The 63,223-nt window shown below is 42.8% G+C and overlaps 1 protein-coding gene across 1 annotated transcript; it reads left to right on the top strand.

Annotated features, from left to right (window-relative positions):
• The first annotated feature begins 33,221 nt into the window (after nt 1-33,221).
• Nucleotides 33,222-62,709, top strand: LOC119742059 (von Willebrand factor A domain-containing protein 7-like). The gene is made up of 19 exons (XM_038218075.1): nt 33,222-33,729; nt 34,349-34,471; nt 37,233-37,439; nt 43,108-43,186; nt 44,511-44,602; nt 45,912-46,100; nt 47,939-48,151; nt 49,146-49,275; nt 50,921-51,069; nt 52,232-52,365; nt 52,704-52,842; nt 54,234-54,482; nt 54,850-55,022; nt 55,479-55,599; nt 59,195-59,429; nt 59,926-60,019; nt 60,285-60,532; nt 61,165-61,342; nt 61,589-62,709. Exons 1-19 carry the CDS (start codon nt 33,462-33,464, stop codon nt 61,688-61,690), a joined length of 3,123 nt encoding a protein of 1,040 aa, XP_038074003.1. The 5' UTR covers nt 33,222-33,461; the 3' UTR covers nt 61,691-62,709.
• The last annotated feature ends 514 nt before the right edge of the window (nt 62,710-63,223 follow it).

Below are 63,223 nucleotides of genomic sequence, written 5' to 3'. Positions count from 1 at the left end.
GCGATTGCAGGCATTGCTGTTAGACTGACTGCACATAGGGGTACTACTGGCATTGATGCGCTATATTTTGATTTTCTCCTCAACCATTGGTTTCAAGTCCTGTCCATTTGCCAGCTTGTTAACCTTATCATAAGCTTCCGAACAAGGTATAGTTTGTGCAGAACTTCCAGTTAAGGTACCTTTAGACCGCCATATACGAAGTTCGTGTTGCGGGCGTTTGCAGGCATTGCTGTTAGACGACTGCACATAGGGGTACTACTGGCATTGATGCACTATATCTTAAATTTTCACACACCACTGGGTTTCAAGACCTGTCCTTTGCCAGCTTGTTTGCCTTATAACAAGCTTCCGAACAAGGTATAGTTTGTGCAGAATTCCCAGGTTAAGGTACCTTTAGGCCGCGATATACGAAGTTCGTGTCGCGGGCGCTTGCAGGCATTGCAGTTAGACTGACTGCACATAGTGGTACTACTGGCAGTGATGCGCTATATCTTAAATTTTCTCCGCCACCACTGGATTTCAAGACCTGTCCTTTTGCCAGCTTGTAGGCCTCATCACAAGCTTCTGAACAAGGTATAGTTTGTGATGAAATTGCAAGGTTAAGGTACCTTTACACCGCGATATACGAAGTTCGTGTCGCGGGCGCATGCAGGCATTGCTGTTAGACTGACTGCACATAGGGGTACTACTGGCATTGATGCGCTATATCTTAAATTTTCTTCGCCACCACTTGGTTCAAGACCTGTCAATTGCCAGCTTGTTGGCCTCATCATAAGCTCCCGAACAAGGTATAGTTTGTGCAGAACTTCCCAGGTTAAGGTACCTTTAGACCGCGATATACGAAGTTCGTGTCGCGGGCGCTTGCAGGCATTGCTGTTAGACTGACTGCACATAGGGGTACTACTGGCATTGATGCGCTATATCTTGAATTTTCTCCTCAACCACTTGGTTTCAAGTCCTGTCCATGCCAGCTTGTTAACCTCATCATAAGCTTCCGAACAAGGTATAGTTTGTGCAGAATCCCAGGTTCAGGTACCTTTAGACCGCGATATACGAAGTTCGTGTCGCGGGCGCTTGCAGGCATTGCTGTTAGACTAACTGCACATAGGGGTACTACTGGCATTGATGCGCTATATCTTAAATTTTCTTCGCCACCACTGGGTTTCAAGACCTGTTATTGCCAGCTTGTTGGCCACATCACAACCTTCCGAACAAGGTATAGTTTGTGCAGAACTCTCTTTGGTTGAGGTACCTTAGACGGCGATATACGACGTTCGTGTCGCGGGCGCTTGCAGGCATTGATGTTAGACTGACTGCACATATGGGTACTACTGGCATTGATGCGCTATATCTTATATTGTATCTGCAACCACTTGGTTTCAAGACGTGTCCTTTCGCCAGCTTGTTGGCCATATCACAAGCTTCCGAACAAGGTATAGTTTGTGCAGAACTCCCAGGTTAAGGCTCCTTTAGGCCGCGATATACGAAGTTCGTGTCGCGGGCGCTTGCAGGCATTGCTGTTATACTGACTGCACATAGGGGTACTACTGGCATTGATGCGCTATATCTTAAATTTTCACAACAACCACTGGGTTCAAGACCTGTCCTTTTCCAGCTTGTTTGCCTCATCACAAGCTTCCGAACAAGGTATAGTTTGTGCAGAACTTCCCAGGTAAGGTACCTTTAGACCGCGATATACGAAGTTCGTGTCGCGGGCGCTTGCAGGCATTGCTGTTAGAATGACTGCACATAGGGGTACTACTGGCATTGATGCGCTATATCTTGAATTTCTCCTCAACCACTTGGTTTCAAGTCCTGTCCATTTGCCAGCTTGTTAACCTCATCATAAGCTTCCGAACAAAGTATAGTTTGTGCAGAACTTCCCAGGTTAAGGTACCTTTAGACCGCCATATACGAAGTTCGTGTTGCGGGCGCTTGCAGGCATTGCTGTTAGACTGACTGCACATATCGGTACTACTGGCATTGATGCGCTATATCTTAAATTTTCACAACAACCACTGGGTTTCAAGACCTGTCCTTTTGCCAGCTTGTTTGCCTCATCACAAGCTTTTGAACAAGGTATAGTTTGTGCAGAAATTCCCAGGTTAAGGTACCTTTAGGCCGCGATATACGAAGTTCGTGTCGCGGGCGCTTGCAGGCATTGCAGTTAGACTGACTGCACATAGGGGTACTACTGGCATTGATGCGCTATATCTTAAATTTTCTCCGCCACCACTGGATTTCAAGACCTTTCCTTTGCCAGCTTGTAGGCCTCATCACAAGCTTCTGAACAAGGTATAGTTTGTGATGAAATTGCAAGGTTAAGGTACCTTTACACCGCGATAAACGAAGTTCGTGTCGCGGGCGCATGCAGGCATTGCTGTTAGACTGACTGCACATAGGGGTACTACTGGCATTGATGCGCTATATCTTAAATTTCTTCGCCACCACTGGGTTTCAAGACTGTTTATTTGCCAGCTTGTTGGCCTCATCACAACTTCCGAACAAGGTATAGTTTGTGCAGAACTTCCCAGGTTAAGGTACCTTTAGACCGCGATATACGAAGTTCGTGTCGCGGGCGCTTGCAGGCATTGCTGTTAGACTGACTGCACATAGGGTACTACTGGCATTGATGCGCTATATCTGAATTGTCTCCGCAACCACTTTGTTTCAAGACGTGTCCGTTCGCCAGCGTGGTGGCCTTATCACAAGCTTCCGAACAAGGTATAGTTTGTGCAGAACTTCCCAGGCTAAGGTACCTTTAGACCGCGATATACGAAGTTCGTGTCGCGGGCGCTTGCAGGCATTGCTGTTAGACTGACTGCACATAGGGGTACTACTGGCATTGATGCGCTATATCTTGAATTTTCTCCTCAACCACTTGGTTTCAAGACCTGTCCATTTGCCAGCTTGTGGCCTCATCATAAGCTTCCGAACAAGGTATAGATTGTGCACTACTTCCAAGATTAAGGTACCTTTAGACCGCGATATACGAAGTTCGTGTCTCGGGCGCTTGCAGGCATTGCTGTTAGACTGACTGCACATAGGGGTACTACTGGCATTGATGGGCTATATCTTGAATTTTCTCCTCAACCACTTGGTTTCAAGTCCTGTCCATTTGCCAGCTTGTTAACCTCATAATAAGCTTCCGATCAAGGTATAGTTTGTGCAGAACTTCCCAGGTTAAGTACCTTTAGACCGCCATATACGAAGTTCGTGTCGCAGGCGCTTGCAGGCATTGCTGTTAGACTGACTGCACATAGGGTACTACTGGCATTGATGCGCTATATCTGAATTGTCTCCGCAAACACTTGGTTTCAAGACCTGTCCATTTGCCAGCTTGTTGGCCTTATCATAAGCTTCCGAACAAGGTATAGTTTGTGCAGAACTTCCCTGGTTAAGTTACCTTTAGACCGCGATATACGAAGTTCGTGTCGCGGGCGCTTGCAGGCATTGCTGTTAGACTGACTGCACATAGGGTTACTACTGGCATTGATGCGCTATATCTTGAATTTTCTCTTCAACCACTTGGTTTCAAGACCTGTCCATTTGCCAGCTTGTTGGCCTCATCATAAGCTTCCGAACAAGGTATAGATTGTGCAGAACTTCCCAGGTTAAGGTACCTTTAGACCGCGATATACGAAGTTCGTGTCGCGGGTGCTTGCAGGCATTGCTGTTAGACTGACTGCACATAGGGGTACTACTGGCATTGATGCGCTATATCTTAAATTTTCTCCTAACCACTTGGTTTCAAGATCTGTCTATTTGCCAGCTTGTTGGCCTCATCATAAGCTTCCGAACAAGGTATAGTTTGTGCAGAACTTCTCAGGTTAAGGTACCTTTAGACGGCAATATACGAAGCTCGTGTCGAGGGCGCTTGCAGGCATTGCAGTTAGACTGACTGCTCATAGAGGTACTACTGGCATTGATGCCCTATATCTTGAATTGTCTCCGAAACCACTTGGTTTCAAGACCTGTCCATTTGCCAGCTTGTTGGCCTATCATAAGCTTCCGAACAGGTATAGTTTGTGCAGAACTTTCCAGGTTAAGTTACCTTTAGACCCCGATATACGAAGTTCGTGTCGCGGGCGCTTGCAGGCATTGCTGTTAGACTGACTGCACATATGGGTACTACTGGAATTGATGCGCTATATCTTGAATTTTCTCCACAACCACTTTGTTTCAAGACGTGTCCGTTCGCCTGCGTGGTGGCCTTATCACAAGCTTCCGAACAAGGTATAGTTTGTGCAGAACTTCCAGGTTAAGGTACCTTTAGACCGCGATATACGAAGTTCGTGTCGCGGGTGCTTGCAGGCATTGTTGTTAGACTGACTGCACATAGGGGTACTACTGGCATTGATGCGCTATATCTTGAATTGTCTCCGCAACAACTTTGTTTCAAGACGTGTCCGTTCGCCAGCGTGGTGGCCTTATCACAAGCTTCCGAACAAGGTATAGTTTGTGCAGAACTTCCCAGGTTAAGGTACCTTTAGACCGCGATATACGAAGTTCGTGTCGCGGGCGCTTGCAGGCATTGCTGTTAGACTGACTGCACATAGGGGTACTACTGGCATTGATGCGCTATATCTAAATTTTCCTTAACCACTTGGTTTCAAGATCTGTCTATTTGCCAGCTTGTTGGCCTTATCATAAGCTTCCGAACAAGGTATAGTTTGTGCAGAACTTCACAGGTTAAGGTACCTTTAGACGGCGATATGCGAAGCTCGTGTCGAGTGCGCTTGCAGGCATTGCAGATAGACTTACTGCTCATAGGGGTACTACTGGCATTGATGCGCTATATCTTGAATTGTCTCCGCAACCACTTGGTTTCAAGACCTGTCCATTTGCCAGCTTGTTGGCCTTATCATAAGCTTCCGAACAAGGTATAGTTTGTGCAGAACTTCCCAGGCTAAGGTACCTTTAGACCGCGATATACGAAGTTCGTGTCGCGGGCGCTTGCAGGCATTGCTGTTAGACTGACTGCACATAGGGGTACTACTGGCATTGATGCGCTATATCTTGAATTTTCTCCTCAACCACTTGGTTTCAAGACCTGTCCATTTGCCAGCTTGTTGGCCTCATCATAAGCTTCCGAACAAGGTATAGATTGTGCACTACTTCCAAGATTAAGGTACCTTAGACCGCGATATACGAAGTTCGTGTCTCGGGCGCTTGCAGGCATTGCTGTTAGACTGACTGCACATAGGGTACTACTGGCATTGATGGGCTATATCTTGAATTTTCTCTCAACCACTTGGTTTCAAGTCCTGTCCATTTGCCAGCTTGTTAACCTCATAATAAGCTTCCGATCAAGGTATAGTTTGTGCAGAACTTCCCAGGTTAAGTTACCTTTAGACCGCCATATACGAAGTTCGTGTCGCAGGCGCTTGCAGGCATTGCTGTTAGACTGACTGCACATAGGGGTACTACTGGCATTGATGCGCTATATCTTGAATTGTCTCCGCAACCACTGGTTTCAAGACCTGTCCATTTGCCAGCTTGTTGGCCTTATCATAAGCTTCCGAACAAGGTATAGTTTGTGCAGAACTTCCCTGGTTAAGTTACCTTTAGACCGCGATATACGAAGTTCGTGTCGCGGGCGCTTGCAGGCATTGCTGTTAGACTGACTGCACATAGGGTACTACTGGCATTGATGCGCTATATCTTGAATTTTCTCTTCAACCACTTGGTTTCAAGACCTGTCCATTTGCCAGCTTGTTGGCCTCATCATAAGCTTCCGAACAAGGTATAGATTGTGCAGAACTTCCCAGGTTAAGGTACCTTTAGACCGCGATATACGAAGTTCGTGTCGCGGGTGCTTGCAGGCATTGCTGTTAGACTGACTGCACATAGGGGTACTACTGGCATTGATGCGCTATATCTTAAATTTCTCCTTAACCACTTGGTTTCAAGATCTGTCTATTTGCAAGCTTGTTGGCCTCATCATAAGCTTCCGAACAAGGTATAGTTTGTGCAGAACTTCTCAGGTTAAGGTACCTTTAGACGGCAATATACGAAGCTCGTGTCGAGGGCGCTTGCAGGCATTGCAGTTAGACTGACTGCTCATAGAGGTACTACTGGCATTGATGCCCTATATCTTGAATTGTCTCCGAAACCACTTGGTTTCAAGACCTGTCCATTTGCCAGCTTGTTGGCCTTATCATAAGCTTCCGAACAAGGTATAGTTTGTGCAGAACTTCCCAGGTTAAGTTACCTTTAGACCCCGATATACGAAGTTCGTGTCGCGGGCGCTTGCAGGCATTGCTGTTAGACTGACTGCACATATGGGTACTACTGGAATTGATGCGCTATATCTTGAATTGTCTCCACAACCACTTTGTTTCAAGACGTGTCCGTTCGCCTGCGTGGTGGCCTTATCACAAGCTTCCGAACAAGGTATAGTTTGTGCAGAACTTCCCAGGTTAAGGTACCTTTAGACCGCGATATACGAAGTTCGTGTCGCGGGCGCTTGCAGGCATTGTTGTTAGACTGACTGCACATAGGGGTACTACTGGCATTGATGCGCTATATCTTGAATTGTCTCCGCAACAACTTTGTTTCAAGACGTGTCCGTTCGCCAGCGTGGTGGCCTTATCACAAGCTTCCGAACAAGGTATAGTTTGTGCAGAACTTCCCAGGTTAAGGTACCTTTAGACCGCGATATACGAAGTTCGTGTCGCGGGCGCTTGCAGGCATTGCTGTTAGACTGACTGCACATAGGGGTACTACTGGCATTGATGCGCTATATCTTAAATTTTCTCCTTAACCACTTGGTTTCAAGATCTGTCTATTTGCCAGCTTGTTGGCCTTATCATAAGCTTCCGAACAAGGTATAGTTTGTGCAGAACTTCACAGGTAAAGGTACCTTTAGACGGCGATATGCGAAGCTCGTGTCGAGTGCGCTTGCAGGCATTGCAGATAGACTGACTGCTCATAGGGGTACTACTGGCATTGATGCGCTATATCTTGAATTGTCTCCGCAACCACTTGGTTTCAAGACCTGTCCATTTGCCAGCTTGTTGGCCTTATCATAAGCTTCCGAACAAGGTATAGTTTGTGCAGAACTTCCTGGTTAAGTTATCTTTAGACCGCGATATACGAAGTTCGTGTCGCGGGCGCTTGCAGGCATTGCTGTTAGACTGACTGCACATAGGGTTACTACTGGCATTGATGCGCTATATCTTGAATTTTCTCTTCAACCACTTGGTTTCAAGACCTGTCCATTTGCCAGCTTGTTGGCCTCATCATAAGCTTCCGAACAAGGTATAGATTGTGCAGAACTTTCCAGGTTAAGGTACCTTTAGACCGCGATATACGAAGTTCGTGTCGCGGGTGCTTGCAGGCATTGCTGTTAGACTGACTGCACATAGGGGTACAACTGGCATTGATGCGCTATATCTTAAATTTTCTCCTTAACCACTTGGTTTCAAGATCTGTCTATTTGCCAGCTTGTTGGCCTTATCATAAGCTTCCGAACAAGGTATAGTTTGTGCAGAACTTCACAGGTTAAGGTACCTTTAGACGGCGATATGCGAAGCTCGTGTCGAGTGCGCTTGCAGGCATTGCAGATAGACTGACTGCTCATAGGGGTACTACTGGCATTGATGCGCTATATCTTGAATTGTCTCCGCAACCACTTGGTTTCAAGACCTGTCCATTTGCCAGCTTGTTGGCCTTATCATAAGCTTCCGAACAAGGTATAGTTTGTGCAGAACTTCCCAGGCTAAGGTACCTTTAGACCGCGATATACGAAGTTCGTGTCGCGGGCGCTTGCAGGCATTGCTGTTAGACTGACTGCACATAGGGGTACTACTGGCATTGATGCGCTATATCTTGAATTTTCTCCTCAACCACTTGGTTTCAAGACCTGTCCATTTGCCAGCTTGTTGGCCTCATCATAAGCTTCCGAACAAGGTATAGATTGTGCACTACTTCCAAGATTAAGGTACCTTTAGACCGCGATATACGAAGTTCGTGTCTCGGGCGCTTGCAGGCATTGCTGTTAGACTGACTGCACATAGGGGTACTACTGGCATTGATGGGCTATATCTTGAATTTTCTCCTCAACCACTTGGTTTCAAGTCCTGTCCATTTGCCAGCTTGTTAACCTCATAATAAGCTTCCGATCAAGGTATAGTTTGTGCAGAACTTCCCAGGTTAAGTTACCTTTAGACCGCCATATACGAAGTTCGTGTCGCAGGCGCTTGCAGGCATTGCTGTTAGACTGACTGCACATATGGGTACTACTGGCATTGATGCGCTATATCTTGAATTGTCTCCGCAACCACTTGGTTTCAAGACCTGTCCATTTGCCAGCTTGTTGGCCTTATCATAAGCTTCCGAACAAGGTATAGTTTGTGCAGAACTTCCCTGGTTAAGTTACCTTTAGACCGCGATATACGAAGTTCGTGTCGCGGGCGCTTGCAGGCATTGCTGTTAGACTGACTGCACATAGGGTTACTACTGGCATTGATGCGCTATATCTTGAATTTTCTCTTCAACCACTTGGTTTCAAGACCTGTCCATTTGCCAGCTTGTTGGCCTCATCATAAGCTTCCGAACAAGGTATAGATTGTGCAGAACTTCCCAGGTTAAGGTACCTTTAGACCGCGATATACGAAGTTCGTGTCGCGGGTGCTTGCAGGCATTGCTGTTAGACTGACTGCACATAGGGGTACTACTGGCATTGATGCGCTATATCTTAAATTTTCTCCTTAACCACTTGGTTTCAAGATCTGTCTATTTGCCAGCTTGTTGGCCTCATCATAAGCTTCCGAACAAGGTATAGTTTGTGCAGAACTTCTCAGGTTAAGGTACCTTTAGACGGCAATATACGAAGCTCGTGTCGAGGGCGCTTGCAGGCATTGCAGTTAGACTGACTGCTCATAGAGGTACTACTGGCATTGATGCCCTATATCTTGAATTGTCTCCGAAACCACTTGGTTTCAAGACCTGTCCATTTGCCAGCTTGTTGGCCTTATCATAAGCTTCCGAACAAGGTATAGTTTGTGCAGAACTTCCCAGGTTAAGTTACCTTTAGACCCCGATATACGAAGTTCGTGTCGCGGGCGCTTGCAGGCATTGCTGTTAGACTGACTGCACATATGGGTACTACTGGAATTGATGCGCTATATCTTGAATTGTCTCCACAACCACTTTGTTTCAAGACGTGTCCGTTCGCCTGCGTGGTGGCCTTATCACAAGCTTCCGAACAAGGTATAGTTTGTGCAGAACTTCCCAGGTTAAGGTACCTTTAGACCGCGATATACGAAGTTCGTGTCGCGGGCGCTTGCAGGCATTGTTGTTAGACTGACTGCACATAGGGGTACTACTGGCATTGATGCGCTATATCTTGAATTGTCTCCGCAACAACTTTGTTTCAAGACGTGTCCGTTCGCCAGCGTGGTGGCCTTATCACAAGCTTCCGAACAAGGTATAGTTTGTGCAGAACTTCGCAGGTTAAGGTACTTTTAGACCGCGATAAACGAATTTCGTGTCGCGGGCGCTTGCAGGCATTGCTGTTAGACTGACTGCACATAGGGGTACTACTGTCATTGATGCGCTATATCTTGAATTTTTTCCTCAACCACTTGGTTTCAAGACCTTTCCATTTGCCAGCTTGTTGGCCTCATCATAAGCTTCCGAACAAGGTATAATTTGCGAGAACTTCCCAGGTTAAGGTACCTTTACACCGCAATATACGAAGCTCGTGTCGCGGGCGCTTGCAGGCATTGCAGTTAGACTGACTGCACATAGGGGTACTACTGGCATTGATGCGCTATATCTTAAATTTCTCCGCCACCACTAGATTTCAAGACCTGTCCTTTTGCCAGCTTGTAGGCCTCATCACAAGCTTCTGAACAAGGTATAGTTTGTGATGAAATTGCAAGGTTAAGGTACCTTTACACCGCAATATACGAAGTTCGTGTCGCGGGCGCTTGCAGGCATTGCTGTTAGACTGACTGCACATAGGGGTACTACGGGCATTGATGCGCTATATCTTGAATTTTCTCCCCAACCACTTGGTTTCAAGACCTGTCCATTTGCCAGCTTGTTGACTTCATCATAAGCTTCCGAACAAGGTATAGTTTGTGCAGAACTTCTCAGGTTAAGGTACCTTTAGACGGCGATATACGAAGCTCGTGTCGCGGGCGCTTGCAGGCATTGCAGTTAGACTGACTGCACATAGGGGTACTATTGGTATTGATAAGCTATATCTTAAATTGACTCCGCAACCACTTGGTTTCAAGACGTGTCTTTCGCCAGCTTGTTTGCCTCATCACAAGCTTCCGAACAAGGTATAGTTTGGGCAGAACTTCTTAGGTTAAGGTACCTTTAGACCGCGATATACGAAGTTCGTGTCGCGGGCGCTTGCAGGCATTGCTGTTAGACTGACTGCACATAGGGGTACTACTGGCATTCATGCACTATATCTGGAATTTTCTCCTTAACCACTTGGTTTCAAGACCTGTCCATTTGCCAGCTTGTTGGCCTTATCATAAGCTTCCGAACAAGGTATAGTTTGTGCAGAACTTCCCAGGTTAAGGTACCTTTAGACCGCGATATACGAAGTTCGTGTTGCGGGCGCTTGCAGGCATTGCTGTTAGACTGACTGCACATAGGGCTACTACTGGCATTGATGCGCTATCTCTTAAATTTTCTTCGCCACCACTGGGTTTCCAGACCTGTTCTTTTGCCAGCTTGTTGGCCTCATCACAACCTTCCGAACAAGGTATAGTTTGTTCAGAACTTCTCTGGTTGAGGTACCTTTAGACCGCGATATACGAAGTTCGTGTCGCGGGCACTTGCAGGCATTGCTGTTAGACTGACTGCACATAAGGGTACTACTGGCATTGATGCGCTATATCTTGAATTGTCTCCGCAACCACTTGGTTGCAAGACGTGTCCTTTCGCCAGCTTGTTGGCCTGATCACAAGCTTCCGAACAAGGTATAGTTTGTGCAGAACTTCCCAGGTTAAGGTACCTTTAGGCTGCGATATACGAAGTTCGTGTCGCGGGCGCTTGCAGGCATTGCTGTAAGACTGACAGCACATAGGGGTACTACTGGCATTGATGCGCTATATCTTAAATTTTCACCGCAACCACTGAGTTTCAAGACGTGTCCTTTTGCCAGCTTGTTGGCCTCATCACAAGCTTCCTAACAAGGTATAGTTTGTGCAGAACTTCCCAGGTAAAGGTACCTTTAGACCGCGATATACGAAGTTCGTGTCGCGGGCGCTTGCAGGCATTGCTGGTAGACTGACTGCACATAGGGGTACTACTGGCATTGATGCGCTATATCTTAAATTTTCTCCGCCACCACTGGGTTTCAAAAATCTGTCCTTTTGCCAGCTTGTAGGCCTCATCACAAGCTTCTGAACAAGGTATAGTTTGTGATGAAATTGCAAGGTTAAGGTACCTTTACACCGCAATATACGAAGTTCCTGTCGGGGGCGCTTGCAGGCGTTGCTGTTAGACTGACTGCACATAGGGGTACTACTGGCATTGATGCGCTCTGTCTTGAATTTTCTCCTCAACCACTTGGTTTCAAGACCTGTCCATTTGCCAGCTTGTTGGCCTCATCATAAGCTTCCGAACAAGGTATAGTTTGTGCAGAACTTTCCAGGTGAAGGTACCATTAGACGGCGATATACGAAGCTCGTGTCGCGGGCGCTTGCAGGCATTGCTGTTAGACTGACTGCACATAGGGGTACTACTGGCATTGATGCACTATATCTTAAATTTTCTCCGCCACCACTGGGTTTCAAGACCTTTCCATTTGTCAGCTTGTTGGCCTCATCATAAGCTTCCGAACAAGGTATAGTTTGCGAGAACTTCCCAGGTTAAGGTACCTTTACACCGCAATATACGAAGCTCGTGTCGCGGGCGCTTGCAGGCATTGCAGTTAGACTGACTGCACATATGGGTACTACTGGCATTGATGCGCTATATCTTGAATTGTCTCCGCAACCACCTTGTTTCAAGACGAGTCCTTTCTTCAGATTGTTGGCCTTATCACAAGCTTTCGAACAAGGTATAGTTTGTGCAGAACTTCCCAGGTTAAGGTACCTTTAGACCGCGATATACGAAGTTCGTGTCGCGGGCGCTTGCAGGCATTGCTGTTAGACTGACTGCACAAAGGGGTACTACTGGCATTGATGCGCTATATCTTGAATTACTCCTCAACCACTTGGTTTCAAGACCTGTCCATTTGCCAGCTTGTTGGCCTCATCATAAGCTTCCGAACAAGGTATAGTTTGTGCAGAACTTCCCAGGTTAAGGTACCTTTAAACTGCGATATACGAAGTTCGTGTCTCGGGCGCTTGCAGGCATTGCTGTTAGACTGACTGCACATAGGGGTACTACTGGCATTGATGCACTATATCTTAAATTTTCTCCGCCACCACTGGGTTTCAAGACCTTTCCATTTGTCAGCTTGTTGGCCTCATCATAAGCTTCCGAACAAGGTATAGTTTGCGAGAACTTCCCAGGTTAAGGTACCTTTACACCGCAATATACGAAGCTCGTGTCGCGGGCGCTTGCAGGCATTGCAGTTAGACTGACTGCACATATGGGTACTACTGGCATTGATGCGCTATATCTTGAATTGTCTCCGCAACCACCTTGTTTCAAGACGAGTCCTTTCTTCAGATTGTTGGCCTTATCACAAGCTTTCGAACAAGGTATAGTTTGTGCAGAACTTCCCAGGTTAAGGTACCTTTAGACCGCGATATACGAAGTTCGTGTCGCGGGCGCTTGCAGGCATTGCTGTTAGACTGACTGCACAAAGGGGTACTACTGGCATTGATGCGCTATATCTTGAATTACTCCTCAACCACTTGGTTTCAAGACCTGTCCATTTGCCAGCTTGTTGGCCTCATCATAAGCTTCCGAACAAGGTATAGTTTGTGCAGAACTTCCCAGGTTAAGGTACCTTTAAACTGCGATATACGAAGTTCGTGTCTCGGGCGCTTGCAGGCATTGCTGTTAGACTGACTGCACATAGGGGTACTACTGGCATTGATGCACTATATCTTAAATTTTCTCCGCCACCACTGGGTTTCAAGACCTGTCCTTTTGCCAGCTTGTAGGCCTCATCACAAGCTTCTGAACAAGGTATAGTTTGTGATGAAATTGCAAGGTTAAGGTACCTTTACACCGCAATATACGAAGTTCGTGTCGCGGGCGCTTGCGGGCATTGCTGTTAGACTGACTGCACATGGGGGTACTACTGGCATTGATGCGCTCTATTTTAAATTATCTCCGCCACCACTGGGTTTCAAGACCTGTCTTTTGCCAGCTTGTTGGCCTTATCACAAGCTTCCGAACAAGGTATAGTTTGTGCAGAACTTCCTAGGTTAAGGTACCTTTAGACCGCGATATACGAAGTTCGTGTCGCGGGCGCTTGCAGGCATTGCTGTTAGACTGACTGCACATAGGGGTACTACTGGCATTGATGCGCTATATCTTGAATTTTCTCCTCAACCACTTGGTTTCAAGACCTGTCCATTTGCCAGCTTGTTGGCCTCATCATCAGCTTTTGAACAAGGTATATTTTGTGCAGAACTTCCCAGGTTAAGGTACCTTTAGACGGCGATATACGAAGCTCGTGTCGCGGGCGCTTGCAGTCATTGCAGTTAGACTGACTGCACATAGGGGTACTACTGGCATTGATGCGCTATATAAATTGTCTCCGTAACCACTTGGTTTCAAAGCGTGTCCTTTCGCCAGCTTGTTGGCCTTATCACAAGCTTCCGAACAAGGTATAGTTTGTGCAGAACTTCCCAGGTTAAGGTACCTTTAGACCGCGATATACGAAGTTCGTGTCGCGGGCGCTTGCAGGCATTGCTGTTAGACTGACTGCACATAGGGGTACTACTGGCATTGATGCGCTATATCTTGAAATTTCTCCTCAACCGCTTGGTTTCAAGACCTGTCCATTTGCCAGCTTGTTGGCCTTATCATAAGCTTACTAACAAGGTATAGTTTGTGCAGAACTTCCCAGGTTAAGGTACCTTTAGACTGCCATATACGAAGTTCGTGTCGCGGGCGCTTGCAGGCATTGCTGTTAGACTGACTGCACATGTGGGTACTACTGGCATTGATGCGCTTTATCTTAAATTTTCACCGCAACCACTTGGTTTCAAGACCTGTCCTTTTGCCACCTTGTTTGACTTATCACAAGCTTCCGAACAAGGTATACTTTGTGCAGAACTTCCCAGGTTAAGGTACCTTTAGACCGCGATATACGAAGCTCGTGTCGCGGGCGCTTGCAGGCATTGCTGTTAGACTGACTGCACATAGGGGTACTACTGGCATTGATGCGCTATATCTTAAATTTTCTCCGCCACCACTGGGTTTCAAGACCTGTCCTTTTGCCAGCTTATAGGCCTCATCACAAGCTTCTGAACAAGGTATAGTTTGTGATGAAATTGCAAGGTTAAGGTACCTTTACACCGCAATATACGAAGTTTGTGTCGCGGGCGCTTGCGGGCATTGCTGTTAGACTGACTGCACATATGGTTACTACTGGCATTGATGGGTGGGCTATATCTTAAATTTTCTCCGCAACCACTGGGTTTCAAGACCTGTCCTTTTGCCAGCTTGTTGGCCTTATCACAATCTTCCGAACAAGGTATAGTTTGTGCAGAACTTCTCTGGTTGAGGTACCTTTAGACGGCGATATACGAAGTTCGTGTCGCGGGCGCTTGCAGGCATTGCTGTTAGACTGACTGCACATAAGGGTACTACTCGCATTGCTGCGCTATATCTTAATTGTTCTCCGGAACCACTGGGTTTCAAGACCTGTCCGTTTGCCAGCTTGTTGGCCTCATCACAAGCTTCCGAAAAAGGTATATTTTGTGCAGAGATTCCCGGATTAAGGTACCTTTAGACCGCGATATACGAAGTTCGTGTCGCGGGCGCTTGCAGGCATTGCTGTTAGACTGACTGCACATAGGGGTACTACTGGCATTGATGCGCTATATCTTTAATTTTCTCCTCAACCGCTAGGTTTCAAGACCTGTCCATTTGCCAGCTTGTTGGCCTTATCATAAGCTTACTAACAAGGTATAGTTTGTGCAGAACTTCCCAGGTTAAGGTACCTTTAGACTGCCATATACGAAGTTCGTGTCGCGGGCGCTTGCAGGCATTGCTGTTAGACTGACTGCACATGTGGGTACTACTGGCATTGATGCGCCTTATCTTAAATTTTCACCGCAACCACTGGGTTTCAAGACCTGTCCTTTTGCCACATTGTTTGACTTATCACAAGCTTCCGAACAAGGTATACTTTGTGCAGAACTTCCCAGGTTAAGGTACCTTTAGACCGCGATATACGAAGCTCGTGTCGCGGGCGCTTGCAGGCATTGCTGTTAGACTGACTGCACATAGGGGTACTACTGGCATTGATGCGCTATATCTTAAATTTTCTCCGCCACCACTGGGTTTCAAGACCTGTCCTTTTGCCAGCTTATAGGCCTCATCACAAACTTCTGAACAAGGTATAGTTTGTGATGAAATTGCAAGGTTAAGGTACCTTTACACCGCAATATACGAAGTTTGTGTCGCGGGCGCTTGCGGGCATTGCTGTTAGACTGACTGCACATATGGGTACTACTGGCATTGATGGGTGGGCTATATCTTAAATTTTCTCCGCAACCACTGGGTTTCAAGACCTGTCCTTTTGCCAGCTTGTTGGCCTGATCACAATCTTCCGAACAAGGTATAGTTTGTGCAGAACTTCTCTGGTTGAGGTACCTTTAGACGGCGATATACGAAGTTCGTGTCGCGGGCGCTTACAGGCATTGCTGTTAGACTGACTGCACATAAGGGTACTACTCGCATTGCTGCGCTATATCTTAATTGTTCTCCGGAACCACTGGGTTTCAAGACCTGTCCGTTTGCCAGCTTGTTGGCCATATCACAAGCTTCCGAAAAAGGTATATTTTGTGCAGAGATTCCCGGATTAAGGTACCTTTAGACCGCGATATACGAAGTTCGTGTCGCGGGCGCTTGCAGGCATTGCTGTTAGACTGACTGCACATAGGGGTACTACTGGCATTGATGCGCTACATCTTAAATTTTCACCGCAACCACTGGGTTTTAAGACCTGTCCTTTTGCCATCTTGTTGGCCTCATCACAAGCTTCCGAACAAGGTATAGTTTGTGCAGAACTTCCCAGGTTAAGGTACCTTTAGACCGCGATATACGAAGTTCGTGTCGCGGGCGCTTGCAGGCATTGCTGTTAGACTGACTGCACATAGGGGTACTACTGGCATTGATGCGCTATATCTTTAATTTTCTCCTCAACCGCTAGGTTTCAAGACCTGTCCATTTGCCAGCTTGTTGGCCTTATCATAAGCTTACTAACAAGGTATAGTTTGTGCAGAACTTCCCAGGTTAAGGTACCTTTAGACTGCCATATACGAAGTTCGTGTCGCGGGCGCTTGCAGGCATTGCTGTTAGACTGACTGCACATGTGGGTACTACTGGCATTGATGCGCCTTATCTTAAATTTTCACCGCAACCACTGGGTTTCAAGACCTGTCCTTTTGCCACATTGTTTGACTTATCACAAGCTTCCGAACAAGGTATACTTTGTGCAGAACTTCCCAGGTTAAGGTACCTTTAGACCGCGATATACGAAGCTCGTGTCGCGGGCGCTTGCAGGCATTGCTGTTAGACTGACTGCACATAGGGGTACTACTGGCATTGATGCGCTATATCTTAAATTTTCTCCGCCACCACTGGGTTTCAAGACCTGTCCTTTTGCCAGCTTATAGGCCTCATCACAAACTTCTGAACAAGGTATAGTTTGTGATGAAATTGCAAGGTTAAGGTACCTTTACACCGCAATATACGAAGTTTGTGTCGCGGGCGCTTGCGGGCATTGCTGTTAGACTGACTGCACATATGGGTACTACTGGCATTGATGGGTGGGCTATATCTTAAATTTTCTCCGCAACCACTGGGTTTCAAGACCTGTCCTTTTGCCAGCTTGTTGGCCTGATCACAATCTTCCGAACAAGGTATAGTTTGTGCAGAACTTCTCTGGTTGAGGTACCTTTAGACGGCGATATACGAAGTTCGTGTCGCGGGCGCTTACAGGCATTGCTGTTAGACTGACTGCACATAAGGGTACTACTCGCATTGCTGCGCTATATCTTAATTGTTCTCCGGAACCACTGGGTTTCAAGACCTGTCCGTTTGCCAGCTTGTTGGCCATATCACAAGCTTCCGAAAAAGGTATATTTTGTGCAGAGATTCCCGGATTAAGGTACCTTTAGACCGCGATATACGAAGTTCGTGTCGCGGGCGCTTGCAGGCATTGCTGTTAGACTGACTGCACATAGGGGTACTACTGGCATTGATGCGCTACATCTTAAATTTTCACCGCAACCACTGGGTTTTAAGACCTGTCCTTTTGCCATCTTGTTGGCCTCATCACAAGCTTCCGAACAAGGTATAGTTTGTGCAGAACTTCCCAGGTTAAGGTACCTTTAGACCGCGATATACGAAGTTCGTGTCGCGGGCGCTTGCAGGCATTGCTGTTAGACTACATGCTGATGAAAGAAGAGAGAAAAGTGGCTCAATATCATCGTTTGTCAGACCACTTCTATGTAGGTGCAATTCTTCAATGGAAGGAACACTAGCGATCGCGACTGGCTGCAAACCGTGCAAATTGTTTCCTTCCAGAACAACAGTGTTTATGCTATCTGCTGATGAAAGAAGAGAGAAAAGTGGCTCAATATCACTGTTTGTTAGACAAGTTTCAACTAGTTCCAATACTTCAAGGGAAGGAACACTTGCGATCTTGACAGGCTGCAAACTTTGCAAATTGTTCCCTTCCAAAATCACTTTCTTTATGCTTCCTGCTGATGAAAGAAGAGAGAAAAGTGGCTCAATATCACCTTTTGTTAAACCACTTTCATATAGGTGCAATTCTTTAAGGGAAGGAACACTAGCGATCTTGACAGGCTGCCAATCATGCAAATTGTTTCCTTGCAGAACAACAGTTTTTATTCTGCCTGCTGAGCAAATAAGAGAGAAGAGGGGCTCAATATCGCTCTTTGTCAGACCACTTTCATATAAGCCTAATCCTTCAAGAGAGGGGACACTACCGATCGCGACATGTTGCAATCAATGCAAATTGTTTCCTAGTAGAACCAAACCATTTATGCTGCCTGCTGACGAAAGAAGAGAGAAAAGAGGCTCAATATCACTGTTTGTAAGACCACAAGCGATAAGTAAACACTCTTTCAGGGATGGAAATGATTTCATGTTTTGTTCAGACAGATTATCATGCAAATTGATGCCAATTTATACAAGTCCCTGCGTGCTGCTGTTTGATAAAACTTGGAAAAGTTTAACAATGTTCCAATCGCAGTAACATACCGCTAATACCTTTAGATATTTCAATATCCCTGTTGAGTTATCAGCAAACCTATCCCAGCTGATGCCATGAAGTACCAGGTTCAGCCATGGCTTGCATTGTATGCGTGTCATTATATCTTCTAAAAGTCTCATATCACCTAAACCTCCACACTCTGCACTAATTTTTTTATGTCTTCTTTGTGCAGAATGTTATGTTGGGACCCGACTTGAACGAAATAATGCGCAGCCACGAGAACTTCACCTTGGAGTTCAAATGGAAACGCAATCTTCCCAATCTCATAAAATGCTTTAATGAGAGATTCTGAGTGAGCTTCAAATAGGAGTAACATCGAAATTCTATGGAAAAAATTTCTCAATTCATTTTGCTTTAAGAGATCTCCAATGCGCCTCAACATTACCTCCGCGACATTTGTGTCCAGCCCACAGCAAAATCGCAGAACGTATTCCAAGCTTTCCACATCACTATGAAATAGACGAGACAAATATTGGTCAAAGGCTTCTTTGTCAGTCTTTGACAAATATACAAGATATACTGCCGCACAGTATTCCTGGAAAGTCTTGTGCTGAAACGAAAAGTGAAAAAACTGTTTTGAGACTTTGAACGATTTTTCTTTTGGATAGCAATCCAACATCAGAGCCTCTCTCGAAACTCTTTAGGTCCTTTGGATCGATTTCATCTTCCACAAAACAAAGCTTTTCCCCATTCGGGTCTAACAAACCTTCAAGAGCTACCCGGCCAAGTTGGTAAACATGTGTCACGGTTTCAGAAACTTGCTCGCCTGTTTGCTTACCTGCCTTATGCTGGAAAAGCAGCTGAATATTATCCCGCAAAAGGATTGTTATTTGAACCGGAAGTTTCCCTTCAGCTGCCCATGTGTGGCACATCAGCCACAGAAATAATGGTATCTCGGCTAAACTACGAAGCGTTTCAGATCCGTTCACCTTTTCAAGGAAGCTCTTTTGATTATCTGCTTCAAAATTTGTCAAGTATTTCCTCACGTATTTCCTCCTGTCTTTCTTGTCAAAGCCCACCACGTTAATTTTTGTGTAGTGTGCATGCATGTTCAGCAGTTCATTTGCCGTCTTCCGTCGGCTCGTAACTATAACCTTGCACGACTTGAGTGATTTGAACGATAGTACATTGTTCAAGTCAATACCGTTCTTGCACTGTGTATCCTTTACTCTTTGCAAAGAAATCTCATCAGCGCCATCTAACAGAATCAATACGCGCTCTTGGTTCTTATTGAGGTATTTTTCCAAGTCGTTCTTTTCTAGTTTGCTGTCTGTGAGAATCTGAGAAAAATATGGCGTCGATAATGTCAAATGTCTTACCCATTCGATTGACCTCTACCACAAAGACAAGGTCGTACTTTCCCAGAACCGATGTGGGCTCAGATTGTTGTTGGTTTTCAGTTTGATCTCCCTTGGTTTTCAGATCAGCCCAATCGTATGCAATCCTTTTAAGGAGGGTAGTTTTCCCGTAACCCGCCTCAGCTCTGATTAATATTCGTTTGGATTTGTGTTCAAGCATGTCTTTATACGAGTCAAGTGGAATTTTCTGAACATGAAATCCTTTATCCTTTTTAGGTTGTGATTTTGGGAGATCAGGAGTACCTCTTTTTGAATTTTTCGCATGCACCGATTGGCTGCCTGTTTTTGCCTGCATCTTTGCCTCCGACGAGGAAAAAAAAGGTTGGTATGTTAGTCTCTTCTTCTAGCTTTTGGTTGACGTAGATGTCATCCATCTCTCTAGACATGTGTCTCTCCATAGGATGTGTCGTCACTCTCATCGTCTCTCGGTAATGCGCTGCCAGTTCTTTTGCACACTATTCAACGTCAAACGAATTTCCTGCGATACCTGTGCAGGAAGAGTAAAAAAAAAAACACGGTGGGAACAAGAAAGTAAACTGTCAGCATATCCCTCAATACGCTGGTCTGTAAGTTTAAATTCGGGTCCCATTTCATGTCGATGATAAGCACATGGTAATGACTTTCTAAAGTGGCATAACAGGAACAGCGCCTTCAGTTGTTAGGAAAAGAATGGACTATTATAAATATTTGAAGAAGTGCACTTTAATGTAATTGACCCCAAAAGGGATCTCAAATAAAATGTCACACATTTCAGCGTAGAAAAATATACAAAATCAGTAGCGTAGCCAGGATTTTTTACGGGAGGGGGGACCACCATGGTATGGGGGGGGGGGAGTTTACCCAAAGCGCGGATCCATAACACAAAGGGCACCGACTGGCCAGTCAAGTGCTGCGAATTCTCAAAGCCTTATACTGTTATGGGATCAAACCTGTAATAGCCGATTACTGTCATACAAATGCACGTATTGTGAGAGAAAATAAGCCCCACTCTGCGATTTCTAGGGACGCTGTTTCTACAGATTAAAATATTGCAAACGGATGATGCAGAAGTTGAGGAGAAATTTCCCCCCTGAAAGTTAAACACCCAATCTGACTGATTTTTGAGACAACCTTTTGTGCCAATAGTTACCTAATCCACCGCCCAACAAGCCACCAATGCGAAGCTCGATGTTCTGGTCTTGTTGTATCCCATGGTCGCGAATGGAGAGTAGGTCACAAAGCTGCGAACCAATGTTAATACATTTCATGAGATTTCTGGAGATAAAATAAGGCACACTGCTCACCCATAGGACTGACATGATATTGCCAAATCGTAACTTTATAGGAGTACCTGACGGTCTTGCACAATTTCTCGCAAGAAATTTACCAATCACCTTCCCTCTATATTTTTTACAAAATCTGTTACAATTACATATAAAACTGTCACGTCTGGGGAAAAAGAAACTATATATACAAATCCCGTACATTGTCAACACGCCTTCCACCAACTGTTTTAAAACAAAATAAATGCAATTTGTTGTTAATACTGCGATTGACTCATGTAAGATGGTGTGGGTTCGAACCCTGTCAGGAACATGGTGTTTGTGCCCTTAGTATAAGTGGGTACGGTACCTGTGAGGTTAGAGGGCTAAATGTGTGCTGACATCGTCTACCGCGTGGTCGGGCGAGGGATAATAGCAAAGACCGGGAGAATAATTGTACAGTGCTTTGAGATTATTGATACTATGAAAGGCGCTATATAAGCATTGTGATTTTTAAAAGCAGTTTGAAGACATTATAATTGAATTAGCGTTATACACTTAGATTAACAGAATTTTAAAAAGTGACAAAGATTGATTTTTCTTTTCATGGGAATAATAGGACCAGCACCTGAAAGTTTCTCCCGATGTAAAGTTGTTGATCTTCTGAAAAATCTCCTTTATACTATTTTTAGACCCTATAATACAGCATGTTTTTACAACTAGCAAAACTGCATTTTTTACCCCATTTTTAACCCTCCAATATGGCACTTTCCAGGGCACTCAGAATAATTTCCCTTCGGTTATGGTTAGTTCAGACATTGGTCTTTTCATATTTGGTGAGAACATTTTGGGTTATTGTATAGCCTTTGTGCAGTAGCGCTCCAAAAATGGTAAATTTCACAAAAACCTTAAAAAGTGTATTTTCAGTGTTTTCCTTTGCTTTGAGTAATAACTTGTATAATTGGTATTGTTCATGAATCTACCACATTTTTACAAACAGAATTAGACTGTGTATCATTTTTAGACCATTGGATGAATAGTAGGTAGTGTACTTCCCCCCACACCTGGCTAGGCCCCGCCCACTCCCCCTGTGCCACCGAATTTTGAACGTGTATGTTGCATAACGAAACAAATGTAAATATGCAAGTGAACACTTTAGAAATAACATAGAATTCCTTTTCACAGCCTCCCCTTCCCCCACCCCGGGGGCATTGCTTGGGGTTGAGGGTGGGGTGTGACCACCCACCAATAACTTGGCATTGTCGGTACAATCATTGTCACATGGGCAAAACTCATGTGTTTGCAAGCCGCAATGAATAATGGCCATATCCACTGTCCTCTGATTGAAGTGCACCATCATTCCAACGATGTCCAGTCCTCCCCTCCCAGCTAGGCCCCGCCCCTTCCCTTGCCACCAAATTCAGATTTTGATTTTTGCATGTATTTGCCTAAATTAATATTGTAAATAGATGTCAATTTGCCAGTGAAGCTTTCATAATCTACACCAACAGGCGTACCCGTCACACAGCCCACCCCCTGCCATCCCTCTTCCTACTCCAGTGCTCATTATGAGCAACTACCCCTCCCCTCCCAAAGAATTGTACAGAATATGTATTATTGTTAGGGTTACATATTGCCTTGCGGAAAGTCCACATATTTACATACACTATGTAGGTTTCGCTATTTTTTTGTCAACGTGGGAGTGGTTTGGAACATCTGGAAAGCGCGGGGGGTGTAATATGGATACATGTACATGGAACATGTACATAATGCTGAAATTTGTTTTAACAAAATTGCATTTATTTTATTATTTTCAATACAAAGAAGTGATATTGCGATTAGGAGAGCAAATAACTCATATTTTTATATTAAAATACATGTACTTTAAAACAACTATCACTGTAGTAAAAACTCAAAATGGCCTCTATATTGATTGATTGAATCGAACGTGTAAATATGGTCAGATCAAGCACATATTAAGTCGGATATAGTACCGTTATGGGTGCTGCTATGCCCTCCAAAATCGTAATTTCGTAATCAGCATGACAATTTGAGTCTCTTCCAAACTGTCATCAGCAGTGAACATGGCCACACTTCTGTGGTGCATCCATTGTTACATGGCAAACAATCTAAATGTATTGGTGCTTATAAATTACAGGGTTTTTTGTATACAAGCAGGGAATGTCTTGTTAATGTGTTAATTTAACAAAAAATCAACTTCCCCACCGACCCACAAGTGCTTACAGATTTTACCCCTTCCTGGCGGGTATTTGGGTTTTTTCTGAAAGGGAGGGGTACAGCACACTGTGATCCCATGTTGATTTCCATATACCTTGACCGATTTTCCTACAACCAATTTGGCAGGAAAATATTGGTTGACAATTACTCTATAATATGACATTCTTGGTTCTTTTGCTGTTACCACTAGAGGTGTTTTTTATATATTTTCCAAACTCTTGTCTAGATAACCTTTTGGGCATAATTTCTGTATTTTTGTGTAAACATTCATCCCTGTCAAGCAATTGTATGCATCCATTGTTGCTGCCATAGGGACTTATAATTACTGATTTTATTCCAAAAATGTGTGGGTTTTCAACCCGAATTGGCAAAACTAATGTAAATATACACAATTGTGGTGATGTTATTTAATGCTCTGCAATTCATTCATGTAATAACTATCAAAAACGTACATCAAAACAAAGAAAATGGTACAGATTGAAAGGTGAAAATTACATGCGCTTCTCGCACCAATGGCGGCCACGTTACATACTGAGCAGGTATTGTTGTTAATTATATAGCCATGAATTGCAGTCATAGGATAATACTTCCGTGGTAGGCTTTGAAAAGGGAAGTATTTTTGACTTTAGTTTATGAGCACCGATATCTTTACAACTGTTGCCATGGTAATAATAAGCACACTACAGAAGTGTATTTGGTGCCACAAAACTTCATGTTGATCAGGCAAATACAAATTTGGAGGACAATTCCACTAAAAAAATACTTCAGACCCTAACTACATGTATATAGCCAAGTCAAGTCAGAGTGAAATTCATGCAATCAAATTGATGCTGTGTTCTCTCGGAGCTTTCACTGGAGTGATCGTTGTTTTAAAGTACATGTATTTCAATATAAACAAATAAGAGTTAGTTGCTCTCTAAATCGACAGATCTTTTCGTTTTGAAAATTATAAAATAAACGTCCTTTCGTTCACCACACCTTTTACTGTATTAAATACCAGAGTAGCTTGCAATATAAACAAATGTGTACAGCGTACATGCATGTGTCCAGATCACCCTCCCCCCCCCCCCCCCACCCACCCCTGCGACATACACACCCCTTCTTCTCCTCACTTTTCGGATATTTCAAGCTGCCCCGTGTTGTAAAAAAAACCACCTTACATAATTCAGACTTTCCCCAAGGCCATATGCATGTATGTAATCTCAACAAAATTGTATTTGTTGACTTGTTGGGGAGGGCGTGGTTCTCTTTGAGCTTTGGGAGTGGGGGTGGCAGGGGAAGGGGCTATATATCTGTGAGACGGCTGTTGGTGTAGATCGTAAAAGTTCACTTTCAAACTGATATCTAGTATTTACAATTTACTTTAGGCAAGTGCAGAAATCAAAATCTGAATTTGGTGGCAAAGTAAGGGGCGGGGCCTAGCTGGGAGGGGAAGGACTGAACATCATTTGAATAATGGTGCACTTCAATCAGAGGACAATGGATATGGCCATTATTATTCATTGCGGCTTGCAATCACATGAGTTTTGCCCATGTGACAATGATTGTACCGACAATGCTAAGTTATTGTTGGGTGGTCACACCCCACCCTCAACCCCAAGCAATGCCCCCGGGGGTGGGGGAAGGGGAGGCTGTGAAAAGGAACTCTATGTTATTTCTAAAGTGTTCACTTGCATATTATTTATTAACATTTGTTTCGTTATGCAACATACACGTTCAAAATTCGGTGGCACAGGGGAGTGGGCGGTGCCTAGCAAGGTGTGGGGGGAAGTACACTACCTACTATTCATCCAATGGTCTAAAAATGATACACAGTCAAATTCTGTTTGTGAAAATGTGGTAGTTTCATGAACAATACCAATTATACAAGTTTATTACCCAAAGCAAAGGAAAACACTGAAAATACACTTTTTTTAAGGTTTTTGTGAAATTTACCATTTTTGGAGCGCTACTGCACAAAGGCTATACAACAACCCAAAATGTTCTCACCAGATATGAAAAGACCAATGTCTGAACTAACCATAGCCGAAGGGAAATTATTCTGAGTGCCCTGGCAAGTGCCATTTTGGAGGGATAAAAATGGGTTAAAAAATGCAACTTTGCTAGTTGTAAAAACATGCTGTATTATAGGGCCTAAAAATAATATAAAGGAGATTTTTCAGAAGTGTTTTTAGTTTTTTTCTTGTAAGGGTAAGGATGATACTTTGTCGTGATATAGTTACTTTTGTGACATTACTTTGCAGTTTGGCTTGATGACCTTTGAAAATAATGCAAAAAATGAATTTTTTTTTTGCAGCCTCAAAATTGCCCAAAAATGGCCAAAACACATAATGGCCCGTAACCATGGCAACGTGCAAAATATCGGATTAAAAAGTCTATTTTGGTTACTTGCTCCCAAAGTCCTTTTATCCCACAAAGTATACAAAAATTCGATTTTTTGAGCGTGGACACTTATATGAAGTATTTACACGAAATGACTCTTAACTTCTTCCACCTGTTGTGTACTAGGAGACGATGCCAGATATTCACTCCAATTACAAAAGGTTGCTTCGACTGTTTTATTTGATTTGAAGGGGAAAATAACTATCAATTCACAAGAAGTCTGAAAAATAATAACATAATTGTATTTGTTTATTGAAAATTGCAATTAGTTTTAGATCGAAAGCTGTTTGGAAGTGGTAAAACCACCTGTAAAATGAGGTTATACATTTACTAAAAATGAATTCTTGAACATAGGAGCAAGAACGTTTGGTTGGTTTATGCTCTATCAAGCTGACAACCACATTCCTGGTGCGTCAAGGAATGAGAAAACTACCACCCTAATTGCATAATACATCATGTGATCTACTAAAAATTTGGTCGATTGAGATTTGGACAACAATTTCGTTGTACCTTTTCACTTCTGTTGTAGAACTTTTGCTGTTACGATGAGTTACTGAAGCCTCTTTCAGTGACAGGTCAAATGATCCCTCTTCATAATACGACCAAAGGTTTATAAACCAGACGGCCTGTGGGTAACAATAATTATTGTAAAACACTGTGACCCCCTTAAAATCTTAAATAATAGTAGAATAATATTTATAATACACATAGTTTGGGTCGAAAATGAAATGAAAAGGATGAAAAATTAGACCTTCAAAAAACGGCAAACGGTACAAAACCGCACGCCGGCAAAAACGATGGCACCATGCACAGAGGCCACGTTGGGGCCGTCCACTGTAGGCACCGGCCCGGCTGGCGCCATGCAGTAAGACACGCTGCGCTTTCACGTTCAGCGGCAAAAAAAGTGCTCACACTATTGAGTATATCTACCACTTTTTTTGGGGGGGGGGGATTTCTTCTAAGCTGTCAAGGGGATATGGGAAAAAAATATCTCTCCTTCAGCAAACTTATTCTGTAAGACTGATTTTAACTTGTATGAACAACTTATGAACGACTAATATATCGACAGGATACGACATATTTCGACAGGGTACGACTAATATCGACAGGCTACGACATATGTCGACAGAGTATGACATATCAAACATATGACATAATGTCGACAGGTGCCGGTACGACATATATGTTGTGCATAAGTCGAGTCGACAGGGTACGATATATGTCGCATACGACAAAGTCGTATATAAGTACGACTTAATATCTCGTGTGTACAAAATATGAATTGTAACTCGTATGTTTGACTTGTTTGTCGATTATGTCGTACATACAACATATCTTGTGATAACGACTTGTATCTCGTGCGATTTACATCTACGACTTGCATGTCGTACGTATGTCGTAGGTACGACATATACGATTCATACGTACGCGTTTAAATACATGTGTCGTACGTATGAGATGTAATTTGCACATGGTACGAATTCAGGGAGAGTTTTTTTTTCACCATGTACCTGACAGTTTCGTATATTTCCATCCTATGAAGCCCGGGAAGGGACAGGGTGGATTTTTTTTTTGGAATTTCCTAATTCGTTCGCAAAAAAATTCCACCCTGTCCCTTCCCGGGCTTCATACCATCCAAAAGTCAATAGCTCGTAATTTGCAGTTAATTCATACGGGTGCCTATAGATACGAGTTAACCTGCATTCGATTAAATGGGTATGATTTGACCTGGTTCCGAGTTGACCTGTTCCCTACATTCGCTGTCAGAATAGCACGGGCAGGTAGCGGCGTGATAATGTACGCTGTTGCACCGACAAAACGTCGGCGGACTGTCTTGAACTGTCCAATTCGCAATACATTGGAAATAGTATCATTTTGAACAATTGCTCACTCATATAGCGGCATGTTTCATTTGTATGTAATAAAACTGGAGAAATGGTTTAAAATGGGATTGAAATACCTGGACATACCATGGTTTGAGTGAACATACATGTACGTGGTGTATACAGTAATTTGCAGGTCATGAATATGTATGTCGCGGGTCAAAGTTTACGGGCTTTGATTGGATATCGTGTAATAAATGCGCATCAGAGATTTTCAGCCGATTTCGGTCGAAACTATAAAGAAACACATAAGGTATTCGCGTCAAGGCTATCTTGCGCTTCGACTTATTGTACGGCTGTTTGCGGAAGTGTGTGTGGGGCGTACGTACATGCACACAAAGCACACGCAAGGGTCGTTGAGGCTAACGGTATAGTACAACTAGTGATTGTGTCGCGGCGCGCGCGGTGTGCGGTAGCGGGAACAAGCTCGTATGGGAACAAGCTGATAGCCTTGGTCAAGGCTATTACATGTAGCACAGGTTGACCGCACATGGTGATTTTTTTGCCTCTCGAGGCGAAAGAAATCTAACAGGGGAGATATTTTTCTCACGGCCTCGCGAGGCACAGAATTCAGCAAAAAATCACCGCACACGGGGATATTTTGTATAAAGTAAAGCGCTGAGTAGTAGGTAGCATGAATGAATGCTACTTCAGGGAGTGGCGTGCCTGCCCCTCGGTTGCCAGCCTCAGGTTGCGAGACTAGTCACGTTGCTTGATACTACAAAAATGAATGGTAGGAAAACCTCTAGGAAAATCGTGTTCTTGTCTAAAAACGTACCTTTAATTTGTGCGTTGTCAGCCCTCCCCAACGAGTCCCGAACCCTTCAGAGACTGGTCTCAACCAGCGGTGACTTTATCCTGCTATCAAATCTAAACGTCTGTGTCTCTCCTTTCCTAATTAATTTAAAACCACCGGTGGGTTTGGCGCATCCCATCCATTCATGGCAAGCTTTCGTCGGCGGCGTGAATCTCCAACGTGACTCACTAGTGGCATATGGCTTCGTGAGCTCGATATATTTTCTTCGCAAAGACCCAGAAGTCTGAACTTGCATCACAAGCCCCTCCCCACGCGCTCGATAGAGCGATTTCATTCGTTGTCTGACGAAACGTTTGCATAATTTGACTATAAATAGCATTTTTGCCTAATAAGGACATGACATCGGGCCACAATTTGCAAAGGCACAGGTTTTGGAGACTTGCCAAATATGAATATCAAGCGGCGGGGCACGTCGCTTGTGTGCTAGAGGTCAAAGATTATTTTTTTGGGGGGGGGGGGTCTTACGTGGGCAGTGGGTACAAGGCAAGTATGTACACGGTGAACTTTTACTGAGTGCGCATGCGCGTGAAAGGTACCTAGTTACACATAGCAACACGTGATCATAGGTTTCGAGCGCTTTGTGTGAAACATTTTCGACAAAATATAATGTTTGCTGGATAAATTACTTGAAGAGTGAAGAGAGTATCTTTGCGTATAGGCATACAGAGCACAGTTCATATTTATGAGCAAACGGAGGCATTATCTAAGCATTTCTGCTTGAAAATGTTGCATTTGCGACCTATGTCGATGACTTGTTCGAGTTTCGTGAAAATAAAGTAGATGTAAATTTACTCAAGTTTCTACATGAGAATGGAGTATTAGAGGTGTGTTGCAACATATGGACACACTTCATGCTAGGTTCACACATTCCCGAATTATTGCCACGAATACCCCGATCTATTCCGAATAAAAAATCTTGATTGCATCCAGAGAAATCAGCTCTGATTTGCTGTTTGTAATTTTAGAATTTTAGAAAAAACTTTAGAATGAAACAAAAATAATCAAGAACTAGGTACGAAGTGGAAGCCGAATCAGACCGATTGCCATGGAGACTTTTTAAATAATCATTATTGTGTTTGGCTGTACTGTGGAATAATTACTGAATTTCAAGCAACTTGTGTTATATATAAGAACAATATTCTCCAATTTATCTTCCCATAAATTAAAACAAAATGCTAGCTTCCAGTATTTAGTAATTTTAATCAAGTGTTATTTCATAATTTACTATACTTATTACTATTTATCATTTTTAATTCTCCAAACCACCAGTTTTTCGTGAACAAAGTTACAATAGTGCAAAAGAAGCATATTGCAACTATTATTCTACACTCATGATATAAATTCAGACCCAAAAGACAATGGGGTCACCTCTGACCTCCATTTCTTTTTTCTATTGGCAGCCACAACAATGATACGACTGCATAGAAGGCTGTGGACCTGATTTTTTTAAGTAAAATATATATATTTTTTTAATTTGTAGCAGTAATGCACTCTTGTGCACCAGCTGTTGTGATGTTTGTCCGACGTGCCTCTTATTATTATATTCTGTTTCGCCTGCGTCGGCTTCAAAACAGAAGGAAATTGAGATCAGATAAAATCGTCTTTGGAGTCTGATTTATGACATCCTGTAGAACAATAGTAACAAATAAACTTGTGTTTATTATTTAGACTTGGGACATGAACAGTTGGCATTGGTTATGTAATAGTGGTAAATGGGTATACAAGGTTCACTGACCTCTCAAAGTTCACCATGGGTCAGATAATTATGAACTTTCCATACATTTGAGAATTCATATCATGGCAAGAATTCATATCAATACTTTAGATATGGGTCGTGGAAAAGTTGGGTTTGAATAACATATCTTATAAATATCAATCAATAAGGCATACAAAGTTAAAGTTGGTGTATACGAGCTTTTTAGGTGTTGCACCCTGAAAAATTAGATTTTCAAATCTAATTTATAATTTCCTAGCATTGTTTGTACAAGTTATGAGCCTTCCAATGAGATATCGCACGAAAAAAATTGCCTACGGCAACCAATCAATTGATTTATTTCAACTTTTGAATTAGGAGCGTCCTGCTTTTTTTCATTGACTTGAATTCAAACCGGTAATATTGTGCCGCCGCATACAGTACTGGTTACGTATGTAGCGTGCGGTGTAATAACATGCGCAATCTCGGCCCCTATATGCGTGTACGTCGCTTCCAATTGGCCAATTTTCATAAACTTGGTGTCAAAATAACCGCAAGACATAAAAAAAGAACTTGTCAGAGAAACTTGGCATGATTATAAAAGTACATTGCGACGATAGAAGTGGAAATGTACATGGAAGGGGTTGCGGCCACGCCCCCTCCGCGCTCTTTGCACCGCTATTAAGTAAAATAGTTTGACCAAATACAAGTTAGATTAAGTTCCAAGGCATCAACGAAAATACTTTCATTTTCTCATTCCAAATTCTGTAGTAGATCTGTGCAGATTCAATTCCTTCTATTAGTCGGCACTCTCATGCAAGCTGCCATATACATATCAATGTACATTTTCAATGGGAAAAGTAAACATTTAGGCCTACCTGTTTTGGAAAATTGACATTTTGTGACAAACGTAGCCCTTGTTTTTATAAAGTTGGTGGCAAATAAATGCAAGACGTCAGAACAACTATCGGAGAAACTTGGCAGGATTTAAAAATTGCTTTGCGACGATAGTAGCCAAAATGAACACGGAAGGGAGTTGTGGCCCCGCCCCCTCCACGCTTTTTTGCGCCGCTTTTAAGTTAATTAGTCTGATTTAAAATTACTCTTAAGCATTTTCCTAATCTACAAGTTCCAAGTTATCAAAATGATACTGGTTTTGATATTGTTCTCAAAATTATGTTAAAAAACTCGGCATCATTTGGCATGGCGCCAATGAGCTCTGATACAGCGAAACTTAACGCTCGCCATTCTGTGATCAGGGTCGATAATACTATGATTTAAGACAATCAGGGGATTTGTTCCCAAAATTTGGATTAAACCTTATCCAGCTCTTAGTACATTCTGATCACGTGCTCTCCGCATGTGACTAGGCCTTATCAGATTTAATTCGTAATAAGAAATTAATAATTCGTAATGAGGAATTAGTAATCTGTAATAACGAATTAAATAATCCGTAATAATGAATGAAATAATCCGTTATAACTAATTAAATAATCCGTAATAACGAATTACTAACATAATTTATACTTGCAGCGACACTAATTGGCTTTCGTAGAATGGCATGGAGAGGGCAAATTAATATGTATTGTCAGACACAAAGGAATTCAGTGACCGCAAACTACGCGACCTGGAACCGGTTCTACCATGGGGGCTAAGAGGGGTTTTCCCTCAGCCCACAGATGGTCCTAGAAGAAAGTCGCCATCGTCGCGTCATGAGGTGTCAGGTTACGTAACATTAAAGATGCATTGTTTCGAATCCCTATTGGTTTTGTACACGTTTTTCTTCAAACCACACACTTTTCCACTTCTTTATGTCCGATTGACTTTGCACTTGTCAGACACTAGTAAAACCAGCAGCCTAAGATGGTCCCCAGTGAGTTCGTAACGATGACGTCGTCATGTGTCACGTGACATGACATTAAATGAGCATTTCTTCGAATCGCTATAACTTCGGAAGTACAAGTCTGATTGGATTAAAACTTGGTATGCACATTCACAGGGACGTGTTATAGATGAAAATTGAAGTGACGTCATCATCAAATGTCATGTGACGTCCCTTAATGTTCGATTTGGTTGTAACTTGACATGTACGTATTATAATGTGCTGTTTTAGATGACATTTATAGTGACGTCACTAATTATTCGTCACGTGCACAGAGTATTTCAAATATCCAAAACAGCTTGTGTTTGTCCACAAACACATTTCTAGTTTGTGCATTGCTATCGTTTATGTATTGCAGCATTGGTTGTGCATTGCTGTAGTGTTGGTTGTGCCTTGCTGTAGTGTTCTTGTATTGCAGCATTGCTCTGTGCATTGCTGTAGCGTTCATGTATTGTAGCAACTGGTTGTGCATTGCTATAGCGTTCATGTATTGCAGCATTGGTTGTGCATTGCTATCGGCGTTCATGTATTGCAGCATTGGTTGTGCCTTGCTGTAGTGTTCCTGGATTGCAGCATTGGTTGTGCATTGCGATAGCGTTTCTGAATTGCAGCATTGCTCTGTGCATTGCTTTAGCGTTCCTGTATTTTTAGCATTGGTTGTGCATTGCTGTAGTGTTCCTGTATTGCAGCATTGGTCTGTGCATTGCTATAGCGTTCCTATATTGCAGCATTGATTGTGCATTGCGATAGCGTTCCTGTATTGCAGCACTGGTTGTGCATTGCGATAGCGTTCCTGTATTGCAGCATTGCTCTGTGCATTGCTTTTGCGTTCCTGTATTGCAGCATTGGTTGTGCATTGCTGTAGTGTTCCTGTATTGCAGCATTGGTCTGTGCATTGCTATAGCGTTCATGTATTGCATCATTGGTTGTGCATTGCTTGTGCATTGCTATAGCGTTCCTGTTCCTGTTCCTGTAATGCAGCATTAATGAAGAATAATTTCACGGGGAGTTTATTAACTTCCCCATTTGCTCCCCCATTTACAATCCCTATTTCCAGCGTCAGTTACGTGTTTGGATAAACCTGCCAATGATCTTATGTAGCCTCAATCCTGCAAATTACCATTAGTTCTTGAATATGGTCCCGGAGTGTGACCGCTCCCTGAGTCATGCAAAATCCTGCGGCAGTGCACGACTGTCAATATGTTGAGGCTCCAGTGAAATCCTGGAGCAGTATGGATGATTTCAAGCATAATCCAGGTCTATATTAATGCTTGGCAGAGCAAAAACAACACAAGGTTCAGCCCAAGACCTTCATGAAGTGCATCCTACGAAAGCAGTAACGCACATCTGCCACGTAACCTCAATCCTCCAAAGGCAGCTATAGTGCCAATGGATGAGGAAGGAAAACGTGAAAAAACATTCCCTAGCTGTGTTTGTTTATGGTGGTTGACATGTGATGGCAAGAACAATGGGTCGGCTGTTTCGTTTCTCGGGTCCATTTTCAACATTGAGCGTTTTCGGGAAGTGTGGCTCTTTATAACCAACCTACGACGCTGAAATGAGGCAGCTCACCGCGACGACGATGCATGTCTTGTGGGTCCTTGTGGCCACTTGCCTGGTGCGCCAGAGCGGGGCGTTCCTGCCAAGCAACGCCGGCGTTTCGCTACCCGTGACCGACTACACCCTCACGGACATCACGGCGCAGGGCATCGTGCGTGCCGTGGCGAGGTACTTCGAAGATACCAATCCGGATCGGTACCGTAAGGGCGATCTTACGGGACTCAATCCCTTGACTCCTTCGCGGTTGTTTCAGAGGCACTACGGAGGTAAGACCCATGCACACACAGTCATATAGCCATGTAAATGATATTTTGGGGCTTTGCACGGCGGATATAGTTCAACTCAAGAGAAGTTCGTGGATATCCGATAATTTTGAGATGACTAATAACTATGAAAGAAACGCGTGATTCTAAGAAAACTAACACTGTGATATTAGCTCGACGTACGAATACCTACTGTCCACAGTCACTTCACTTTTCGAATCTGTCAATTTCTCAGGATGTTTAGCTGACTTAACAACAAGAACGGTTGTTGGGAATGCCTAACTGACAAACAATGAATATGTTTGACTCTTTATCACAATAGTTCCTTAACTTGTAAACCATACAAACAATGTTTTTTTTAGAGCAATGCACAGAGTTAGGGTTCAGAGTTCAGAGCCATTGAAATTTAATAAAATGAAAATACTTTTTTTGCAAATACTCTTTACTGTAAAGCTGAAAGCATCTAAAACGACTTTGCATTTATAGTAATCCCAATTGGCACCGAAACGTCGATTAAATTGTTTTCATTTTTACAGTGACACGAACAGTCTTCTGAAACGCATGTTCATACGTGGCTTTATTCTAACGTCTTGTTATGTATCCTTGGCTGTTTTTGTGCTAGATTGTGTATACTCCACCAAATTTGAACGAGTCATCAAAGCCATACTGGACGCGAACATTCAGATATCTAACAAATACTCGCACAGGGCAGTCTGGCACTTTAACGGAAACCAAATTGACAATGGTACGTATAAACCTTTATATACGTTGCTATCGATATTAACCAGCTTTCAGTATCTTTGTATGATTCAAACGAGCCCCAGCCCCCATCAAGCCTGCACCTTCACCTTTCGACCTAAATTCATAGCTGGTAATTGATAACATGAAAACAACCTAGGTTCTTTTGTTATCACCTCAGACTGTTGGTTCTCCTATATACACCATAGGTCCTCCCTCTACTGAGACTGCAGCCCTACTGTTCCACTTAAGTGGGCACACCAAGCTTGCTCTAGGCTCCGAGCTACTTGGCATCCACACAGGATGCAACTTCACACTTAATCGATTTCGCATTTGGTACCTATGTGTTTACTTTCTTAGACTTTAGGCGCTCTCCTGAAGACGGTCAGAACATACTGACTGGAACGTCGAGTTCATACCTCTGGTTCTTTTCAGAACCATTCTCTTAGTTTGAGAAATTATTCCCACATGGTGTTTCCGAAAACCTTTCATTCATGAAAACCACCTCTTTTGATTTTCACCAAAATAGCCAATGCTGACCATTTATCATGCAGTATTTTTGATTGATCATATTCACAAATGTCATGTTTTAAAAATCAACTAAGAATTCTTAAAGTTTACGTTGTTCTGTATGATAGGCCTAATAATTGTGACCCCTTAATGTCCCTATAAAAAGTCCAGCAAAGCGCAGAAACAGTGTTCAGAATTCCTGTTAATGTAAGGAGACATTTTTTTGTTAGAGGTTAAAAGGTTATACCATAGGGAGACACCGAACATAAGGGAGACATTTCAATGTGTCCCGAAATGTCACAACTCCTAGGTAGAGGCAACATTTTAATGTCGCAAATAGGCTAGATCTATTGCTCGTGGTCCATAACCTAAATGATATAAACCAACATTTGTTGGGTAGGATAAGGGAAAATTGGGGTTAGGGGTCATTAAAGTTGGAAACATTTTGAGCACTACCCTATGGGAATGTCCCCAAAGGTACCATTCCCCGTAATAATAATTATCTTAATCATCACGCCATCAAATCTTTTCGGTATTCCAACTGGGCGTGCGCCCATCCCAAATTTGACATTGCGTACACAGTTCTCCATAATATAGGTTTTCCCGTCCAATTTCGCACCCTGAGCATTCAATCAAACAAAATGTTCATTCAAATCCGCATAAACACGGGCAAGCGTTTTCACACTTGGTTCATCTTCTTAGCGAAAGCTCAAAATATTTCAGGGTATTTTATATTTACCTGTAAAAAGTAGACAGCAAATTAATTAGTTTGTGCATTTAATTTGGTGAGCTTTAGATTTCAGTCCCGCTCAGGAATTCAATCTTGTGCATTTACAAAAGTAACACATGCACCGTGAAATTAGGCAGTTGCATTATATGTATGTTCTACATACATATAATGTATATTGTATATACTTTTAAAACAGAGACTAAAATTACAGAAGTTATGAGGAAGATGTTAGAAGTCCAGGGACTTATGAAACACTCCATTGTACCACCCCCGAAAGAAAAACCTATTGTTCCCGTTACGCCCAACTACCCCACCCCACCCCAACCTAAGAAAAATAAAGGCAGGATTTTTTTAAGCTGTCACGCTTTTTTGTTTTCACTGAAATCACGGATCGTGTGTAGGATCCGTGATTTCAGTGAAAACCAAAAAGCGTGACAGCTTAAAAAAATATAAACGACTGTTTTTTAATAGCTCTAGTAAAATGCACTGAGCGTACTTGCCTTAATTGGTTTAGATGCGTGATAGCGGGCATACGTTGGCGCGTAATCGCGAATTTTCCAGGTATACCATTGTGTCGGGGTTTTGCATGACATCTAAAACGGATATATTCACAAACTGTAAGCAAAACTACTCTTTATGTAAGATATAATTGTTCCAAAATAAAAAGAAAATACTTCGGGATATAGCAGATGGTATTGTACAGTTTTTGTCGTCATAGATGAAGTATTTACCTGGGAAATAAACGTCAAATTTCGAGGAAAACATCGAAATTAATAATATAGGCTTTCTTTAAAAAGTTTAAGAGAGATGTGATCTTGAACCGCGCCGATGAAACAAAAGCGACATTTCATTGTTCATTTAAAAGCTAAAGATATTGTGCTCGGCATTACCATGGTTATGTAGTTATCATTTATCGCAATTCAATAATAAAGACCAAAAAACGTAGACTCATAAATATTCCAAAAAAATAATTAGCTGGCTTGACAGACTTCGACACCATACCGGGCGCACAGCCCTGCAAATCTGAAAGCCGCCGCGCGCAGCTTGCCACCATTACGAGCCGTTATCACGCGTTTAACCAGGAGTTTGGCCGAGTCGTTGTAGGATCCGTGCTGAAGTCAACCCAAATATATCGTAAGGATGTTACCCGCACTTTCGAACGTTTAGTCATCCCTTGGAGGTCAAATAAGAAAGCGTTAATAGCTTATTTGTTTGTTCTTGGTTTTAATGGTAGCACCATGTTACAAATCTCTTTTGTGAGTTTGTGAGGTTCTGAAAAGAACCGGGGAAACTTGTTTCGGACAGTACGCTCTGCCAGTCGTCAGGAGGCTCAGGGATTCTGAAGGGTGGTTATGCTGTAGAAGTGAAGCGTAGAGGCCTGATTTAGCAGGTTGTTGGCAAAACTGTTGCCAACCTATATAGCTTGCATGTAGTTTATGCAGCTTCATGGCCGCCAATATAAAACGTCGTGACTGAATGCTTGTGAACAAAAGAAAGTGTCCCGTCTTCGAACATCCCCCACCCCAAGGTAACCGCAAGATGATGGGCATCCAGGACACCATGCTGACCCTCCTTCTGGCGGGAGACGAGAGCACGCCTGACTACGATGTGGCGCGCCAGTACTGTGGCCAGTTACTGCACATGGCTCAGAGCTTCTACTCCAACACCAACTGGATCGAGCTGCACCGATGGCTTAACGAGGATCCCGATGAAATCTTCACCTCCAGTGAACTAGGTAAGAGTTTCATCTTTCTTTACTCCGATACGAAGGCAAGGAATGGCGTGTTAAACCACTCATAACACACGGGTTGAAACCCACAACGCGTTTTGTTTGCAAGGAAAACATTGTCATTGCGTATCTGCAAGTTTTGGCAGCAGGTTAAAATCTACGAATCGACCAGCTTCGAGGAAGATTTTTTAAAGAAAAGGACTGGTGGCAAAACGATTTTTTGCTTAGCTCTCCCATACCTTTACTTAGCCGAGCGATCGTTGAAAAAAACTTTCCAAACACTATGCATCCGTCGACCAATTTGTTTTTGAAGGGGGGGGGCTGGGTCAGGGGATATACCCGGAAGCGTTTCCACCCACGGCACGCTGTGGTTCCGAAGCAAATGCCAAAACGCACTTTTCCTCTTATTATATAACTTTTTTTTTTTTGCTTTAAAGGAGCAACTTTAAGAGCATGCGCCCATTTGTGCTCGTAAACGCGTTTTCCATGCCCAAATTGTTAAGAACCGGATGTAATCACGGATCATACACGCATGATGGTCATTGATGTTATCAAACGGGGTTTTCCCCCTTTTCCCCCATACATGTAGTCCATTGCGTGCACTTCCTGTCATCCTGACCTTTGATTATGCCTATATTTAGCCATTAAAACTCTATTCATAGATAATTAAGACAGTTTATCCATTCCAATAGGTCGATAGCACGCCATGTGGCCGGTTTTAAACGGTTTAAAGAGACCACGGCTAGTCTTAAACACTTTTCCAGTGTCGCATGAAATTTGGACTCCTATGCAATCCGGTGTTTTATTGGTTAAACGTTCACCATCCTTACGTAGGTATGCGCAATACTACCAGTAAGTCAGTATTTCATAGCCCTAAATTCACAATACACCGGCACAGCTGCGTTCTGCGCACCACATCGCGCAGTACGCGCAACACACGCGCCAATCTCCATATGGGCTTTATTCACGAACGGCCATATTGGATTGAAAGCGAGATACAATCTTCATTTTTGGAACTTGTACAGAGAAACGATAGCTACGACAAAAAGTTAATTACATTAATACCAGTCTGCTCTGATAAATTAAAAATTTAATACGTAACAATTAATAATAAAAATTGTGATTAAACATACCCTCGTGTTTTAAGCCACATTTTTTTTCAAAGTGATACTAGAATGCATAAAAAAAGTCTGGCACTATCCCATTCAACAGTTCACAATTTATAAAATACATTCATGGAACACGACAAAAATGGCTTCTCGAGAATAAAGTCCTAAAGGGTGCACACCGGTAAATAGGCCTAAATCCATCCGCCGAGCTCATGAATAAAAGTTATTCTATATTAGAGAGTTCTGAGAGCCATAACATTAGACAATTGAAGAGATATGGCAATGAACCTCTGGCCCGGACTGGGGGCTTCCAATTTTGAGCATTTTGGATACAATTGGGCTCGAAAGTGGCGCTATTTTGCCTTGTTGTGGAGGGATCGATTTTCAAGATGGCTACCGTTCCGCTTTGGGGAAAATAGGGGTCATCTTCGTAGAGTGAGAATTCCTCGAAAAGTCAATGGTCAACCCACCAAAAAATGAAAAGAAAATGATAGATGACATGTTGATCATCATTTTTCTGTGCAGCTTAAAAACATGTAAAAATTATGAGTATTTTTAAAAGAATTTTGAAGTATGGGCATTTAGCCCCGGTGTCTATGGGAATTTTAATGCAAGGGTGCACCCATAAGGAATTGTTTACGACTTCTCGTAAAATTGTTGAACAAAATCGTTGAAAATTTATTTTTTACTTGTTTTGACTTTTGGACCGAAAAGTTTTTATTTTTAATTGGAGTCTGGATGCTAATAATTACCCTCGCTTTCAACACGGGTAATTATCAGCATCCACACTCCAACCGGTCTTAAACATAATGCTTAAACCCGCCAAGCACACATTTATTGCCTTAATCAGGACAAGCGATTTGCAAATTTTGCATAGCAATACTTGAGCACACTGAATGTTGTATGTATGTATAGTCCAGTTTCGTGAATAGCAAAAGTAACAGCAAAACACAAACAATTAAAGTATCCTTAAAGGGAATGTACAACATTTGCTTTTGCTGTAATTTTCAGAAATAAATGGATCTGGAGGATAAGTGTGTTACAGAAAATATTGTTAAACTGACTTGCTTCACGTTTTGGGTTTGGAGATGCTGGAAAATCCAAGAAAACTAACCAGGTTCTTGTAGTCTGGTTCCCTGACCCCACTTAAGATGAAATGGAGCAACTTGTAGACTTTGGGAAATCGTAGGGTCAACGAATCTGTCTAGCAGGCTCATACCCATTCACAAGTGTGTAATCAATTGCAAAGAAAGTGCAGAATAACTAAATATGAATAATTTGGAGCAGTTTTTGAAGAAAAGCCAGAAAAATAGAAGTTTTCTTGAAAATTTCAGCACGCCGGGAGCCACGATTTTACAGGATGCTTTAAACAGTCATTCCCTAACAATCCAGTTTAATTTTGTGTGATAATTTGATCATTTCGTGTTTCGATGTTTGCAAATGTTGTATCTTCCCTTTAAAGCAGATCACATGCCAGATTGCCCGGATGTGACACGGGACCAAGATTCTTTCGATATCGACTGATTGTAATCTAGATCCGTGTTATGATGCCAGATGACCCGGATTTGCTTTGACCTTATGTTGAATTTCGATTGGCAATCAATTTATGTACTTAGGACGTCAATGATCTTGCGAAGAGAAACGAAAGCAATGACATAAATTTAATTACATTAATACCAGTCTGATCTGATAAATTATATAAAATTTGTGATTAAAGATATAGTCCATCATTTGTAATTTGTGCATTTTGTTCGTTTGAAGCAACAAAATTGTTCAAAATCTAATGAAGGATACTGAACAACTAACCCGATGAAGTTTCATCTCAGCTTCAGCTGTATATTCTGGGGAAAAAACAGCATTCTAGGATCTCAATTTCAGATCAAAAGTTGCTGATTCATGTTTTGAAGACATCACTGAGCCGATTGCAGCTCATACGCGATGTCGCGCTCTGATCCGACGAATTATAGCAACCGCGCGCGCGTGTGCGTCGTGCCAATGCTTACGCGCGCTTCGCCGAATAACAAAACGAACTACTAATTTAAATTTTCCTACAGTGCGTCTTTAGACGCACCGTTGGAAAGGCCTTCTTTTGTTGATTTCTTCGAAATGACAGCTTGCTAGAAAGAATGATTTCACAGGGAGTTTAGTCCCCTTACTATCTTTCAACCAAGGATGTTTTTCAACAATACTTACGCCAGTTACTTTTCGGATGGCTGCAAATGATGGACTATAGCTTTAAACATACCCCTCGTAAGTGTTTTAAACCACATTTAATTCTTTTTTAAAGTGAGGCTAGAATGCATAAATAGTCTGACACTGTCCCATTTCAACAGTTCAAAATGCATTCAGGGAACACGACCAAAATGGCTTCCTTGTGAATAAGGTCTTAAAGGGTGCACACCGGTAAATAGGCCAAAAATCCATCCGCTGAGCTCATGATTTAAAGTTATACTCTCAAAATAGTCTACATTAGAAAGTTCTGAGAGCCATAACATTGGGCAATTGAAGAGATATGGCAATGAACCTCTGGCCCGGACTTGGAGCTTCCAATTCTGAGCATTTTGGATACAATTGGGCACGAAAGTGGCGCTATTTTGCCATGTTGTGGAGGGATCGTTTTCAAGATGGCTACCGTTCCGCTTTGGGGAAAATAGGGGTCATCTTCGTTGAGTGAGAATTCCTCGAATAGTCAATGGTCAACCCACCAAAAAATGAAAAGAAAATGAAAGATGACATGTTGATCATCATTTTTCCGTGTAGCTTAAATACATGCAAGAGTTCTGACTGAGTATTTTTTAGAAGAATTTTGAAGTATGGGCATTTAGCACTAGTTTTCTATGGGAATTGCAAGGGTGCACCCTATAGAAAATATCAAACATTGCCGCTCTGCGCATGCAGCGGCAGGGGCTTTTGAGTGGGCGGAATCTATGGGGAAGGGGTGCAAAAGTATTTTAAAGGTGTCAACAAGGGCTGATCCGCAGCAGATGGTCCCAAATCGTTTGGGAGCCGTCGGTCATCAGTCGATTACAGCAATTGCAAATAAAAGTGGGGGGGGGGGCATTCTGAGCTTCAAAGTAGCTGTGGAGGGATCGATTTTTCAAGATGGCTTCCGTTCCGCTGAGGCGAAAAAAGGGGTCGTTTTCTTTGGGCGAGAATTTCTCGAAAAGTCAATGGTCAACATAACAAAAAATAAAAAGAAAATGAAAGATGACATGTTGATCATCATTTTTCTGTGCAGCTTAAATACATGTAAGTAATAATAATTACCCTCGCTTTCGACTCGGGTAATTATCAGCACCCAGACTCCAACCGGTCTTAAACATAGTGTTTATAACCGGCTAAGCACACATTTATTGCCATAATCAAGACAAATGATTAGCAAATTTTGCATAGCAACACTTGAGCACACTGAATGATGTATGTATAGTCCAGTTTCGTGAATAGCAAAAGTAACAGCAATACACAAACAATTAAAGTATCCTTAAAGCAGATCACACGCCAGATGACCCGGATGTGACACGGGACCAAAATTCTTTCAATATCGACTGATTGTAATCTAGATCCGTGTTATGATGCCAGATGATTCGGATCTGCTTTGACCTAATGTTGAATTTCGATTGGCAAACAGTTTATGTACTTAGGACGTCTATGACCGAAGTGATTGCGAGGGGGAAAAGCAAGCGGTATGCGTATCTTCGCCACATGGTGCTTCTCCAAAACTAGCAAACCTTACTTTCAATAGCTTTTTTTAAATAAAATCATGCACGGCCTCTTGGCGAGAGGGATTAAAGGAAATGGCATGGAACGCGGAAAATGAGATACATGTAAATCGCGTTTCCCACTGAAATAAGGTTGAATAAAGAAATTGACTAGTATATAGAGAGTGCGTTCGATTACTTCCCCCGCGCTTTACTCGTGCAAGCGCGACAGCGTTCGATTTACCTCTCACGTGAGTTCTCGTGCTTACTCGAGCCTGGCCCAAGTAACCGACTCGCCGAGCCGGTTATTTGGGTAAGTATCCCATAAGGCCATGCAATAAACATGGCTGCCAACGTGACGTCCGGCGGGCGCCTCAGGCCGTGTCCGAAACGTGCTTCTGGAGCTACGGCTACGTATTATTGTCAGCGCGTCCCCGCGTATTTTCAATGGGCGCGGACCTAGACCTAGCTGTTGATTCGGATGCAGCCCACAGTGTCATGTCAAAGTACAACTTCTCAGCTCTTGCACGAAACTTTACCCAAAACCGTTCGTTTATTTAGCTTCGCTGCGCATGTCTGTCATCACGCGAGGAGCCAGGCGCGAGTAAGCCGGGGGAAGTAATCGAACGCACTCAGAGCGGGGTTTGACCCTGCGACCTCCGGATTACCGTTCCGGCTTCATTAACTAAGCTATCGCGCAGTCTTGTGTTGGCGGCTCCCCATTTAGTCAATGTCTTTGTTTAAGAAATATCTTTGTTGAATGATATCAATAGTTTGATCTTTTAAAGCATTCTCTTGGGGAAGAACCGCTTTTAAAAGATGTATTTCAATAATCCTTTTAACATTTTTTTCAATTTTCTTTTCTAGGTATACTTGATCCGCTGTCTTTGCGCCAAAGCCCGGAGAGCGAAGGCATGTGTCAAAACTGTGCCGGAAACATTGCACGGTAAGTCGTCCGTGAAACGCCAACGAAAAATGAGCCGAAAAAGATGAGTGCTTCAAATTCGCTAAAAGAACGGTGCTTTGGATTATGTCAAACGTATCAGTGATTCATGAAAACCAGAACGAGGTTTGCGAGTATTAGATTACAATGTGAAAGCTTTATATACTGCAAACACTTTTTGTTTTTTTAAAAGCCAACATTCTTATATCAGGGGTGGATCTATAGCTATTAGGAAACGCATTCAGACGGGGAGGGGGTGTTTGATATTTGAGTGAAAGCATGCCCTCGTTATAGGGGGTCAGGGGGCATTGCCCTTCCCCCATTCCTCAGGAAATTTGAGAAACAAATCGTCACCGTTTTCACGAAGGGGCGAATTTCATGAAAATCGTCTGTTTTTCGAGAAAAAAAATTGGTGAAAATGAATAAAGATATCAATATCTACAACCTGGTGAGGCTATACTTTCAAAAAATTAATTAAAATCTTAATTAACCTAATTAACGAATGGGCAAATTTGCCAAAAGTGCCGTTTTGCGTTTTCACGAAAGGGCGAATTTCCGCACTCTATGGTATTTAAATTTTCAGTAAATAAATACATTGTAATAAATTATAATAGCGCGTATATCACGAAGGGGCGAATTCCATGCGCGTGCGCAGTGGGGCAGAATCCGCGCGTACTGTACAATAAATGCATTGACTCAAACCGCAGAAGGGCGAAATCTGCGTGTAGTCACTTTAGCGTTTTCACGAAGGGGCGAATTTGCTAATTGGCCTTTTTTCGTTTTCATGAACAGACACTTCTCTTAGTTGATTAATTCTGCAAAACTAATCACCTATTTTTCTTAAAGTTTGCTACATTCAGGAAGATTAGAAGCTCTTCTTTCCTTTCATACCTAAATCTTGCATATTTTATGCATCTTTAAATTTCAAATTGTCAAATGAAAAAAAGGACCAACTTTAAACGCGATTATCTTGAAAGTTTGTTCAGACAGTAAAATACTAAATTCGCCTCTTCGTGAAAACGGTGACGAAATAGCAATTTATTTGTCAAATTTCATCGTTTGTTGGCCCCACTTTACTAGTATAATAAAAACAATCAGCGGTTGAATGGGGGGGGGTGTTAACAACCCTCCCCCTCCCCGATCCGCTACTGGCTATGCAATTATAGCTCAAAGTCATACGTCATAAGATGTGAAAAAACTTCCTCAAATTAATTCATGAATGAACTGACCCGATAAAAAGAAAACTGTAAATGTGATATAATCATTGGGAACATTGTAAAAGTTCTTTTCGTTTCTTGTTCTCGATTCCCCATATTTTTTTCGACAGTCCCGAACTGCAAGATTGCTCTGACAACCTTCGCCCCTACGTTCACTACCTTACCAGCGGCTACAGAAGCGGGCAGGATGTGACAAAGCCAGGTAAAAAATCACGTGCCTTATTCCTCACGGCCCAAATAAGATATAATTTCATTCAAGAATGCTTGAAGGGAATATACATCATTTGCTTTTGCTGAAATTTTCAGAAATGGATGGAATTGGGGGGTTGGAAATATATAGCAAATATAGTTACACTGACTTTTTTGAGGTTTTGGGTTCGAAAATGCTATAAAAACCAAGAAAAACAATCATTTTCCTGTAGTCTGGTTCCCTGACTCCATTTAAGAAGAAACAGAGCAGTTTACATGTATTGGGGAATTGTAAGGTCAGGGAACCAGTCTAGCTGGCTTGTACCCGTTCATAGGTGTGTAATCAATTGCAAACAAGCGCGATGGTCAATTGGGGCCAGTATTTGAAAAAAAAGCCAGTTTTTTCCAACGCTGATCGGCCGATCAGCGTTGGAAATTGATACAAAAATACCACTTTTCTTGAAAATGACAGTATACCAGGTGCCATGATTTTACAGGATGCTTTACACTGTCATTCACTAACAGTCCAGCAAGGTATTTCAAAATGATTTGGTAGTTTTATGTTTTGATGTTTGCAAATGTTGTATTTTCCCTTTGAATACTAAATGCTTTTCGTGTTTCTATCCGCAAAATTCTAAAGTCAAAATCCTATTTTTTTTAAATTACTTATATCGACGTGCAATTATGCTTTTCAATTGTAAGCAATTTGCAATGGCTTTTCCGTTCTAGTTGGATGTAATTGTTAGATTTTGTGCTTGTATTTTAGATTGTGCTTCATAATCAGAAGTAAACAAGAAAACTTGGTCGCGAAGTGGTTGCTATTTATCGCATCAACCCCCCCCCCCCCCCCAGTAATTTGGCTAGTATAGGGGAACCTTTGCACAAACATATACCATATGTGGATCACTTCTCATCAGAGTCTGTTTAGCAAAGTACGGAAACATGTGTACCACCATGACAGAAACGATTTATCTCTTTTGACAAGAAATATTAACGGTCCCACTGAACCTATACTTCTACCTATACTAACCTATACTTATTATGCATCAAGATACTATAATTAAATGAAATTAACGCAAGAATCACACTTCAAGCAATTGCTATTTGCTTGCAAATTAATGACGTCAACGGGACATTTTCGTTTTAAGCCTATACAATTAAGAATAGCAGAAATCGAAGAACATTTCAACCACAGGTGGGAGGAAACGTCTCCAATCCACTGTCACGCCTTGGTAGGATTCGAACCCAGGTCACTGGGGTGCTCCTACTCGACTCCCCAAATTGAACATTTATTCTGATATGTCAACTCGATTCTCACGCAGCTGCCGACCCAGAAAGTGATTGGGGGGCATGCTCCCATGGTGGTCTCTACGACACGTCCTGGACCGAGGTCGCAACTGGAGGCATCAACAAGGAATCCTCGGATCCACGGCGATCTCCGCACTACAGCCTCCACAAACAGGCCGCGCTGACGGCAATACAAGCCACTGAGGACTTCTTCTACCACCCAGGTATACCCAGGGGTGTGGCCAAAGCTAGGGGTGGGGACATTTGGGAGGTGTGATCAGATAAAAAGGGGGATTGTTCTAATGATAGAGGTGTGATAAAATACAAGGCAGTGTAGTCAATTAAGACGGGGCAGGCGCGGTTCTAGAGCCTATCTATTAGGGGGGCTAGCAGGGGTGGATCCAGAATTTTTGCAGGGAGGCGTGCTGAAATGTATACCTTTTTTGCTCCGGACACTTAGGCGTCTGAAAATCAATAGACTAGGGGGGGGGGGGAGCTCGAATCATATTTTCAATGTGGAGCGCTGACAGCATCCTACAATTTTGAACACTATCCGCTACATAAAGCCATTTCTATTATTGTTGAATATATATTTTAAAAAAGGGTGTGGTTCGATCAAAGGGGTGTGGCAAATAAAAGGAATTGTCCAAAAAGGAGTGTTTTCAAATAAAAGGGTTGTTGACCGATATTAAGGGGGCGTGGGCAATTAAAGAGGTAATAAATAGTGGCGTGGCACTGTGCAGTAGACATGTCCAGAAAAAGTGGGTGTGGTCAAATACAAACTCATTCAAGAGATATTCGGTGTGTGAAAATATACAGGGTGGGTCCAAAAACAACGAAAACCAAATGTCGGGACCATTGTTTTAGTGAAATTCTGCATGTAGCAATTTCAAAATCAAGGATATGAAAGCCCAGTTCATAAGCTTTCTTTTAGTATACAAATCATTCAAATCACTGATGTACTTTTGAAGTTACGGAATTTTAAATAATAATAATAATAATAATAACGAAGTTTTATAAAGCGCACATATCCACCAAGGTGCTCAGGGCGCTATTACAATGAAAACGAAATAAAACAAAATCAGTTTAATTACGAAAAACGGATCTTTCGACATGAGGTGTGTTTTGAGATACAACCACCCTTTTATAGTTCTGTCCACGGAACAATAGAAGGTAAGTGTTCTTTCAGCAGAACGAAAATAAATCACATAGGGATGTGTGTGTGAATTGTTTCGTTTTGCTGAGAGAACGCATACCTTTTTTGTGATCCGTGGACAGAACTTTAAAACGGTGTGTTTAAAATTCCGTAACTTCAAAAGTACATCAGTGATTTGCATGATTCTTGTACTAAACAAAAGCATATGAATTTGGCTTTCATATCCTAGATTTTGTGCTAAATGCAGAACTTTACTAAAACAGAAGTCCCGACATTTGGGTTTCGCTTTTTTTTTTACTCAGCCTGTATATTCTTATATCCAGACAGATTTCCAGCAATCCTGGATTGCAGTGTATTCCAAACAAAATTGTGGTTGTGCGAGAAACGGAGTGTGGTCACATTTAGGCTGTATCTTACTTTAACTTATATCAGGGCGAAGCAACTTTTTGGCTTCTTACACACGACGTGACCAAGTTTAGGATTATGATTCACCAAAGTCGGAGTCAAAGTGGGTTCAGCTGTGACATATACATAGTGTCAGGGTGTGGTTTGCATATTTTGATGGTTGCACCAAAAAACTGGGCGCGACCAAAATATTACGAGTTGCTGAAGAAGGAAAAAACGAACCCCCCCCCAAAAAAAAAAACCACAAACAAACACACACACAAACAAAAAAAACCACTGCTTTACCAAGATTGGGCTTTGTTTGCCTTGGAAGGAAATAAACTCATGACAGACGTACATAATCAAGACCAGTAAAAAAAGAAGACGATGACAGCAAGATAATGCAAGCTGTGGTATCAATACATTATGATCTAACGTCATTGCAAGTTTGGGAAGAGCTGCCATTTTTATTGCTTAACCAAAACCCTCAATTTGATTGAAAATAAACTTGTTTTCCACCAGAAACTGGTCTGTACAGGCACATTGGCGAGCAGAAATTCCGCAAGCTGCTGAACCTGGACGCAGGCACTTCGCTGACTTTCGTAATTGACGTTTCGGGAAGTATGTCCAATGATGTCGCCGCCGTGAAAGAGGAGACGATCCGCCTCGTGGGAGTGCACGCAGAATCGTGCCTGGCGGCCTCCAAGTACGTCTTCGCACCGTTTAACGATCCAGGTTTGTGGAGCAGAAACCAAGTAATTTAGGGTAATTTGTGTAAACCTTGGAATCGGAACAACAACTGGATCACGCACGAGCAAATATAGCAGCCAGTCATTGAACGAGTTATTATCAATTTCTGAGGGTTTTCCTCACTTGGCATCCCGAGGTAAATGTTATTTAACAGTGCCGTAATAAACACTATTGTTATACCTTTGTGTTACATACTGTATTTTTATTGGCCTAGAACGATAACGTGTTAAGTGTATAAAAAGTCATGGCACACTCCCCATCACGTACGTAATAATATCGTTGGTACCCACGCTATTTTCAACATGTTTTCACACATTAGTGTGAGCAGCGAACTAGCAGACGATCAACTGTTTTGAGCACTCGACATGCATGTGAGTTGACGTTCGATTTTCATTATTGTTATGTTTACTGCTGTTTGTTTTCGTGGTTTTTACATCACAATCCAAAGAATCCAAGACAGAGGTCTTGTGGCGCAAAGCACCCTCGGCTTCGCCTCAGGGTGCCATGCGCCACTCGGGTGTTCAAAACGTCATATCCCACATCACATCAGTCAACAATGGTTAAATGTCCAAAAGCAGAAATATCTGCTCCGTGTATCTATGAGGTGCTCATAGAGGTGCTCGCGCGCCTCATTGTTCGGTGCGAATGGCTGGATCCGGTCCTATCTGTGCATGAAACGTAATAAATCGGTGCAATATTACATTAAACATGCATCTTGCAATTGGTTAAGTACGTTTTTTGTTTGTTCCAGATTATCGCAGTTGAAACATGTTGAATCAAGACGCAGGCAGTTTTAATAGTTTATTACGTCGTCTTATTTGCATAGCCCTTATTACTCACCCCGTCAACTCCGAGATTTATTACCGGTATCTTAACTTGTTTATTGTTTCCATATGCCAACTTATCCAAACTTAAAAGTTGTAATTGCACTCCTGCAAGGGCCCTACTAATAGCGAATATACTCATTTCTGCGGGACAGATTACGGACCGGTCTTTGTAACCACTGATGATCAGAGATGTGTGGAGTACATCAACGCGCTAACTGCCAACGGCGGTGGTGACTGTCCGGAGTTGGCGAACAGTGGCTTGGAACTTGGTGTCCAGAACAGGTTAGAATCCAACCCCTTCCTGTATTAAACGGTATTCATTAATACCTAAGAGAGCCCGTCACGTGGCAGGTTTTAAACGGTTGGTAAAGACCGGCTGGCCGGTCTTAAACACTTTTCCAATATCACATGAAATGTGGACGCAACCGGTCTGAAACATAATTGTTTAAAACTGACCAAGCACACATGTATTCCTCTTAACACAACGCAGTTTTATCAATTAGTTTTTTGGTTAAGGTTTGGCATAATTTGAAGACTATTTATCGTGGTACCGATTAAAGATGATGTGTATTGATTACATTTTTTTTTAAAATATACAATTCACAGTGTACCAGCATGTGCATTGAAGAAGCTACACTATTCACTTCCTTACGGTTGATCATGCATCCTTCGTTATTAACGCACTATATTAAACAAACAAAATGCATTGGGAGTGCTCGCTATAATCTCATCGTGATTCACTCACTACTAAAATCCAACTTAAGTTACACTGGCTTACAAACCGCAACAAGGACGATCGAATCTCAATAAACACGATGTCCACTTCGACCAACTGATAGAGAGCGCCTCTGTAACCAGGGTGACGACGAGTTGAAAATGAACTTCTTAGGAACTTTTGAACAATGTTTTGGCTCAAGCGTATTACAATGCTCAACGGTTGACAACACACACGGTTTTTTTCGTAACCTTGGCTTCGTCTTCGGCTACGGCTTTGCCTCTGAATTCTGAACCACTGAGATGCCAACCAAACGGAATTTTCCAACTCTTGGTTTCGTATCAACCGACTGATAGTTCTTGAAACATTAACAGGCACCAACAAGAGTCCCCGGAGTTGCCTGCCGGCGGCCTTAACTTTTCTTAAGCCGAAACGAAGCCAGAGTTTTGAAAAGCCTATAGACAGTCACCATGCACGCAAACACGCCGAGCCAGTCGAATTCCTAGTCACGAACAACGTTACCAATGGAGATCAATGGTTATCGCTTACTCGTTGAGCCATGCACCGAACTTAAAGACAAACCACTTGGTTTTCGCCATGTTCATAAATTTGGCCAAAAAACGGTCATGTTGAACTGAGCGATTTCCTTCAAAGGACTCTGGAGTTAAGATGAGTCCTTTGATGTTTCTTTCAAGGAATAAAAACGAAATTTTAAAAAAGCGTTTCCACAAAAAAGATCGTTTTTGTGCGGATAGGGGCGTCATTGAAGGTTCTACTATACATGGCAAGTGCATTTCCCACGTGTCAGCGTACGGGATTCACTACACGATAAAACGAAGCAACTATACAGATTCTTTTCTAGAATTGGTCTTTCAATACTAGACTAATATAAACATTCGGTATAGAACAAGCGCTTGAATTATGCCTGCAGAAACAAGAAAGCATACAAATAACGACTGTAAAAGGGATACTTCTATTGTCACCATTTTGCACACTTCTGTTTTACGAATGGAAAAGACACACAGACCATCGTTCGCGCTCTTCTCATGCCCCCGGGTTACCGTGTGGAATTCCGTAGCCGCGCTTCAAACTGCAAGTAACACATAATGGTGCCTTATGCAAAAGAATTACTATGTGACGCGTTTTTTTGACTGTTTTCCTAACATGCATTGCAAAAATAACCTCTCCATGGTAACATTTTACCGGTTGCAGTATCAATGGAGCCAATGTGTACGTGTTCACAGACGCCACCGATAAGGACAGTGAGAAGGTGCCGGATGTCCTGGCTCTAATTGAGCAGAAGGAGGTCCGTGTCATCTATCTCTTAACCGGTACTTGCTCCTCCAGACGACGCAAAAGAGGTGAGATTAGGCCATAGACATGTTGAAAAAACCTAGACTGGTCATTCGCCCAAAATTTACGTTATCGAACGCTACCGCCATTTTACGTGAACGCCCATCAAAGGCGCAAGAACGCGCAAGAAGACGGTCGCACGACGAAGGGTCGGACTTCTTTGGTCGTCATTGTACGAATTCCTGCGGCGAGGATACATAGGCCGGAATTACTTTGCTGAAGGGGCGTAAATCCGGGGGGGATGGGGTTATATATCCCCTCACTTTTAGACCGGGGGGGTGGGCTATTGAATCATCCCCCCACTTTTTAGTGATGAAGTACAAAAGTTCTTAAAATGCGCTGTTTTGATGTAAGCGCGAGTATACATGTTGACATACATCTATATCCTGAAGAGCGTACCCTAGTGTAATGATGTGTCCCTGAGTGTTCCGTAGGCCCTACTCCGCCCTAGGCACCGGCATCAATTTCATGTCGATGCTAAGCTGTACCAAACAATCCAATCCACACTGTGATATTTTCGTAGGCCCCCGATTTTGTTGATAGCCCTCATCACAGTGCCTACTGTACCTATTGGATAATCCAGGCACAAGGACGGTGCTACTTCGTGAAAAAGTTTTGCTCGCATTTGAGTACTGTGCGCGCCATGCATTACAATGGTAAATGGAACTTGAGTACTACTTCGTGAAAACAAAAATTGTCACTTTCGTGAAAAAGTTGCCATGGATAATTAGCGTAATTATTACAGTAAAGCTCTTGAAGCTTTGAAACTTCGTGCAATGGTAGGCCTTGATGAATAATGTTTAAAAATGTGAAAACAATTTTTTAAAAACGACAAAATTTGGTTTTACACGTGGAGTGCTACTTTGTGGTGTAAGTGATGGTATGTTGAAATTGCTTCGCTGTGGCAGCGATAATATCGAAGACGGAGAATTCAACTCAGCAGCTAGATTTTTTTCACGGAGATCAACGACAAGTGCACGCAATGCTTCCTTCGTAAGTTGGGGTGGCCATGGCCACCCCAACTCCATGGCCACCCCAACTTACGAAGGAAGCATTGCGTGCACTTCACAAGACTATACTATTCGTTGATTGAAAAGCAGTTCCTTACCATACCACTCAAAATGACTATTGTCCTGATGACAGAGCTTTTGTTTATCAATGTTTCCACAGCGATTGATAAATCGAGTGTGTCAGCGTCCTTTGTAAGTATCGCCGCGGCATCGGGCGGGGAGGTCTACCGGACAGACAAGAGTGGGATCCGCGAACTGACACGAATCGTGGAAGGCGATATCCGAGCCTCTCAGGTATTATTTTAGACTTTAGAGGGTGGTATTTTTTTTTGAAATAGTTTAGGCATATTGATGCCTGTCCGGAACAACATTTGTCTGTATACTACTCTGGAATTTCATGGCATAAGAGTAGTCCTATTACAAAAAAAGTATCTTCTTTTATATTTTCTGAACCATACCTCGAAACTGTAAGTTGCTTTTTCATAGAGCTGGGGTGGGGAGGGGGGGGGCGATCCGCGCCTGATGAATGACAGGAATGAAACACTTAACGACAAGACCATGGGGTCGAATGCTTACTGAAGTTTCGGTGGTGACACAAAATGAAAATTTAAACCTTTTCCTTCGCACACCAGGTGAAAATAATCCAGAGGACTTCAAGGAGACATAATGCTTTGGATGTGGACATACCCGTCGATTCCACCATGAGGGAGCTCCTGGTGTCTGTTGTCGGGTCGCTGTCGAGTAACACCGTGAACATCATGAAACCCAATGGTATCGAACAGGTTCTTTTAAAATGTCTTGATACAGTTTGTCAAGGAAAGTATTAGAAAAGAAACGAACTAAAAGTGGGATGCATGTTTCCCTAGAACACCGTGCAAGAACAATAAACCCTTTCACTTTTCAGTGAACTACGGTGCAGGGAACTACTTTACAATGATGGTTGAGTTCAGCACTGCCCTCGTTATTAATTGCAATATCCAGCAGACACGTAGGCCTGTGAAAATAAAACATTACGTTAAAATGTAAACGTTAATTGTAAAAGGCATTCAATATACAATCCGGTTACGTACTTGGACGCTATAACAGAGCAGTGAAATTCATGCACCCCAAAAACATGGCCTTTTGAACGTTGTGTTACTCAGAAAATATGCTCAGTATGATTTAAATGTTAAATTATAACAAAAGAATAAATTCAAAACTTCATGTCATTAAAAAAAAAAATGCCGTCATCGATGCTGAAACGTCAATTCTGGTTACTGGTAATGCTGACCTTAAAGTCGATAAGAAATCGTTCGAAAATGTCCCCAAATTATGATGTAGATATCTCAATTTCTAGTTGTTGTTCTAGTTGTTGAACACTTTTGTCATCTAAGTATATTCCGAATTTCAGCTTAATCTGTTGTTGCAAACGCTTGCGTTACATCTTGAAAACTATCCCCATGGTAAATTTCAACGAGGATTTTTATGCCGACCAAATTAACTCACGTGCATGGTTTTCAAGTTGGCCGATTTTGGGGCAACAATGACGAAGCGCATATTAGCATATTCATTAGCGTCACTCGGCGTTAGTTCGCGTGGGTCTCGGTATCGACCAATGGAAGCCGACAAAAAGGGTGATATTTATTAATTAACAACTCGTGAACGAGGCTATTCTGCAAATATTTACTGCACACCATAATGGATAGGAACCTTATTAATATTCGTGAGGCTTGAAAAGATTTACAGATATTGCAAACACCAGTGGTACAATTATTTTTAAATGCACGTAGCCAGGCCTATTTTTCCAATTTCAACGAAAAGTACTAAACATATCAAAACGATTTTAATCACATAGCTGGATCATTATCAGGGAAACAAACCCTGAAAGTTGCATGAAGATACGATCTGCCAAACGAGAGAAATTAATTTCCAAAGATTTCGCCAGCCAACGTGAACATGTCTGTGTGCAATTTGTTTCATTCAAAATAAAGTATTATACGTAACCTTTATAAATCGGCCTTCGCAACCACGCGGCTGTTCTTATCACCATTCTGTGCTAATAGCACTAGCAGAGAAAAACATCTGCGCTTAAACCCTGTAAGCTCAGAATCATTACATTAGCGATAACGTTTCGCTTACTGTAAGCAGAGCCATAACATTGGCCCCCGGTTTTCTTGTTTAAGGTATGGAGGGTACCCCGAGCGAGATGGGGGCAAACGTTTACACCAGTTCGGACGTACAGCTTGTGTTCAGCATCAACGTTACCGAGCCGAACGCCAAGGGCAACTGGCTGCTAAAACTACGAGGATTGGATTTGTCAACGGAGTACAGCGTCAAAGTGTCAGCAAACAGCCATCTGGATTTCACCTTCGATATTCTGGAAACGGACGCGACAGGCACTGCGTTTCCCATAGACGGGAAACCAGTTGGGGGTGAGCGAAGGATAACTCTCTTTATTATTATTTCGTTCTTTCTGGTAAAGAAACCAAGGATTCATCCAAAGTGTCCTAGGCACTGTAACTCGAAAACCTGTAGAGAGAAGAAAAGAATGTCTTGTCTCCAAAAGATTCAGGGGGTTTGTACAGCCGGGGCGAATTAATATTAGCTCTATTTCTCATATTTCTTTTTGATAACATCATGTTCATTTTTTTAAAATATGTTTACAGACACAGACGCTTCGGTTAAGTTTTAAATGTAATCAAATAAATAGTTTTGATGGTACATTTGTAATTGTTATTGGTATATTTCACACGACCGGTCGTGAATAAGAACGTCTCCTTTAACACTTTCAATCGAAAGGAGCTGAGGTGTTGCTCATGATCCAAGTGTCAGCTCCGGACGCTGCGTCCTCCGTCAGCGAGATACGACTGCACAACTCGGCGGGTGACGCAACGCTCCTGACGGCAAGTGCTGAGCCAGTGACCGGTAGAACGGAAGGGTTATTCACGGCGAGTCTTACTCTTCCCACTGAGGTAAGTTGTTCATTTTCAGCTCGCATTGATCAATATATTAATCCTTTTATAGGTTAAAAAAAGTATTGTGAAGGAAGGACGCTCTGACGCAGTTTAAAATACATACTATTTCCCTGCTTTAACTTGTTTGTGCTCTATAAACATGAACTCTCTTATAAATTCAACACTTTAGATATAAGCAACCCCATCTAAAAAGAAAATTCAAAAATCAAGAGAGAAGATGCTTCCCTAGACTTTTTCGACTTCAGAGAAAACCTTCCTATGTATAAGTCATCAAATTGGAACCGATGTTGAGATTATATATTCAAGTGTGTTTGACATGCTTAAGATTTGTTAATAATTTTATTACAACTTGGCTTTTCAAACTCTGGAACTATTCATTGCTTGTCCTTTTTTGGGTTCAGAAAGTTTCTGATTTCCTTAGCGCTGGTGTGTGAACTTCTTTTTTTTCTTCAGCCTTTTTTTGTCAGCATTGTCGGACGGGACACTCAGGGCAGGGAATTACTCCGCACCCAGCCGTCTGAGATCACAGTCGTAAAATTCAAACTGGAGCAACTTCCCAGCAACAACACTATAGGTTAGAGACTTTTTGGAGTTTCATTTGAGTAAAAAAAAGAAAAAAACGCGTACCGTTTTCACGAAGAGCGAAAGTGCATTTTACCCCACTACGCCACTGCGCGTACAGCGCGTACCGTTTTCACGAAGAGAGAAAAGTGAGTGCGGGTAGGGCAAAACACGTTTTCGCGTTTTTACGAAGAGAGAAAGTCGTGATTTTATTGATTTAAACTGATGTTGATAAAACAGAAGTTTGCCAGGATGTTCGCTGTTGTTCACTTATTCAATTAAGACCAAAAACTGAATTTCGAAAATATGAAGATTTCTGGCCACATTTCTCTCTACATGAAAACGGTGACGATTACAGTTGTGTAAAAACAATATATCGCCTCCCGCCCCCCCCCCCCCGGACGAGTTAGTAACTTGTGAGCTCCCAACCCGCCGCGGCGAAATATTAATTCAACGCGGTGAGTTTGTTTAAATTATTGTTTGTAATCCTTCTACTTCCTAGCAACTTCCGTATTTATCTACTGTTGAGTTTTCTATGATGGTTTCGAAGGGACATCGCAACTGGCGAATATTGGTGTAAATAGTTACGTCAAAAATTCACGACGTGCCCCGAATCGCGAATATTAACTTAAATTGTCACGACAATTTCACTAATCGCTCTCTGGTCGCAAATATTGAAGGTGTGGCAGGTAATTCTGTCCCACGGTAAAAGTGTCCGGGGGGACAGAATTACCTAGGTAAAAGTGTCCTCCCTGGACCGTTAATTCTGTCCCCCTCCAGGTAATTCTGTCCCCCCCCCCCCCCAGGTGATTCTGTCCCCCTCTTTTAAAACCCGGAAAGTTATTGTTTGATGAATTCACTCTACAAGGTATACATTTTGGACTTTTAGTCTACCCTTCATGAATATAAAAATATTTAATTTAGTCTATTAGATGATACGTGAACACAATGTTCAGCGATTCGGAATACGGTGATTAAGAGTCTATCGCGATTCTACCGCGATAGTTCAACACAGCGGCGATGCATGGCGATGGCCCTTGATAGTGTGATACAACGTCTACTTGGATTGGTCTGTGTTCCCATCATAGCGCGTAACGAAATTTCCTATTGGACGAATTTCCATTGTAGAGGGATACGCATATGTACACATGTGATAATCACTGCCTCAAATCTTGCAGCATGTACTGGCGCGTGCGACACGCTGCTGCTGCTCTCAGTACATACTGTATGGGGACACATTTACCAGGGGGACACTTTCACCGTTGGGCAGGGGGACATTTTTACCTGGAGGGGGACAAATTTACCTAGGTAAAAGTGTCCCCCCGGACACATTTACCGGGCCGCGATCCGGTAAATGTGTCCGGGGGGACACATTTACCAGGGGGGACAGAATTTTCTGTCACAACGGCAACATTCGCGTCGAAAATTCCACGTCTCGCCCTCCGGTCGCATATACCGAGCTTGCTGGAAACAAAATGTCCTTAAAAATTTGCTACCCAGAGCAATTCGTGAACTTTTGACGCGAATATGTTGACGTCAATATTTGTGACCGGACAGCGAGACATGACATTTTTGGCGCGAATGTTGACGTCAATATTTGCGATTTGCGATGTCCATTCAAAGCCACCATAGTTTTACTGTAAAAAAAAAAACCCAGACGATATCATGCATGTCGCTCCTTGCACGGAACGCCATGCAGAATTGAAGCAAGCAAGGCCGCACTTGAAAATACATTTGACTCTTTTGCGTCATTATGTTGCCGAACTGTTTATTTGACTAAAGCTTACTAAAGTGCAGACTCGTGAAATAACCCACTCTCTTAATTTGTTTACTTTTGGCTTCAGCCGCGCGAGGAGAGTCCTACTTATAAAAATCACATTCAGTTCTCTGATTCAATTCGTGGTTTCATCTAGCCTTGGTCAATGCTCTCGTCGTTATTCGTCCCGTACGCGGTCAATCGTCGGCATAATCCTCACGCGCTATGCACATGTATGTAAAAATACAGCGCGAACAGCGACCTCATGCGGCCACTATTTTTTATGCAAATCAGTTGGGGACGATCGAGAGCCTTGGTTCAATCGTCCATGTGAGGTTTTGGGGTTGGTGCTTATTATGTTAATAGCCTTAGCTGACCTTAAATGTCGTTTTCTTATTGGTCGATCGTTGCGTGGAAACTTGCATAGTGAAACGTGGCACCGTACATAATCCATACACGTACACGTTGTGTGTCTCTGCACACGGCACCAATGCACAAAAACTTAGCCTTGACCAAGGCGTTGGGCTTATCGATTCGCCGATAAAAAAAATCGCCGATAAGAAAATCCCTAATCAACTTGGCAAGGCATAATTGCGTGCACATATCGATGCCCGTACGCTGCTAGTGATAAAGTAACTTGTACCATACAGCAAGGCTATGCTTGTACGTACAACAGCCATGCACACACAGTACATGCATGAGCTAGTCCGGGTAACCCAACGCCTTGATGGTTTTGAGTTGACCCAGCAAAACCTATTACGGTAATGAGGTACCACCCCCGCGTATACTGAATTCTCATTGGTCAGCCCGCGATAGGCTAACAAACACGTCGCGTCCGCGAAGAAACGCTGCAATGGCGGCCCGTTGCTGTGGGTGAAAGTCGTTCAGTCCCAGTCTGTCCGAAGCAGTGTTGAAGGCTCCAACGAATTCTGCAGGTAATGCTGTCATTAAACGATCGTTGCCCACACAAATGGATTCATTACACTAGCCGAAAAACTCGAATCAATGTCAAATTGTTGAAAAAGTGACGAACATTTCGCTCTCGCTAAAAAGACATGGAAGACGCCATGATGACCAATGCATTATGCATGCCGCGCGACGTCACATGATTCTTGTGAAGCTTACGATTGGTCAGCTTAAAAATGAATTAATCATACTATTGGGAAGGTTGTTTCATGTAATTGGTCCAAGACGAACCTACATAATCATCACGGCATACCCGTGATATCCTCAAATATCCTGAAGCCCGCCCATTTTCGTCCAAAACTGGACGAAAAAGTAAAGAAAGACATTAAACCCGGAAGTTGCAGACCCAACAAGGCGGTCGTTCGACAGGCCACGCGGCGCGTATATCCCCCACACGTACGTACGTACACCTACACGCAGAACATAGTAGGCCTACATTTACTGCCTTATTACACCATGCGTACAGTCCGTACTCACGTGTGTGTGCTTGCTGGTTGTGTTAGTACTGAACCGTTCGAACGGACAAGGGTCGGTGGTACATGCACGTAGCCGCGTTGATTGTGGGTGCGGGGCCCGATTATCTCCCTTCGACAAAAAGCCGAGAGACCGGCTTGAACAAGGCTATATTCGCATACGAGGTCGTGCGCTAGAACTCCAGCGCAAAATAAAGAAAAGCATAAGCTTTTGCCGACGATTGAACCAAGGCTCTCGATCGTCCCCAACTGATTTGCATAAAAAATAATGGCCGCATGAGGTCGCTGTTCGCGCTGCATTTTTACATGCATGTGTATAGCGTGTGAGGACATATGCCGACGATTGACCGCGTACGGGACGAATAACGACGAGAGCATTGACCAAGGCTAGGTTTCATCCAAAACCCATACAGAGGACCTTGTCCCTGGAGGTTACGGCAAATTCGGCTTCCGAGTCGCCAACGACGGTCCGGGGGACACGCTGACCATTTCCGTGTCGGTGCTGAACAGGACGTTGTCATCAGCCGTCACGGGCTCGTTGGTCACCGCCCAGGTGTCACCGACCAGTATGGTGCTTGCTACGGGGCAGACCAGGGAGGGACTGGTGACAGTCACCGCTACCCGGGACGTACCTGCTGGCACACCCGTGTAGGTGCTTGAAGGGGGGTCTCCAATACTCGGCGTTGTCTCTGCTTTCGACTGCAAGACATCCGGGACCCTTGATCATCAAAAATGACTTAATCATCGATTCCTTACAGCCGATTCGTATAGGTTTCACTTAGCGTTACCTTCACGCAGGGGTTATTCTACAAAGTCAATGAGATAGGGTTGGGGTCGTTGGGGAACAATTTCCCAAAAACCTCAAGCCTTTAGGCCCACCCCATTGCTTAAAGTGCCCTTCTTCAGTGAGTGTTTTCCCTGCAAATTTGAGCACAATTTAAAGCAAATCTTAAATGACTTTAAAATGGTCCTATGGATTTTGGTATAGATCCCCAGCTTAATTTGTACACAAACGTATTTATATGGTCCATATTTGTGTCAGAATAACATGTCTCTGCTATAAATTACCGACATCGAACGCTTGTCCATATTTAAAGGAATAGTTCGTGCTGAACTGATGGTCTTTTTGTTTTTGTCTTCCCAGCAAGGTGACACTTTTTGTCACGAGTTCGGTGTCTTCGTCCCGTAATTTCCTGTTCATTGAAGCCACGGTGTTTGCAGTACAGGATGAAGTAGATGTAAGTACATTCATCGGCTGTTAGGATAAGGGCATATCCAGCTGCTCATACACACCTGAACCCAATTCAATCGAGTTACTAGAGAAGTGCGCAATTGGTTTTTTTTGCAAAGCAAAATCAAGTTAAGGACCATTCTATAAGCAGAAAATTTGGTCTGGTACTTTCATAAAAATGCCCCCTAAAATATTGCCTATTTAGCGCAAAGATTATGAGATATTCAGTTATAAGTAAACAACATTAATCTTCTTTCCCTTAAATTCTATAGGAAAATCCAGACGAAAACGATCACATCGCGCCGACCTGCAGCATTCTAAGTTCTGGCGGTGGCTGCACGGCGGATCAGCAGATGGGACGTGACTGCCAACAGCACACATGGTGGGTGCGCGCCCGTGCCATGGACGACGCCATCGTGACTGAGGTAGCACTGGTCCCTGAGATCAAGAGCGGTGGTACAGGCAAACAGTCTCTCGTCTATGAGAACTTTACTGCTGACGATATGACCTTCCTGTACAGGTAGGTTTGACAGGTAATAACGAACCAACGTGTCTGTACGTGCGTGTGTTCAAGAGTTGTTAACGGTCAAGGTTGATCGCCCACAACGCTGCGATTCGCCCACCGAAGCCTCCTACCCCGGTTGACGCGAAGCCTCGTCACTCCACTGAGTCGTGTTTTACTCTACTCATTGAGGACCCTTCATTGTTCCCTTCTCATTGAGGACCCTCCATTGTTCCTTTCTCATCGAGGACCCTCCATTGTTCCCTTCTTTTGTTCCCTTTGTTTGTACTTGCAATTTTTTGTCGACAGCTCCCATAAGGTTTGTACACAAAAAACTTCCGAGGACTGGTCCAACGTCCTCGGGGTTATTGTTATCGCACACACCCCATTGTCTCAAGCCCTCAGTCGTATAGGATGACCTGTACACTCTGCGCTTTACACAGCATAGCGGTAATATTGCACAAGGAAATGACCGGAGCGGCACTCGAATCAGTGACCTCCGAAACACTGTTTCGGCGCTCTACCGAAAGTCGGAGGTTCGAGTGTCAGTACAGCTCAATTTAAATTTAAAGACAGAGCTATATCTCAAGAAATTCTATAAATGTTGATTCTTGATTGAAACATAATCATTTTGCGTAATTTCGTTCAAGTGCCAGCTGTTGTTGTCCTATGGTCCAATTCACCGTTCGTGATGGGGCCAACAACAATGTATCGTGTGGGATGGGTCACTACACCGTTCGTGATGGGGCCAACAACAATGTATCGTGTGGGATGGGTCACTACACCAAGCCGTCTGGACAAATAGATGAACCTGTCAGCAACGGACTGGTAAGTCTAACAAATTATTCAAAAGCGGGGGGGGGGGGGGGGGGGGGGGGGGGGGGGGGGGGGGGGGGTGGAGTGGCGGGAATAAGTGATCCAACCCAACAACATTTCTTTAAAGTTGACAGAGCTACTTCACATTCACAAGCTTGTCAACAGAAACAGAACAAATTTTCACCCGAAATAATGTCCATATTAATCACGATGTCAAATGCTCTATATATAGCACAATAGTTTTTGTATTCCCCGTAGATGCCCATCCCTCTTGGTCTGAGTACCGGCATGATCGGCGCTACGGCTGCGGTCATCGTTGCGATGTTGATCATAGCGGGCGCCCTCAGGTCTAGAGCCTAGAGGCACTCTCCTACAAGAACCTGCAGCACAAAGTCGTCGAGACGGAAAACGATTACAGAATAAAGTTTAATTTAACCGAATGCGTAAACAGGATTCCTACAGAATTCAGTGTAGTCGGCCTGATTTGGGATTGTAATCGAGTCGATTACAACTCAGTCACAATTTGTGTCGTAAGTAACTGGGAAAGCTTAATTGTCCCTAGCCTTGAATGACTTGTGATTGAATTGAACCGGTTGACATTTTGAGTTGATTCGTATTACACTTTGCAAACTCACCCAAAAACAAACTTCTTCATATTGTGAGTATAAATTAACAGCTGGTCAATCAGCAAAAAATCATATGGCAAACTTAGTCGTTCTTAGAATTTTGAAAGTCTTACGGAAGGCAACTTTGATGAATCATATCTTTAAACTAGATTCTAAAGATACATGTAGCTCCACAGAGAATGATTAGAAATTTGCCAAATTGACCACTACGTATACCGCCTACTATATACTGATCAAATCACTAGACATAATTTTTGTCGTACGGCTAGACTCATTCGACTCGTTTTAACAGGTATGATAAACGATTGAAGTATGTTTTTTGCTTGCAAAAAAAGAAGAACTGATTACCGAGCTGTTCTCTAAATTATTGAAAACTGTTTTCGACATGTTTCTGTAGTTTTCTCCAAAAGGTTTTGCACGTAAACAAACTTCTATGTTTAAGCTTAGATTTTGAAACAGGATTAGACAATTTTTCTGTGAACTAGATTAAAGCTAGAGTGCCCAAATAACTCACACGCATATTCGCCAAAGATGTCTATTTGAAGGTAAAGGAGTGGAAAAAGTTACAGATTGTTAAAGGCCCTTTAATGCAATAATTGAAAATGTACCTTTGAGTCCCATCTAACCGTATTTTCACATTTCATTTTGCCATTTTCAAAGGTATTTTAGTGCCTTTTCGGTTTTTATGCAAATGAAGCTTTCCATCAATTCATGAGCAAATGTATGATGTCATTTTGAAACCTCAATGTAACAACTCAAAAAAAATCAGCACACAAAGTTGCCGGAATTTTGGATATTTCGCAGCTGTCTTTATTTCGCTGTTTTTTTTAGTGATTCGTTGTGGTGTCGGTACATGACAGTATAGCCAATGAACAAACTTTTCTCACAAATGTTTTAAATGAGCAAATTTGTGGGTTCACAATTTGAACAGAAAACACCTAGAATGAACAGTGTCTTCCTGAAATGACATCACAGCAACAGCTCCCTCATTTGTCTGGAAAAGCATGGATGTTGTTTAAAATGTTTAAAGAAGTGCTCTTTTTAATTAGAGATCAACCAAAAAGGGATGTCAAGTTGTTTTCATATACATTTAAGAGGAGAAGGAAGCTGCACAAAATATGTTCCCAAATAAAATTCATGTCATGAGCCCTTTAAGCTTGGATTTTGAAACAGGATAGTCAACTTTTTCGTGAACTAGATTAAAAGCAGTTTGCCCAAATAACCCATGAACACTCATACTCACTCAAACAGAGTGTCTTGAACTTAT

Source organism: Patiria miniata, unplaced genomic scaffold (assembly GCF_015706575.1).
Source record: "Patiria miniata isolate m_02_andy unplaced genomic scaffold, ASM1570657v1 HiC_scaffold_5, whole genome shotgun sequence".
Taxonomy (NCBI): Eukaryota; Metazoa; Echinodermata; class Asteroidea; order Valvatida; family Asterinidae; genus Patiria; species Patiria miniata.
Note: the sequence above shows the minus strand (reverse complement) of the source record. Positions and strands in the feature narration are given on the sequence as shown.

Coding starts and splice junctions, on each gene's coding strand:
- LOC119742059 (XM_038218075.1), top strand. CDS start 33,462: ATGAGGCAGCTCACCGCGACGACGATGCATGTCTTGTGGGTCCTTGTG. Junction 48,152..49,145: donor CGCACCGTTTAACGATCCAG/GTTTGTGGAGCA, acceptor TCTGCGGGACAG/ATTACGGACCGGTCTTTGTA. Junction 52,843..54,233: donor GAACATCATGAAACCCAATG/GTATCGAACAGG, acceptor TTCTTGTTTAAG/GTATGGAGGGTACCCCGAGC.